Here is a 72,089-nt window from a genome sequence, read left to right on the forward strand (position 1 = left end):
CTGAACCGGTGTAGACTGGTTTATGCATGAAGGGCACCAAATGTGCCCTTCAAAGCATCCCAGTGGCTTGGGGAGGCTTCCCCTCTCAAGCCATGTAACACCTATTTCCTTTGTTCTGCTTTCCTGGGCTTGAGCTGTTCAAGCAGCAGGAGGGCAGAAACCTGTCTGAGATGTGGCAGCAGCTTGGGCTGCCTGGAAAACCCTGGAAGACTGGTAGGAGCAAAGCTGGGGGTCCTCTAAGGAGCCCCCAGAGTGCATGGAATCATATGTCCAATACTGGCAACAGTATTGGGGTATGATTCTGACATGTTTGATACCAAACATGCCTAGGTTCGGGGTTACCATTATGTAGGTGCACATAGGTAGTGACCTATGTCCAGTACACGCATAAAATGGCGTCCCCACACTCTCAAAGTCCATGAAAATGGCACTGGAGTTCGTGGGAGCACCTCTGCTAGTGCAGGGGTGCCATCACACACAGGTACTTGCACCCACCCTCTGGGCTTGGAGGGCCTGCCATAGGGGTGACAAACGGTGACCTGGTGCTGTGACCTGTAGTAAAAAAGGGTGCATGCATCCTTTCACACAGGCTGCAATGGCAGGCCTGCAGAACACTTTGCATGGGCTCCCTATGGGTGGCATAATACATGCTGCAGTCCATGGAGATTCCCTGATACCCCAATGCCCTGGGTACCTGTGTACCATGCACTAGAAACTTACATAGGGGCACAAGTATGCCAAATGTGGGGTGAAAACGGTACAAGTTATTAAGTTAGAAGGGAGAGAGCATAATCACTGGGGTCCTGGTTAGCAAGATCCCAGTGAACACAATCAAACACACTGACAACAGGCAGAAAATGGGGGTAACCATGCGTAGAAAGAGGGTACTTTCCTGCACCTGCGCAGATGAGCTGCGACCACTGCCATAACCTTAGTGAACACCCAAGGGGTGTTGGTAAGGCCAAAGGGGAGCACAAGGAAATGAAAGTGCTTGTGGCCTTCCCTGAACGGCAAGTAACGTCTGCAGGAAGGCAAGGTGAGAATATGGAAATACGCGTCCTGCAAGTCCAACGCTACCATCCAGTTCCTGGGTCTAGGACAGATGAAACCTGAGCCAGAATGAGCATACTGAACTTTTTTTTCCTGAGCAAGAGATTAAGGTACCTAAGGTCTAGGATAGGGTGGAGACCCTTGTCCTTTTGGCTGCCAGAAAGTAGCTTGAATAGCAACCACAACTACTTCTGGCGTGGGAATCCTCTCTATGGCTCTCTCGGTCAAGAGAGCCATAACTTCTTCCCGTGGAAGTGCCAAGTGACCCTCCATCATCCGATTGTAGGAGGGAGGCATGTATGGAGGGATAATCTTGAAGAGGAGGGAGTAGCCCCTTTGGACTATCTACAAAACCCACCTATCTCACATGATGGACTGCCAGCAGAGAAGGTGATGGTGGATCCTGCCTCTCACTGGTCCCTGGTGGAGATGAGTCAGGTTAGGAAGGTTTGGAGGCAGCTGCAGAAAGGGAGGATAGTGGGAGGCCAGACTGCCGGCTCCCTGATCTACAGCGGCAGTAGATCCCACGTCCCTGGCCATGCAGTCAGCATGCAGGGCACAGTGGCCGGACAGGAATGTACGTTGTAGGGCACCCCTTCTGTAGCCATGAAAGGGGTGAAAAGCAGACCTAGGGGTATGAGGGGCCACCAGAAGGACCAAGGACCTGGCTGTAGCACAAGAACCCTTGAAGTGCTCGAAGTGCAGAGTCTGCTTTTTCTCCGAAAAGACAGATGCCATAAAAGGGCATGTCTATAAGATTGGCTTGGCTATCCCCAAAAAGCCAGCCATCCTCAACCAGGCATGGTGCCTAAGGGCCACTTGGATGCAACTGCTCTGCCCAGTGAGTTGGTTGTGTCCAGTCCACATCGGATCGTGAACTGAGCCTATCAGCAACTGCCTGGGAGAGAACAGCCTGGGCCTCCTCAGGGACCTGTGGCAGCACTTCAGAACTGTATCCCACAGGGTGTGGGAATATCGGCCCAAAAGGCATGTGATGTTGATGGACTGCAATGCCAGGCTGACAGAAGAAAACATCTTCTTCTGAAGTGGGTCCAGCCTCTTGGATTTCATATCTGTGCGGAAGGGAACTTGCACTGGGAAATGGAGGCTTGGATGACCAAGCTCTTAGGGGTGGGATGTTGCGTGAGGAAAGTCAGGCCACCCGGAGCGGGTGACGGCGGTGGGCAATTGCCCTGTTCACAGGAGTCCCTGTGGTAGGTTTGGACCAGGTACCCAGTAGGACATCTGTAAAGGATTCATTGAAGGGGAGCAGGGTTTCAGAGGATGAAGCACTTCTGTGTGGAGGTTAGTCCTGAGTGCCACCAAAGGCAGCTCAAGGTCTCCTCTTCCATCACCACAGTAACAGGAGAAGGCATGCCAGTATCTGGGGCGGTGTCCAGTCCACCGGCTTCACCCAAGTCCACACGCCAGTCCAAAGAGTCTTGGAGCTGGTATTCTAAAGGGTCCAGCGACCCCTCCCATTCCTCACCCTGCCCTAGCCCATAAGAAACAGGCTCAGGATCTGATGTAGGAGGCACGGCTCCTGTCAGTGCCATAGTTGTCGCCCATCAGGCTCAGTGTCAGAGCTGGCAATGATGATGGGGACATCACCACTCAGGGGCACGAGCAGCGACAGGAGCAACTTCAGGGAAGGTTGAGATGGTACAAACTATGATGTACCGGGTCCAAGCATGGATCTATGGGTGCATCTCGGAGCTGAGGTCAAAGACTCTTGTGTGTTGGCCGATGGACAGGCTGAACGTGTCGCTTTCTTGGACTTCTTCTTGTGCCTCGACTTACCCGATCGTCCCAAGGACTTGGTGTGGGACAACAACAAAGGGTGACTCAGAGACTGCTCCCAGGACCTTCCTTTCGACCAAGACCTCCACTTACGCAGAGTCAAGCATCAGGCCGCCATCAGCTTCAGGGACCGCTCCCTCCAAGCCTTCGGATTCATGGCCTGACACTTAGAGCACGGCTTTGGGTCATGGTTGCACACCAAACACCAAAGGCACACAAAGTTCAAATCCATCACCTACATCGCCCGATGACAGGATCCACAGGGCTTGAACCCGGTCTTCCCAGTTGACAATCTTGACGCACCAGGAGTTGTACAGCTTGAAAAAACTTCGACAAAATTTGAAAAAGGTCAGTCAAAAAATGTCTGAGGGATAGCTCTCTTGGGATCAGCGCTGGCTTGCACAGAAAGAAAAGAACTGACTTCAGTGCGCCGGGGTGGCACCTAAATAGGACAAGCAACCTCATATCTGGCGCAGACGACACAAATGACGGACGTGAAGCAGATCAACGCCACCTAGCGGGACGCAGGGGTACTGCTCGAGAAAAATCTCCAGATCCAGACTGACTCCTGGGGGAAATTCTAAGGTAAGGCATCTGCAACCAGATGTCCATATCAGATATGTCAGAAATTACACAAGGTAATGCTTGTGTACTGAAAATGGTAATCCCACAGCCAGAAAAAACAGAATTCTGTTATCCAAACTCTAGAACTGGTTGAATATGGTCTAAACTTTAGTATCTAAAAGAAAAAATATTGAAAGTTGAAGAACTGGTCAATAAATATTGAAGCAGATATTGAGGGGTATGGAGAAGTTGGTCACCTGTGATCTCCACCATGAAGTCTGTTTAAAAAGGGGGGATACCAGTGGTGAGCATTGAAGCAGGAAGACAGGCAGGGGGACAAGAAGAATTGGTGTACTGCAGCTCTGAGGTTTCGAGGAAATATAGTACCCCAACACCAATGACTTGAAGAGGAAAACTGTGACCACAAAACACAGGGAACTTTTTAACAAACAGCAAAAAGTATTGAATTGGTGTAGAGAAACATGCAGATCCATTTTAAATATTGTGATAACAAAGGTGTTTTTAACCCTAATGCAGCTAAGGAAGATAGGCCCTCATTCTGACCTTGGCGGTCTTTTCGCAAGACCGCCGAGTTACCGCCGCGGTAAAGACCGCCGACCGCGGCGGTATGCCGCTGCGCGTATTCCGACCGCTGGGAGCGTTCCGCCGGAATACCGCCAGCAGCCACACTGGCGGTCGGCGGGAAAGTGGAGACTGGTCAACCTCCACCGCCACGCCAGCAGAACACCGCCCCCAGAATTACGACCCACATTTCTGTGTGGCGGTCTTCTGTTGGCGGTCTTCTGTTGGCGGTCACGTCCCTATGGCTCCCGTCGCCTCCCGGAGGACCAACGCACAAGGTAAGTTGATCGTCCGTGAGGGGAGGGGGTGGGGGGGTGTTGTGTGATGTGTGCGTGCATGGGGGTGTGCGTGTGAGTGTGTAGAGGGGGTGTGTGAGTGCGTGCATGCGGGCGGGGAGTGCTGCTGTGCCTATGGGCGATGTGTGTAGTTCGGCGGGTGCGCATGTCGGCATGTATGTGTGCGGGTATGTGTCCCCGTTGTGTATGTGTGTGTAGGGGGTGTGTATATGTGCATGTCGGGGGTGTGTGCATGTCGGGGTGCGTGTATGTGCATGTCGGGGTGGGGGTGGGGAGGGGGTTCGTACCACCTCTGGGGGGTGGCAGGGGGGTGGAGGGTGTGGGGGGAGGACTCGGGGGGGCAGTGGGGGGTGGGGGAGACCCCTATCAGTGCCAGGGAAGGAATTCCCTGGCCCCGATAGTGCCTACCGCCATGGTTCGCATGGCGGTTCCCGAACGCCAGAAACCGCGGCGGTAAGCAGGGTCATGATACCGTTGGCGGTCTTGGGTCGACCGCCGGACCGGAGTGCGCAGACTCCAGCCCGTCGGTCATGACCGCCGTGGCTGTCGGAGTGGGGAAGTGGCGGTCGGTCGCGGCGGTGACCGCCGCGGTCAGAATGCCATTTTTAATACCGCCGGTCTGTTCGCGGTCCGACCGCCGCCTCTCCGCCGACCGCCAAGGTCAGAATGAGGGCCATAGTCTTTAAACAAAAGTAGGGACTGGGAGATTGTTGGTCCAGTGCACAGTCTCCCAAAATGAACCTATAATATCAATATAAGTGCACTGTTCCACAGAAGAAAGAGAAAACAAGAGAACTAATTGAGTTCTATTCAGCAAAGATTAAACTATACAGGGTATTTTAGGAGAGCCCTCAAGCACCCACTAGGGTGACAGGTATCATCATTGGGCTTACTCCTCGCCAGACTGGTGCTGCAATGCCTGGCGGGCCACCCAGCATTCTGGGTGGCTCTCAACCATTGTTAAATTGCTAACAAAGGAAGTCTGGGAAAGAGACTGACTAAGAAACGGAGAGTATAAAGGAGAGACAAAAAACTCTTAAAATTGGCTCAGAACCTAAACCATTATTTTATTGTGTTAGAAACTAGGTCCAGGCCAAGATTAAAAACAGGAATATAGGAGTGTTACTGGAAATAATGTACCATTACACTCTCTAATTAGGGAAGGTAGTTTACCTAGTCCTACATGGTCAACATGTTTCGAGTCTACGATCAGTCACAAAGTGATCCTATGACGCTTCTTCAGGACCCACGAAAAAAACTTTTTATTAAACTACTTCTCCTATGTATCAAAAATTAATCAAGTGCACAGAAAGTCACTTACAGAATAGAAGACAGAGTATGTCTAAGTCAGTTGGTCAGTACAGTCGCCCATCCCATATTAGAGATTGGGCTCCCTAGGTCTGCGCTAGCATCAACCAAGGAGATCGTATTAGATCGCTCCTTGAAGGATCCGGAAAACCTGCCCCGTCTTCAGGTGCGCGGCACGGGGCAGGTTTTCCGGATCCTTCAAGGAGCGATCTAATACGATCTCCTTGGTTGATGCTAGCGCAGACCTAGGGAGCCCAATCTCTAATATGGGATGGGCGACTGTACTGACCAACTGACTTAGACATACTCTATCTTTTATTCTGTAAGTGACTTTCTGTGCACTTGATTAATTTTTGATACATAGGAGAAGTAGTTTAATAAAAAGTTTTTTTCGTGGGTCCTGAAGAAGTGTCATAGGATCACTTTGTGACCGATCGTAGACGCGAAACATGTTGACCATGTAGGACTAGGTAAACTACCTTCCCCAATTAGAGAGTGTAATGGTACATTATTTCCAGTAACACTCCTATATTCCTGTTTTTAATCTTGGCCTGGACCTAGTTTCTAACACATTAAAATAATGGTTTAGGTTCTGAGCCAATTTTAAGAGTTTTTTGTCTCTCCTTTATACTCTCCGTTTCTTAGTCAGTCTCTTTCCCAGACTTCCTTTGTTAGCAATTTAACAATGGTTGAGAGCCACCCAGAATGCTGGGTGGCCCGCCAGGCATTGCAGCACCAGTCTGGCAAGGAGTAAGCCCAATGATGATACCTGTCACCCTAGTGGGTGCTTGAGGGCTCTCCTAAAATACCCTGTATAGTTTAATCTTTGCTGAATAGAACTCAATTAGTTCTCTTGTTTTCTCTTTCTTCTGTGGAACAGTGCACTTATATTGATATTATAGCTAAGGAAGATAGGCCACACCACTTGTGAATGCTATCCTGAATGACTCTGAATTAGTGAGGCGAGCGAGGCCAGCACTCATTCAGTTGCTTTCCTGCAGAACTCCTGAATATACTTTTGCCAAATGGTGCATTTTACATCTATATTCTCAGTGAATTTGCTCATCTACCCATCTACCCATCCTCCTCTCTGTGCTTCCTTCTTTCCCTCATCCATCCTTTCTTCTGTCCATCCATCCATTCTTACTTCTGTCCACCCGGCCTTACTACCATCCATCCTTAATTGTCTCAATCAATCCATCAATATTATTTCACTCATCAAAACATCATCCTTACTCATCTCCATCTATCCATCATCCTTACTTCAATTAAGCCTTTTTTCATCCCTCTCTCCATCACTGCTCTCGTCAGGCTATTACTCACCCCTTCATCCTTCCACCCACTTCTGTGTCCACCAAAGCTACCATCCATATTTCGATCCACCTATCCCTCTTCCTTCATTTTTTCCTTTGATGCTCTCTTATTGCATCTGTTCACCCTCACCACAGCTCCAGTACTTTTCTCCCTATTATCTCCAATCAAAATCAAGGTAAAAATAACACAGTTTTGAAGGTTTTATGTCAGATACACTGCCCAGTAGCATACAGTCAAGCTGCAAAAGAGGGGTTCATGACACCGCTGACCACAACATTAGGAAGATTTGATAAGCTTCTGCTCTGTCTAACATAGCTAGGGGCAGAAACTAACTTTTTGTTTTCCTTCTCTCTAATAATGTTGAAAAGGTAACAATTAGATTTTTTGTACACTTTTCTATTGGTCACTAGATAGTTGTGTAGAATCTGTTAAATCCCCAAAATGTTTTCCTTGATCTAGTGCCTTCAATCAGCTGTCAAATTTTGTTGTGCGGATTGATGTCATTATGCAGCCTTGGAAATCTGCAACAGGTACTCAACTGCGAAAATGTGTCTGCCTGCCAAAATGTGGAAATGTAATGCAAATGTGGGTTACGGTAGTACAGTTATATTACTTTGATCCTTATTGGTGGCACTTTATACCCATCCCACTAAAAAATAAATCACAGTTTGCCAGTAGCACTCATGTTATAGTCATTAACAATCTAGTACCGTATGAGGTTCACTGGAGGGGCATTAGATGGAGGCACTACTGAGATTCAAATTATAAATTTTCTGTTTACCACACTGTACATTTTGATGGGCCAGAGATCATGCAACTCTAAAGCTCAATGTGTGAAAAGGCAGACATATTAAAACAGTGTGTATGAGCGATATGTTAACTATTGCAATACCAGTTGCTGGTGAAGTTAGGCTTGTGCGTGTCGTATTGTTGCTCCCTGGTCCATCTGTGGCGGTGAAGATTGGATACGTTTTCGGTGTTGAGCGAGTGACCGGTCTCCTCTGTTCCGTTACTGGAGCAGTTGAAGTGCTTGTGGATTCTCTTGGTGTACTGGAAAGCCAGGGCATCATCCAAGGACTTGTTGTGTTAGGAAAGCGGAATGCTGGCGTTGTTGTCGGTGACTTTACGGTAGTTGTCTGCGTGGTAACCGCAATGAGCCCTTCATTATCTGCAACAAGAAATAGTATTTAAAATGGCATTCTAAAAGGCTTGCCATACTCTGTCATTTTCCATGGAGGAAATTTCAGTTCATCCCAGTTACATCTTGGGACTAGTTTCTAATGTGAATCATTTGTTATTGGTGCTTCATTGTTTTTGGTTGGCACGGTCCGCTGTTGAGATGCGGCCCAATGTCCAAAAAAAATATACATATTTCAACTTGATACAGTAGAAACCATTTAGAACTAGTTTACTGGAATTTCAACCAAGGTTGGAAGGAAACTGGACTTTGCTGTGCATGAAACAACCCTTATAAAGTGTTTCTGGACAGACACTCTTTTGATGCACACTTCAGGAGAGTGCAAGCAAACTATTATTCACAATCTCTAGGGGACGGGGCAGACCAGGCATGTACCTCTGCAGAATGTGAGTACAGCACATTACTCTGAGGCAAAGGGTATGGGACCAAGCGCATACCACATCACAGGTTCTCACCACAGTAAACATGAGTGGAACATAGTGTACAACCTGTAGGATAAATAGGGTGGGGTTGACCTGCATCATTACAAAATGTGTGCAAGGATCTTCCACGGCCCTGAGGCTGGAAGGGGAAGGACAACAGATCTGTACCATGGACATCCTCAGCGGCAGAGTTTGCATAAGTATGGTATGCTACCGAAGGACATCATGGGAGAATACCTGAGATGTATTACAGCACATAAGAACCTCTAGTAGGATATCAGTGCAGTGTGCCAGACCCCGAGGGACAGAAAAAGAAACCTGCACATTATCCCTACATTGGTGACTGCTGCAGTAGAGTGTGAGCCTCACCGATCCGAAGAACTTGAGTCAGAGGTCCTCTCCTATAACTTTGGATGGAATCTCTCAGCAACAGAACCAAAGCTTGTCTGACCTAAAAGCCCCAGGAAAAGACCTTGTGTCTATCTGGATAAGTCCCCCAAAGATGAAAAGAAGCATGGCAGCTTCTGCACAATCAGCAGTTCATGGACTATTATATGAACATGTCCTACGGTTGAATGTAAGCACAGCAGCTTTCACTAACCCATCCCATGTGTCTGGTATTCAACACGGCACCAGTATTCCAAAGGAAGGGTGTGCTCAGCACCAACATCTATAGCTCCGACATGGATGCCGCACTGTAGGTCTGCTCTGGTATCCCTTGTTGTGAACACAAAACAAGGACAACATTATTTGCCCACGGAGATTGGGTTAATTGTGTATAATCAAACATGTCCGTGGGACTTATTTGAATGTTGAACCAATGTGTCACTCAGGTAATCTGATAGATTATGTCTATAAATTCGCCACATCTGGTCAAAAGCAATGCAATATTGAATTAATCAAGACCACTCTTCAGTTAGTTTTCAATGTATCCATTCATTTGACTGGAATAAAGAGCAATATATATCAACAAATACAGTGACACAATAGTGCAGACGACGGAGTGCTAAAAATGTCAACATACACTCCATCCTGTAGACTTACTGCTATGCTGTTGTTACAAGCCGAACGAAGAGTTGCTAAGCATTGGGGCAGGAAGCCGGCACCCACCTTCACATCGTGGCTCAGGGACGTCTCCTACAATCAACAGCAGCTTGCAAACTACTGGGAGCTGATGCCAATACAGTCTCAACCCACAGACATATGAGAACCATTTGTCTCCTACCTCTGCTAGTGAGACAACACTCGGCCTGCTGGAGCTAGGGTGCCCATTGTGGAGGCACAGGCCCAAGTGCCCTGGTGGTCCTGCATGTACTGGGGATGGGTGCCAGAGGAGGGTCCTTGACTCTTAGGGACATGTTTAAGAGCATTGCCCCATATTTACAAGGAGGTGTAACGTCACTGTTTTGTGGCACTACACCTCCTTGTAAATATGGGCCACTCCAATGCATTTTTCTGCATCAGAGAGGCGTGCAATGGTTGTTGGTGTGGGCGTTCCACCGCAACACCCATTGTGTTTGACGCTGCCTCAGATTTATGAGTTGTCCTAAACCTGAGGCAGCGCAAAAACTAATGCTGGCAAAACAAGGAGGAATAGTTTTATTCCTCCTCAGTTCTGCTTTTCCTATGTGTGCTTCACTCTACAGCACACATAGAACAAGCAAAATGCCATGGACGATTGTTTATGCGCAGGAAGGGCACAGGAAGATAGCAAAGGTGTTTTGAACCCTAATGCAGCTAAGGAAGATAGGCCACACCACTGAGAATACTATCCTGAATGACACTGAATTAGTGAGGCGAGCGAGGCCAGCACTTATCCGGTTGCTTTCCTGCAGAACTCCTGAATACACTGTTGCCAAATTGTGCATTTTACATCTATATTCTCAGTGAATTTGCTCATCCATCCATCTACCCATCCTCCTCTCTCTCCTTCCATCTTTCCTTCATCCATCCTTTCTTTTGTCCATCCGGCCTTATCACCATCCATCCTTAATTGTCTCAATCAATCCATCAATATTATTTCTCTCATCCAAACATCATCATTACTCATCTCCATCTATCCATCATCCTTACTTCAATTAAGCATTCTTTCATCCCTCTCTCCATCATTGCACTTGTCAGGCTATTCCTCATCTACTCACTCACCCCTTCATCCTTCCACCCACTTCTGTGTCCACCAAAGCTACCACCCATCTTTCCATCCACCCATCTCTTTTTCTTAATTTTTTCCTTTGATGCTCTCTTATTGCATCTGTTTACCCTCCCCACAGCTCCAGTACTTTTTCTCCCTATTATCTCCAATCAAAATCAAAGTAAAAATAACACAGTTTTGAAGGTTTTATGTCAGACACACTGCCCTGTAGCATCCAGTCAAGCTGCAAAAGAGGGGGTTTATGACACCCTTGACCACAACAATGGGAAGATTTGATAAGCATCTGCTCTGTCTAACATAGCTAGGGACAGGAACTATCTTTTTGTTTTCCTTCTCTCTAGTAATGTTGAAAAGGTAACAATTGGATTTTGTTGTACACTTTCCTATTGATCACTAGATAGTTGTGTAGAATCTATTAAATCCCCAAAAATGTTTTCCTTGATCTAGTGCCTTCAATCAGCTGTCAAATTTTGTTGTGCGGATTGATGTCATTATGCAGCCTTGGAAATCTGCAACAGGTACTCAACTGCGAACATTTGTCTGCCAAAATGTGGAAATGTAATGCAAATGTGGGTTACGGTAGTACAGTTATATTACTTTGATCCCTATTGGTGGCACTTTATACCCATCCCACTAAAAAATAAATCACAGTTTGCCAGTAGCACTCATGTTATAGTCATTAACAATCTAGTACCCTATGAGGTTCACTGGAGGGGCATTAGATGGAGGCACTACTGAGATTCAAATTCTGAATTTTCTGTTTACCACACTGTACATTTTGATGGGCCAGAGATCATGCAACTCTAAAGCTCAATGTGTGAAAAGGCAGACATATTAAAATAGTGTGTATGAGCAATATGTTAACTATTGCAATACCAGTTGCTGGTGAAGTTAGGCTTGTGCGTGTCGTATTGCTGCTCCCTGGTCCATCTGTGGAGGTCAAGATTGGATACGTTTTCGGTGTCGAGCGAGTGACCGGTCTCCTCTGTTCCGTTACTGGAGCAGTTGAAGTGCTTCTGAATTCTCTTAGTGTGGTGGAAAGCCAGGGCATCATCCAAGGACTTGTTGTGTTAGGAAAGCGGAATGCTGGCGTTGTTGTCGGTGACTTTATGGTAGTTGTCTGCGTGGTAACCGCAATGAGCCCTTCATTATCTGCAACAAGAAATAGTATTTAAAATGGTATTCTAAAAGGCTTGCCATACTCTGTCATTTTCCATGGAGGAAATTTCAGTTCATCCCAGTTACATCTTTGGACTAGTTTCTAATGTGAATCATTTGTTATTGGTGCTTCATTGTTTTTGGTTGGCACGGTCCGATGTTGAGATGCGGCCCAATGTCCCAAAAAAATATATATATTTCAACTTGATACAGTAGAAACCATTTAGAACTAGTTTACTGGAATTTCAACCAAGGTTGGAAGGAAACTGGACTTTGCTGTGCATAAAACAACCCTTATAAAGTGTTTCTGGACAGACACTCTTTTGATGCACACTTCAGGAGAGTGCAAGCAAACTATTATTCACAATCTCTAGGGGACGGGGGCAGACCAGGCATGTACCTCTGCAGAATGTGATTACAGCACATTACTCGGAGGCAAAGGGTATGGGACCAAGCGCATACCACATCATAGGTTCTCACCACAGTAAACATGAGTGGAACATGGTGTACAACCTGTAGGATAAATATGGCGGGGTCTACCTGCATCATTACAAAATGTGTGCAAGGATCTTCCACGGCCCTGAGGCTGGAAGGGGAAGGACAACAGATCTGTACCGTGGACATCCTCAGCGGCAGAGTTTGCATAATTATGGTATGCTACCGAAGGACATCATGGGAGAATACCTGAGATGTATTACAGCACATAAGAACCTCTAGTAGGATATCAGTGCAGTGTGCCAGACCCCGGGGACAGAAAAAGAAACCTGCACAGTATCCCTACATTGGTGACTCCTGCAGCAGAGTGTGAGCTTCACCGATCCCAAGAACTTGAGTCAGAGGTTCTTGCCTATAACTTTAGATGGAATCTCTCAGCAACATAACCAAAGCTTGTCTGACCTAAAAGCCCCAGGAAAAGACCTTGTGTCTATCTGGATAAGTCCCACAAAGATGAAAAGAAGCATGGCAGCTTCTGCACAATCAGCAGTTCATGGACTATTATATGAACATGTCCTACAGTTGAATGTAAGCACAGAAGCTTTCACTAACCCATCCCACGTGTCTGCCATTCAACACGGCACCAGTATTCCAAAGGAAGGGTGTGCTCAGTACCAACATCTATAGCTCCGAGATGGATGCCACTCTGTAGGTCTGCTCTGGTTTCCCTTGTTGTGAACACAAAACAAGGACAACACTACTTGCCCATGGAGATTACATTAATTGTGTATAATCAAACATGTCTGAGGGACTTATTTGAATGTTGACCCAATGTGTTACTCAGGTAATCTGATAGATTATGTCTATAAATTCGCCACATCTGGTCAAAAGCAGTGCAATATAGAATTAATCAAGACCGCTCTTCAGTTAGTTTTCAATGTATCCATTCATTTGACTGGAATAAAGAGCAATATATATCAACAGATACAGTGACACAATAGTGCAGACAACGGAGTGCTAAAAATGTCAGCATACACTCCATCCTGTAGACTTACTGCTATGCTGTTGTTACAAGCCAAACGAAGAGTTGCTAAGCATTGGGACAGGAAGCCGGCACCCACCTTCACATCGTGGCTCAGGGACGTCTCCTACTGTCAACAGCAGCTTGCAAACTACTGGGAGCTGATGCCAATACAGTCTCACCCCACAGACATATTGGAACCATTTGTCTCCTACCTCTGCTAGCGAGACAACACTCGGCCTGCTGGAGCTAGGGTGCCCATTGTAGAGGCACCGGCCCAAGTGCCCTGGTGGTCCTGCATGTACTGGGGATGGGTGCCAGAGGAGGGTCCTTGACTCTTAGGGACATATTTAAGAACACTCCCCCATATTTACAAGGAGGTGTAACGTCACTGTTTTGTGGCGCCATGCCTCCTTGTAAATATGGGCCACTCCAATGCATTTTTCTGCAGCAGAGAGGCGTGCAATGGTTGCTGGTGTGGGCATTCCACCGCAACACCCATTGTGTTTGACGCTGCCTCAGATTTATGAGTTGTCCTAAACCTGAGGCAGCGCCAAAAACTAACGCTGGCAAAACAAGGAGGAATGGTTTTTTTCCTCCTCAGTTCTGCTTTTCCTATGTGTGCTGCATTCTGCAGCACACATAGAACAAGCAAAATGCCATGGACGATTGTTTATGTGCAGGAAGGGCACAGGAAGATAGCAAAGGTGTTTTGAACCCAAATGCAGCTAAGGAAGATTGGCCACACCACTGTGAATACTATCCTGAATGACATTGAATTAGTGAGGCGAGCGAGGCCAGCACTCATCCGGTTGCTTTTCTGCAGAACTCCTGAATACACTGTTGCCACATTGTGCATTTTACTTCTATATTCTCAGTGAATTTGCTCATCCATCCATCTACCCATCCTCCTCTCTCTCCTTCCATGTTTCCTTCATCCATCCTTTCTTTTGTCCATCCGGCCTTATCACCATCCATCCTTAATTGTCTCAATCAATCCATCAATATTATTTCTCTCATCCTAACATCATCATTACTCATCTCCATCTATCCATCATCCTTACTTCAATTACGCATTCTTTCATCCATCTCTCCATCATTGCACTTGTCAGGCTATTCCTCATCTACTCACTCACCCCTTCATCCTTCCACCCACGTCTGTGTCCACCAAAGCTACCATCCATCTTTCCATCCACCCATCTCTCTTTCTTAATTTTTTCCTTTGATGGTCTCTTATTGCATCTGTTCACCCTCCCCACAGCTCCAGTACTTTTTCTCCCTATTATCTCCAACCAAAATCAAAGTAAAAATATCACAGTTTTGAAGGTTTTATGTCAGACACACTGCCCAGTAGCATCCAGTCAAGCTGCAAAAGAGTAAGTTCATGACACCCCTGACCACAACATTGGGAAGATTTGATAAGCATCTGCTCTGTCTAACATAGCTAGGGACAGGAACTATCTTTTTGTTTTCCTTCTCTCTAGTAATGTTGAAAAGGTAACAATTAGATTTGTTTGTACACTTTCCTATTGATCACTAGATAGTTGTGTAGAATCTGTTAAATCCCCCAAAATGTTTTCCTTGATCTAGTGCCTTCAATCAGCTGTCACATTTTGTAGTGTGGATAGATGTCATTATGCAGCCTTGGAAATCTGCAACAGGTACTCAACTGCGAAAATTTGTCTGCCTGCCAAAATGTGGAAATGTAATGCAAATGTGGGTTACGGTAGTACAGTTATATTACTTCGATCCTTATTGGTGGCACTTTATACCCATCCCACTAAAAAATAAATCACAGTTTTCCAGTTATAGTCAATGACAATCTAGTACCGTATGAGGTTCACTGGAGGGGCATTAGATGGAGGCACTACTGAGATTAAAATTCTGAATTTTCTGTTTACCATACTGTACATTTTGATGGGACAGAGATCATGCAACTCTAAAGCTCAATGTGTTAAAAGGCAGACATATTAAAACAGTGTGTCTGAGCGATATGTTAACTATTGCAATACCAGTCGCTGGTGAAGTTAAGCTTGTGCGTGTCGTATTCCTGCTCCCTGGTCCATCTGTGGCGGTGAAGATTGGATATGTTTTCGGTGTAGACCGAGTGACCGGTCTCCTCTGTTCCGTTACTGGAGCAGTTGAAGTGCTTGTGGATTCTCTTGGTGTACTGGAAAGCCAGAGCATCATCCAAGGACTTGTTGTGTTAGGAAAGCGGAATGCTGGCGTTGTTGTCGGTGACTTTACAGTAGTTGTCTGCATGGTAACCGCAATGAGCCCTTCATTATCTGCAACAAGAAAGAGCATTTAAAATAGTATTCTAAAAGGCTTGCCATACCCTGTCATTTTCCATGGAGGAAATTTCAGTTCATTCCAGTTACATCTTGGGACTAGTTTCTAATGTGAATCATTTGTTATTGGTGCTTCATTGTTTTTGGTTGGCATGGTCTGCTGTTGAGATGCGGCCCAATGTCCAAAAAAATATATATTTCAACTTGATACAGTAGAAACCATTTAGAACTGGTTTACTGGAATTTCAACCAAGGTTGGAAGGAAACTGGACTTTGCTGTGCATGAAACTACTCTTATAAAGTGTTTCTGGACAGACACTCTATTGATGCACACTTCAGGAGAGTGCAAGAAAAGTATTATTCACGATCTTTAGGGGCCGGTGGCAGATCAGGCATGTACCACTGCAGAATGTGAGTACAGCACATTACTCTGAGGCAAAGGGTATGGGACCAAGCACATACCACATCACAGGTTGTCACCTGAGTGGAACATAGTGTACAAACCTGTAGGATAAATAGGGAGGGGTTGACCTGCACCATTACAAAATGTGTGCAAGTATCTTCCACTGCCCTGAGCCTGGAAGGGGTAGGACAACAAATCTGTATCATGGACATCCTCAGCAGCAGAGTTTGCGTAAGTATTGTATGCTACCAAGAGGACATCATGGGAGAATACCTGAGATTTATTACAGCACATAAGAACATCTAGTAGGATGTCAGTGTAGTGTGCCATACCCCGAGGGACAGAAAAAGAAACCTGCACATTATCCCTACATTGGTGACTCCTGCAGTAGAGTGTGAGCCTCACTGATCCGAAGAACTTGAGTCAGAGGTCCTCGCCTATAACTTTGGATGGAATCTCTCAGCAACAGAACCAAAGCTTGTCTGACCTAAAAGTCCCAGGAAAAGACCTTGTGTCTATCTGGATAAGTCCCCTGAAGTGGAAAATAAGCATGACAGCATCTGTACAATCAGGAGTTCGTGGACTATTATATGAACATGTCCTACAGTTGAATGTAAGCACAGCAGCTTCCACTGACCCATCCCACATGCCTGGCATTCAACACAGCACCAATATTCCAATGGAAGGGTGTGCACAGCACCAACATCTATAGCTCCGAGATGGAGGCCGCTCGGTACATATGCTCTGGGATCCCTTGTTGTGTACACAAAACAAGGACAACACTATCAGGCCACAGATAAGGTAATTGTGTATAATCAAACATGTCCTGTGGGACTTAATTGAATGTTGACCCAATGTGTTACCAGTTAATCTGATAGATTAAGTCTATAAATTCGCCACATCTGGTAAAAAAGTATGCAATGCAGTATTGAATTAATCAAGACTACTCCTCTGTTAGTTTTCAATGTATCTATTAATTTGAGTGGATTAAAGAGCAATATATATCAACAGATACAGTGACACTATAGTGCAGACGACGGAGTGCTAAAAATGTCAATTTACACTACATCCAGTAGACTTATTGCCATGCTGTTGTTACTAGCCAAACAAAGAGTTGCTAATCATTGGGGCAGGAAGCCGGCACCCACCTCCACAACATGGCTCAAGGATGTCTCCTACTGTCAACCGCAGCTTGCAAACTACTGGGAGCTGATGCCAATACAGTATCGCCTCACAGACATATGGGAACCATTTGCCTCCTACCTCTGCCAGCGAGATAACACTCAGCCTGCTGGAGCTAAGGTGCCCATTGTGGAGGCGCAGGCCCAAGTGCCCACCCCTGGGTGGTCCTGCATGTACTGGGGATGGGGTGCCAGAGGAGGGTCCTTGAATCTTAGGGGCATATTTAAGAGCACTGCTCCATATTTACAAGGAGGTGTAATGCCACTGTTTTATGGCACTACACCTCCTTGTAAATATGGGCCCCTTCGATGCAGTTTTCTGCATCAGAGGGGCGTGCAATGGGTGTTGCAGGGGGCGTTCCACTGCAACACCCATTGCTTTTGACCCTGCCTCAGATTTATGAGTTATCGTAAACCCTAGGCAGCGCCAAAAACTAACGCTACCCCAGGGGTGGCATTAACATTGTAAAACGAGGAGGAATACTTTTATTCATCCTCGGTTTTGGCTTTTTTCCTTTGTGTGTTACAGAATGCAGCACAAATAGAACAAGCACAATGCCATGGACGATTGTTTACATGCAGGAAGGGACACCTTCCTGCACATAAACAATCATTCAAAATGACACTTTGGTACTTCTATGTGTGCTGCATTTTGCAGCACACATAGACGCGCCAAATCGCCATTATTGATTATTTATGTGCAGGAAGGGACACCTACGTGCACATAAACAATCTATCCTCTCAATGCAGACATCCTTTGCACTATGGTGCAAGGATGCCTGCGATGGTGCTAGGCAGCTTAATTCAGTGCCAGAGTAGGGGGAAACGCAGGGGTGCGCTGTATTCCTCTAAATACGGCACACCCCTCCGTTTCAAAAGTGGCACGGCACTGCTATGTTTCGCGCAGCAATGAGTTACGCCACTTTAGCATAAATCTGGACCTGTCTCTTTACTTATAACTCTAATCTCAATAGTCTTTTTTACTCCTAGGGTAAACGCCTTCACTTTTGGTCACTGGCAGATGTTCACATGCTACCCTAAGTCCATCACAATGTAATTTCCTTATATAGCAGCGTCGGAGACTATTTCTCATACAAATGAAGGTATACCTGCAATGTGTATTTTGGCTGGCTATTTATTCAATATGGTTACTGCTTTTGCTTTGTTCTGTGAGTTACTGAAAATCCTAATAAAAATATTTTTTTTAAAAGGTGAACATATATGCAGAAATATACATACACTCAAAAAGTCCCAAGGTTGAGCATATAAACACATCAAATTATATGCAATAATAAAAAGGTTGAAAACCCACTTTCATTTAGGATTTCGAACTTGCAATTTTGTTATGATGTGAAATTAATACTCCGAGTCAAATTGATCTCAAACTTTTTATTATTGCATGTGTTTTGTTTTGGGGCAAACTGGCCCACAACCCCTTTTGACAAACCACAGTATGGAATACAAATGGGCATTCCTTAGAAAGGGAGAAGTGGGCCACATAAATTTCGCTCTTTGAACATCAAATTATATGAGATATTCCACATATGCTCCTCATTCAAAAGGGCTCAAAACAACCAAGGGGTGGGGGGTTGTTGCATTATTTATCACCACCCCCCTGTTTTTTTCATGTCTCATTTAATGAGGGGATATGTTGATTATGTCATATAATTTCATGCGTGTATTATCTCAACCTTGGGACTTTTTCTGTCTGTGTACATTCCTCAATATATGTTTCGTTTTTTTAGCACGGTATCTTATGTACTATTGATTCACTGTGTATATTGCACTGTATTTCAATAAAATGAATGGTTAAACTGGAAACTAAAAGGAGTGTGGGCTTGATTAATTCAATTTCGTTATGCATGATTTTTGACAAGATAATGCAAATTAACATTTATGATCGATCATCTCTCCTAAAAGTAACATATTAAGTCATAATTTGAATGAGTCTCACGGAACATTTATTTCATGTTACACTGGTACGCCATGCAGCAGTTACCCAGGTAGTACAAGCCTTCCAGTGCAGTGCACATGCTTGAAGCACTCCACAGGAGGTCAAGCAGGACACCTTTTAAAGCATTTGAGTTTGGACATTTGGACAATATCCCCTGATTGAACACTACTGCAGAAGACAGGGAACACGCTACTTAAGTCTCATACTTATTTGGCTGTCAATACCTCTTTTGGGTTGGGAATCAGAAGGGGGAACAATTATTACGAAACATACTTTGCAAGGTAGCTTGAGAGGTTTCAAGATGAGCTCTCCTTCTTGCTAACCATGGTTTCACCCTCCAGGCGTGTTTTCGTTTGGTTAAGAGACTGAAGTGATTTAAAGTTAGGTGGTAATGGAAAATACTCCAATTTCTGGAGGAAGTGCTGAATCTGGAGGAGAATCCATTGTCAGATTTGTGTCTATTTATTCATTTTCTGCTGTGGGATTTTCCAGAAACTAAGCGATTTCCCATTACCACTCAATGCTAATCAAAAACTGTGTAGTGAAAGAGACCATGATAGGGCACAGGCCTCAGGATCACTGATAAGAAGGAACTGGTGGCGACTACCTTTTGCGACGGAGGAGAAGCCTCACAACTAAAACACATTGAATGTTTCACTAAACAATATGTGGTATTGTGGTTGGTACTGTGGTAATCATGAAAAACATATTTTTCCCCAAGTGATGCATGAATGACGAACGTTTTGGAATGCTTGAATCAAATATTGGTGTCTTAATGCTCAGTGCTCATACCCTGGTACCCATGAAAAACTGGGATCGCATGTCAGTTTAAGAAGTGTTTTGATTTTGCTTGCTCTAAAGAAGCAAAATCAGTACCTGCTTTCGAATTTGTCGACCGCATGTGGATGAACCTTAGTTTCTGCTCTGCTCCAGTGAGAGAAATTTCTCTTGTCCCTTCTAAAAAGCAGAATATCGTCATTACTAGTTACTTACGAAACACCACCAATCGGGTAAATCCTGTCTGAAATTCTTTAAAGCCCCAGGTCTTCAATCAGACATGACTCCTCAAACACGTTAGGAATATGAATAGAAAGACGCAGATCTACAATCTTAAATCATAATGCACATCACACTATGGGCCTCATTATGACCCTGGCGGGCGGCGGAGGCCGCCCGCCAGGATCCCGCCCTCCAAATTACCGCGCCACGGTCAAAAGACCGCGGCGGGTATTACGAGTTTTCCCCTGGGCTGGCGGGCGGTTCCAGTTAAACCGCCCGCCAGCCCAGGGGAAAACGACCTTCCCACGAGGATGCCGGCTCGTAATCGAGCCGGCGGAGTGGGAAGGTGCGACGGGTGCTACTGCACCCGTCGCGTATTTCACTGTCTGCAAGGCAGACAGTGAAATACATTTTGGGGCCCTCTTACGGGGGCCCCTGCCGTGCCCATGCCATTGGCATGGGCATGGCAGGGGCCCCCAGGGGCCCCGCGACCCCCCCTACCGCCATCCTGTTCATGGCGGCTTTCCCGCCATGAACTGGATGGCGGTAGGGGGGGTCAGAATCCTCATGGCTGCGGAGCGCGCTCCGCAGCCATGGAGGATTCCAATGAGCAGCGGAAAGTCAGCGGGAGACCGCTGACTTTCCGCTTCTGACCGCGGCTGAACCGCCGCGGTCAGAATGCTCATTGGAGCACCGCCAGCCTGTCGGCGGTGCTCCCATGGTCGGTGGCCCTGGCGGCCACCGGCCGCCAGGGTCAGAATGACCCTCTATATCTAGGTGGTGATGTGGGGGAAATATTGTTGATAATAATGTAACCTAATGAACCACACAATCAAACGGAACACTTTCCTCACAGAAATTTTGAGCTTAACAATATCTGTCTGATTTTCCATGTTCTGTTTGCTTGATTTCCTCAATGGAAATAAATACATTTTCTTTGTTTAAAGAGATGCTAATTGTCCTTTAACAGTCATATCATATTCATTTGTAGATTATAGCACATATGGTACTGAATATGGAAAAGACAGTTACAAAGGATTCAAGAATAATTCTGTGCTATACATTTCAGCACGAACCAACTATGGGTAACTAGGATGTGTTTATCCGTTTTCCAGACTATGGGGCTCATTCTGAGCCCGGCGGGCGGCGGGAGCCGCCCACCTGGAGGGAGCCGCCAAATGGCCGCTCCGCGGTCGAAAGACCGCGGAAGCCATTCTGGCTTTCCCGCTGGGCTGGCGGGCGACCGTCAGAGGGCCGCCCGCCAGCCCAGCGGGAAACCCCTCCCCACGAGGAAGCCGGCTCCGAATGGAGCCGGCGGAGTGGGTATGTGCGACGGGTGCAGTGGCACCCGTCGCGTATTTCAGTGTCTGCAAAGCAGACACTGAAATACAAAGTGGGGCCCTCTTACGGGGGCCCCTGCAGTGCCCATGCCATTGGCATGGGCACTGCAGGGGCCCCACGACACCCCTCACCGCCATCCTGTTCCTGGCGGTCGGAGCCGCCAGGAACAGGATGGCGGTGAGGGGGTCGGAATCCCCCAGATTCCCAGGGCAGCGGAAAACCGGCGGGAGACCGCCGGTTTTCCTTGTCTGACCGCGGCCAAACCGCCGCGGTCAGAATGCCCTGCGGGGCACCGCCAGCCTGTTGGCGGTGCTCACGCATCCCCGCCGGGGTCGGAATGACCCCCTATATGTGTTATAGCTCATCTGAAATTAAGACAAGAAAGGTGGAATCGAGAACCTAATAATCTGCCCCTTCCACCACTCAATGTTTTCCGCACTGTTAAGACCATTCCTTTTAAGTGTAGTAACTGGCGGGTCTCTTTAGCACATGTTCTTGAAGGGAATTCCTCCAAATCGTTTGGAGGTGAGAGACTGGACTTTATTTGCCATTGTATTTTGAATTATTTGTTGCAGTTCCTGCAAATCTCTAAAAGTACTGTTGAGATTATTATTTCTCTTTATTTTACATAATCTATTTTCCTATGTATGTGTATATATATGTTTCCAGCTTTTTGTTTAAAAAAACAAATAGCTTGTTCTATCCATTGAAATAAAGATCACCTCAACATGGTATGCAATGAAAAATGTACATATCATTTCTTGCCAGTGTAAGGAAGAATTTGCAAACCATAGTCATCAGAAGAATCAGAAGTGAAACTAGTATGGAAACTGGTTTTACTGATATGTAGACTGAAACACTGGCGCCCCAACTTAAGTTGCCTTAAAATTTCATCTGACCACAAAAAACATCCAAATTGATTTACCACCTGAAAGAAGTCCAAGACCACTCTGGGATGTTTGGATCATTTGTGATATCAACAAATTTGCTTCCAAGAGGCTGCAACTGTAAATAGTTGTCTACATCCATCCACTTAGAAATGTGCTACCTGCTCCTCCACCATAAGATGGCAGGTAGGACCATTGCCTGAGGTCACAAAACTTGACTCTGTAAGTGCTTTGCCTTGCAATAATTAGATTTGACTATAGCCAATGAAATTGTGTTAAAATAGCATAAGCATGCAAAGAAGTTGCTTTAACAGCATCACCTTTTCAGGTCTCTTGTTAATATTCATATCAGAGATTTGTAGCACTAGCATCATCAGCTATAAAGCTGAGTGACTGGAATAATGATAGATCATGAATTTACCACTACTGGTACCTGCAGTTCCAGGGTTCCAAGACTATCTATGGGCACTGCAAGGTTTTTAACAAACCAGAAATCAATGAGCGACCAATGCACGAATCAAAGACTGTTCAAATACCTATTGAGGTTGGTGTTCTGTATACAGTTAGAGTCAGCCTTCCACTACTGCCCACAATAAAAGCAAAACACTCCAGCTATCATCCTACAATAAAGGGAAATGCCATCACAAAGTTATTGTGAAAGAAAAGTATTGCTATCAGGGAAACTTACTACAATGTAATGACATACTTAGTCATAAAGAGGACAGCAAGCCACATTGTACCCCTTTTGTTCTTAAAGTACCCCAATAAATGGAGGATTCATATGACTATTTTGTGTTGTAAGTTGCAATCCAATAAAATGTACTAATCCCTTTGAAATCTACCTGTTTGAAATTTACATCATTTTGATCTGTAATTTAATGGGACCCAAAGACTTAATAGGTGACTGAGAGGTTCATGAAAAACATAATCCAGTGCAGCCTTGGTTCCAAAAGAGTAAGAAAAAAATGCAGTAACCGTATTAAATCTGATGATTTGTTGTGCATTTCCCAGTCACAATACTATATAGCCTTCTGATGAACAATGAACAACATCTAGGTATTGATTTGTCATTGTCTAGAACCCTTGGATTAAGTGCGAATGTTCGGGAGGCTAAGGCCCAATTTTATAGACATCAAGAGGGATTTTTGTAGAATAGTAATACGATTGGCACTCAATAAGCCAAGCTGTGATTTTGGTGACAAAGCCTTTCAGTTAGTCCAGAAAGAAACAGTCAAACTTTGAAATCTTTGACTCAGTAGTGGTGGAAGCTGGGCCTAAAAACACAGGGCCTGATTAAGGAGGCCCTAGTGCCTCCTTAGTGCCACCATAGCGTCATTTTTGTTTTACGCTAAGGTGGCGCTAATGTGGCTTTTTACATGTGCCATATTTACATAGTTGTGCGATGCATGCATTGAGCCACTTTGTAAACCCTTGTGCCACATTATGCCTGCACCAGGCATAATGTATGCAAGGGGCTGTCCCCTGTTACGGAGGCTGAAAAAATGGTGAAGGAAATCTAAGAAATTTCCTTGCGCCATTTTTTCAGCACTTGTAATGCCTGCCCAGAGCAGGCATTAAAAGGGGGCCTGCCATTGAATACAATGGGCCCCTATGTACTCTGCAGGAGTACCTCCAACATTTTGGCGCTACTCCTGCAGAGTACAACAATAGCGTCAGGAATTCTGATGCTAGTGCCCCCTTCCCTGCTCCATGGTGCGACATATTTTAAATACGGCGCACACATGGTGGTGGTAGGGGGGCGCTAAAGGGGACAAGGAAAGTGGTGCTGCACTGGATGAAGCACCACTTTTCTTAAATCAGCCCCTAAAATTTTAGACAGCACAATATCATTCAGGTTGAAAGGATTTAGTGAATGAGACAGCGGCCCAAATTACATTTGTCAAGGGTAGGCCCCTATTCAATTTTGTGTTACACATACTTTGAAGCAATGTTTGTTCAACAGATCAGCTGAAATACTGATGTCCTTCATTTTCAAATGGCCCTTTCCTACCATCTGGTGCTGGATTAAGATTCGCCAAACAAGGTTCCCGATTGTTACCCTAACTGTGCTTTGAATTTTGACAACGCTTGTCTTTCTGAGAGTTTCCTCACCTTTTCTACTCCATGCACTGGTACTCACACATTCTACATCTCCTCTTTCTTAGTTTCCCCTGCATGTATAGGAAAACGTGGTTCCTATGCAAGGGAACAATATATTAAAAGGTCATCACATTAACAGTGTATAGAATTTAACAATAAAACCTACATGATTGTTAAAAATACAAGAACGGCAGTTTAGAGTTCGCCAAATCTCATAAAGTGAAATTAGCTATAAATCTCTCACCATTTAAGTAAAAAGTTACGTGGATCATGTTATGATTGGTCGCAACCAATGAGGAAAATGGCATAGTGTTAATGAAAAAGGTGAAGGCATTGTATGCCCAAAGCAGGGGATCAGTCTAATTGTAAGTTGTAGAAACCTAACTTCTTGCATCCTGTACGCAGGAAGAGAACATTTGAAACAGCCCTTGAAGGTCTCACGGTTTCAATGGAGTCAATAGTCCAAAGACTATTAGAGCTTGACATTGAAATGTTCAAAGAAGCAGCCGTTTCCTCACCAATTATGGTTTTTAATCCTCATACTGTAAATCAAAGCAAAAAAATACGAAGCTAAAAGCTGTTACTCCATCTTAAGTACTGGGGTAATCATTATATTATTGAACACTTTGTAGATAATCTATTTCCAATCTTTCCTTGTACAAAAAGATTGAAGACTTTTTAATTCAATTATTGTTATGTTTCTTTGTTCCAAATATTTCAGTGTTCACACTATACTCACAACTGGTGATTATTGAAGCTGGATTATTAAACGGGGAAGTGCAAGATTCCCGCAATTTGCTTTCATGTTATTATATGAAATTTTGGAAAAATTTTGTGTAATTATGTGAAATGCAAATCTGGCAATTCGTGATAGATTTTAAAGTGAAATGAGTCCCAGCATCTGTTGCAAGGTAAGATTAATAGCGCTAAATCCATAAGTCCATGAACAACTGTGATTTACATTCTCGTTCTTCGCTTTGCACTTGCACTAAATATTTACCACAAACAATGCATAATTAAGAGACATGGCATATTAGCATTATTTCAGCAATTTCTCATAAGAGTATCACAAAATTACTGAAATTATGTAAGATTGCACCTGCACAATGGAAATTTAACTCGGCTCTCTATTTCCTCTTGACCAAACAAAATTAATTAGACGTTAAATAAGGAATATCAAAATGCATAGTCTGGTAGTTGAACAAACATTTCAAGTTTTGACTTTTGAAAGAGGCCTAAATACATAATATTTTCTGTTGTGCTAATTTTCAGAAAAAAACAAGGTAAGCTTTAAAACAATAATATACCGTGAGGCAACTTTTCAAGGAAACTCCTAAAGAAGCCCACGTGGTATTTTAAAGCCCGGGCGGCTTTGTGTAGTAGATACCTCTTGAGCATTCTACACAGAGGGAAATGTTCACTTGGAAGTACTAACTGGTGGTTACAGCAATGTGAAAGACAATTAATGGGGAGTGATAGAGACAATGCCAGAACTTCGCCTCCTCCTATATCAGTTCCAGATAGCCCTGCATCCCACCTCGAGCAACCACTCTTTTAAAAATTCCCCCGATGCAAAGAACGCAGTTGTCTTTCTTAAATGCTATATGTGATTTGGTCAATGGGCCATCCGACGCACTGCAATCTAATTGTTGGGCGATTGAGCATCCTTGCTTGTCTTGTTGCACTGGACTTTACGGAAGCAAATATTTTGAAAAATTAATGGAGTACAGTTTAACTTCTTTGAGCTCTACCTGGAAGGCTAGATCCAGCAGGATTCACAGTTCTTTTTTGCGTGTCAGATCGTGAATCTTTTGAAATGTTTTTATTTCCTGTACTTTTGTGGGAATCAGTAGTACTTTTTATGCTCGGCCTCTCTACAAGTACTCTAGGTTCATAGTAAATTGAGCCTAATGTTGTGCTGGTAGTAGGAAAACCTGTGGGAGTCTTTGATGAAATAACCCTAGGGGCTTCCTTAGCAAAGGCAACTCTTTCAACAATTAATGGCCTCTCTGGTGAGTTCCCTCTCTCTTGTGAACCACTGGTGGTAGACAGTAAAGGCATGTTCATGAATTTCTTTGTGGTGGTTAGGCTTTCTGTAAGTATCGTAACCCCCTCATCTACATGTCTTCCAGTTGTTGCAGTCATTATTACAGCAGGTTCTTGGCTCAGAAAGTTTTTTTCTAGTGAGCTAGATTGAATCTTGCGGGCACTTAATGTTCTTGACAGTGCAAGAGGTTCTTCAGAAGAATTGCCAGAACCGGTAGTTAACTTATCTTTTGTCTTGGGTGGAATTACTGAGGGCTTGAAGGAGATGTGATGCAAATATGATTTTGTTGCAGTTGTTTCACTATCAGTACTTTTATCAAGGTTTTTAAGACTTGGACTAGCATGCAATGAATTTTCTGCACTACCAGGTAGCAAAGTCCAGGTGATTGATGGAACATCAGTGGTTTTCGTTATTTCTAAATGTGTAAGGGCTGAATTAATTAAACTGTCATTATCTGCACGCAGCTCTGGAGTAGCATGGGTTGCAATTGATTGTTGATCAACAGATGTTGTCCTTTTGGTGGTTTCCGTGGTGGTTATTTGGAGCCTTGAACTTGAAATAGTACCAGATATCCCTTCCAGCGATGAAAGAGGAGTTGGGTACAGGTTTTCAGACAGATACATCTTTTCTGAAGGAGTTGTAATACTTAGAGGCAATCCCTTTGTAGTCGAGAATTCTTTTAGAATGGCCTTACTCTGTGAAGTACCTGCAGGTCCATCAGTTAGCTTATTGAAAGTTCCTGATGGGATAATATGACTATTATTCATGTCAGTTTCACTGTGTACTGAGGGTATATGTTTGTGTAGCAGTTCTGTTGCAGTTTCTGTCATTTTTGGAACTTGACTTGAGTGATGTTTTTTTGTATCTATATGAGAACTAAATGTTTCATCCTTGAACTGAGCAGAAGGAGAACTGGGAAGTGCATATTTATCTTCACTTGATCCTTGTATTGTTAATGCTTCAGCCACATTATATGAGGCAGAGAGCCTGTCATACATGTGTGTGGTGATTCTGTTTTTCTCATGGAGATCAGATGCTGGACTTGCTGTGACAAGAGACATTTTATGGAAATTGCCTGCTATTTCTTGTGTCATAGTATGAGTGGTGATTGCAAAATCTCCAGTGGAAATATGTATTTCTGGATTCTTTGTGTCAGAGGTTTTGAGTTGGCTTGTAGTAGAGACAAGTAGGCTTGGCATGTTGACTACAAGATGCATTTCAGTATTGCTGCCTTCAGGAGTGAGAAGCGAATGTGAAGGTTCACTGTTGGTTACTTTAGTAGACACAGCCATCACAGAATGTACAGTGGTTAATTTATCATTAGTCAAAGATGTTAGGGGATGGTCTATACTTTTTAGCTGAGAAGGTGTTGATGAACTTTCTGCATTCACTTCCTTGAATGTTGATGAAAGTGCTTCACTTGGTTCCATAGGGAGTTCTGAATTTGTTTCCATAGAAGTTGAAAATGTTGGTAAAGTCTCTGCATTCCCTTTGTGAAAAGGGAAATGTGTCAATAAAAGCTTGCCAATTGTTACCCTTGGCGTGGGTGTCAAAAGGTCTGCACTTGAATCTTTAGTATATGATGCTGTTGACGGTAGCTCTGCTCTTGCATCTGTGAAAGGAGAAGGTGTTGCTAGAAGTTCTGCACTTGTTTCCCTAGAAGGTGACGGTGTCAACAAAAGGTCTGCATTCACCTCCTGGGATGGTGAACCTTGAGCACTTGTGGTATTAGTAATTAATGGTATGGATGAAAGTTCTGCACTTATTGCTATAGCAGGTGATGACGTTGATGAAAATTCTGCACCTGCTTCATGAGAATGCAAAGATTTCAACTCTGGTATTTCTTTCACAGGAAGCAATGCTGAAGGTTCTGGCCTCACTTCCCTTAAAAGAGATGGTACCGATGAAAATTCAGAACTTGCTTCCTTAGAAGGTGAAAGTGTTGTGAGTTCTGAATCAGATTTGTTTGAAAGTTTTGAAAGTTCTGCATTTGTTTCTTTTGAATTTGATAGTGTTGATGAAAGCTCTCCACTTATTTCCTTAAAAAGTGACGATTCTGATGAAAGCTCTGCATCTGTTTCTTTGGATGTTGAAGGTGTTGATGAAAGCTCTACCCTTGCTTCCTTGGGACGTGAATGTGTTGATTTAAACTCTATATTTACTTCTGTAGAAGGCAGTGATGTTGATAAAAGCTCTGCACTTGCATGCTTAGATGGTGTCAGTGCTGAGTGTTCTGCATGTAAGACCTTAGAAGCCAATGGCTTTGAAGAAATGTCTACACTTTCTTCCTTAGAAGGTGCAAGTGTGAAGGAAAGTTCTGTACTTTCATCTTTAGAAGGTGATGAGTTCAATGAAAGCATTGCAATAGATTCTTTGGAAGGTGAAGATGTAGACGAAAGGTTTGCACCTATTTGTTTATCCAATGATGAGGTTGATGAAAAGTCTAATCTTAGTTCCTCAGAAGGTGACAGTGTTAAATGTTCTGCATTTGCTTTCTTAGAGGGTGATGGTATTGATGAAAGTTCTGCCCCTGCTTCAACAGAAGGTGTTACTGAAAGCTCTGTACTTGCTTTCTTGGAAGATGTCACTGAAAGAGTTGCACTCCCATCCTTAGAAGGTGATGGTGCAGTGAAAAGCTCCATGCTTGCTTCCTTAGATGACAATGGTGTTGATAAAGGTTCTGTACTTGTTTCATTGGAAGGTGAAGGTGTTAGTGAAGGGTCTGTACCTGCTAACTTGGAAGTTGAAGATGTCAATGAAAACTCTGAACTTGCTTCCTTAAAAGGTGACAGTGGTGATGAGGTTACATAATTTTCGCCCTTAGAAAGAGAAGATGAGAGCTCCACATTTGTTTCTTGAGAAAGTGACGGTGTAGATGAATGCTTAGCACTTGCTTCTTCGAAAGGTAAAGATGTTGAGGATAGTGCTGTAATGTCTAACTTAGAAGGTGTCAATGAAATCTCTGCATCTGGTTCCTTAGAAGGTGTCATAGAAAACTCTGAACTTAATTCAATATAGGAAGAAGGTGTTAATGAATTTTCTGCACTTGCTTCCCTAGAAGGTGAAAGCGTTGATGAAAGTTCTGTACCTTTTTCCGTACTTTGTGACTGTGTTGATTGTTTTTCACTTGCTTCCTCAGAAGGTGAATGTATAGATGAAATCTCTAAACTTATTTCATTTGAAGGAATTGTTGAACGCTCTGTATTTGCCTCCATAAACGGTGAAGGTGTTGATGAAAGCTTTACATTTACTTCTATAGAAGGTGGGAGTGTAGATGAAAGGTCTGGACTTGCTTCCTTGGAAGGTGATGGTGTTGAAAGTCCTACAATAGCTGCCTCAGAAGGTGTCAATAAATGCTCTGCAAGTACTTTTTCAGAAGGCAACAGTGTTGATTGTTGAGCTATAGCTTCTTTAGAAGGCGCCATTGAAAGTTCATCACTTATTTCTTTCGAAGGTGAAGCTGTTGATAAAGATTCTGCACTTGCTTCCATTGAAGAGGATGGTGTCACGAAAAGTTCTGTGCTAGCTTCTTTAGAAGTTAAGGCTGTTGACGTACGCTCTGTACCTACTTCTTTGGATAGTGACTTTGTTGATTGTTCTACACGTCTGTCCTCAGAAGGCAAAGCGATTGATGAAGACTTAGCAATACCTTTGTTAGAGGGTGTTACTGACAGCAATGATTTCTCAGCACTTATTTCTTTAGATGGTGGTAATGTTGATGACAACTCTAAACTTGCTTTCTTAGAAGAATAAGGTATTGGTGAATACTCTGCATGTGCTTCCCTAGAAGAAGGAGGTGTCAAGAAATGCTCTGTTCTTTCTTCTTTGGAAGGTGTTGCTGAAAGTGTTACATTTGCATCTTCAGAAGGAGCATGAATGGTTGAGAGCTCTGCAATTATTTCTTTAAAAGAGGATGATGAGGATGAAAGCTCTGCACTAGTTTCCTTAAAAGGAGAAGGTGTAAATGAAACTTGTGCTGTTGCTTCCATAGAAGGGGAAGGAGTTGGTGAAAGATATACAGCCACCTCATTAAAAGGTGTTGACAAAAGTTCTGCAAATGCTTCTTTAGAACCTGACAGTGTGTATGTAACCTCTGTGTTTGCTTGCTTAGCAGAAGAAGATGCCAATGAAATCCCTACACTTGTCTCCTTAGACAGTGATACAGTAGATGAAAGCTCTTCACTTGCTTTCTTAGAATGTGAAAGTGTAGATGAAAGCTCTGGAGTTGCTTGTTTAGAAGTTAATGGTGTATATGGAAACTCTGGGCTTGCTTCTTTAGAAACTGATGGTGTAGATGAAAGCTCTGCACTTGCATCCTTGGAAGGGGAAGCTGCCAATGAAAGCTCAGTATTTTGTTCAGTTGGAGATGATAGTGTATATGAAAACTCTTCAGTTACTTCCTTGAAAGGTGAAGGTGTCACTGAAAGCGCTGCATTTGATTCCTTAGACGTTAAAGATGTATATGAAAGATCTGAATTTTCTTCCTTAGAAGGTGATATAGTAGATGAAAGGTCTGTATTTGCTTTCTTAGACGGTAATGGTGTCAATGGCAGATCTGCACTCATCTTCATAAATGGTATTGATGAAAGCTCTACAACCACTTTCTTTGAAGGTGAAAGTGTTGATGAAAATGATGTGTCTGCTTCCATAGAAGATGAAGGTTCTGCAACTGCTTCTTTAGAAGATGAAGGACTTGATGAAAGCCTTTCACTTGCGTCCTTGGAAGATGACAGAATTGCTGAAAGCTCTGAAATTGTTTTCGCGTAAGGTGCCAGAGTTGATGAAAGCAGTACACTTGCTTCCTTGGATGGTGAAGGTGTAGATGAAAACTCTGCACTTTCCTTATTAGTGGGTGAATGTTTTGATGAAAGCTCTGCACTAGTCTCCTTAGAAGGCAAGAGTGTTGATGAAAGCTCCGAACTTGTTTTCTTATAATTTGACAAGGTTGATGAAAGTTCTGCACTTACTTCCTTCGAGGGTGTCATTGTCAGCTCATCACTAGCTTCTTTAGAAGTTATAGGTGTTGATGAAAGTTCTATACCTGTTTGCATAGAAGGGAAAGCTGATGGTGGAAGCTCAGCAGTCCATTCCTTAGAGGGAGAAGGTCTCAATGAAAGCTCAGAGGTCACTTCTTGAGAGGGTGACGTTGTCAAAAGAAGTTCTGCAATTGCTTCCTTTAAAGGTGAAGATTTTGATGAAAGATCTACACTTACCTCCTCAAAAGTTGTTGTCAAAAGCTCTGCAGGTGATTCCTTAGAAGGTGACAGTGTAGATGAAATCCCTGCACTTGCTTCCTTAGAAGGTGATGGTTTCAGTGACAGCTCTTCACTTGCTTTCTTCGAAGGAAAAGGAGTTGGTGAATGGTCTGCAACTGCTTCCTTAGGAGGGGAATGTGACAAGGAAAGCTGTACACTTGCATCCTTGAAAGGTGTTGCTGAAACATCTACACTTGCTTTCTCAGAAGAAGCAGGTGTTGATGAAAGCTGTACAATTGCTTTTGTTGAAAGGGAGTGGGTTGAAACATCTACATCCACCTCCTTAGAAAGTGTTGGCAAAACCTCTACACTTGCTATGGTAGATGCTGACAGTATCAATGAAAGATTTGAACTTGTTTCCTTAGAAGGGTAGGGTGTTGGTGAGTGCCCTGTAGTTGCTTCTTCAGAAGGAACTGGCGTTGATGAAAGCTCAGAGCTTGATTCCTGAGAAGATGTTAAATACATCTCTGTGCCTGCTACCTTAATAGGAGCATGCATCAGTGAAAGCTCTGCACTTACATCCTTAGAAGAAGCAGGTGTTAATAAGAGGTTTGCACTTGCTTTCTTAGTAGGGAGAGCAACTGATGAAGGCTCTTCAGTTCCTTTCTTGGAATCGGAAAGTGTTGATGAAGATTTTACACCCCCACCCTGAGAAGGTGTTGACAAAAGCTCTGCACCTGGTTCATTAGAAGATGATGGCACAGATACAGTCTCTGCAATTGCTTCCTTAGAAGGTGAATATTTCACTGACATCTCTGCATTTGCTTTCGTGGAAGGATAAGGTGTTGCTGAATGCTCTTCAGTTGCTTCTTTAGAAGATGAAGGGGAATCGAAGGACATCTCTGCACTTGTTCCCTTTGGAGCTGTTGCAGAAAGCACTGTAGCTGTATCCTTAGAAGGAGCAGGTGTTGATGAAAGCCCTGCAGATGTTTCCTCAGAATGGGATGGCGTGGATGAAAGCTCAGCATTTGCTTTGATAGAAGAGGAAGATATCAATGGAAGCTCTGCTGTGGCATCGTCAAAAGGAGAAGGTGTCAAATAAATCTCTGTTCCTGCTTCATTAGATGGGGCATGTGTCGATGAAAACTCTTGACTAGTTTCTTTTGTAGGAAAAGGTGTTATCAAAAGCTCCACAATTGCTTCCTCAGAAGTGAAATGTGCCACTGAAAGATTTACACCCACTTCCTTAGAAGGTGTTGAAAAAACCTCTGCACTTGCCTCCTTAGAAAGAGCCGGCGTTGATGAAAACTCTGCACCTACTTCCTTTAAAGGATACAGTGTTGGTGAATGCTGCTTAGAAGGAGAATGTGTTGAGGAAAGCTCTGCACTTGCTTCTTTAGAAGTTGCTGAATGCTCTGCACTTGCATCCTTAGAAGAAGCTGGTGTCGATGAAAGTTCTGCATTCGCTTCCTGAGAAGGAGATGGTGTTGATGAAACATCTGCGCTTGATTTCTTAGGAGAGAGTGTCAAAGAAATATCCGTACCTGCTTCCTTAGATGGAGCATGTGTTGATGAAAGCTTTGCACTTGCTTCCTTAGTAGGAAAAGGCAGTAATGAAACCTCTGCAATTCCTCGCTGAGAAGGGGAAGGTGTTGGTGATAGTTGTATACCCACGTCCTTAGAAGGTGTTGAAAAAAGCCCGGTGCCTGCTTCTTTTGGTGGTGATGGTTTCAATAAAAGCTTTGCACTTGGTTCTTTAGAAGAATAAGGTGCTGGTAAATGTTTTGCTGTTGGTGAATACTCTGCAGTTGCTTCTTTAGAAGGAGAAGATGTCAAGGACGGCACTTCACTTGTTTCCCTAGAATATGTTGCTGAAACATCTGCAGCTGCATCGTTAGAATGACCTGATGTTTGATTAGGATGTAATGGTGTGGCTGATAGTATAGCACTTGCGTCTGTAGCAAAAGAAGGTATCAATAAAAGCTCTGCTGTTGTTTCCTCAGATTGAGAAGGTGTTAAAGAAATCTCAGTACCTGTTTCCTTAAATGGAGCATGCATTGATGAAAATTCTGCACTGGCTTCCTTTGTAGTAAAAATTGTCAATGAAGGCTTTACAGTTGCTTCCTTAGAAGAGAAATGTGTTGAAATATCTACATCCACCTTCATAGAATGTGTTGACAAAATGTTTGCACTTGCCTCATTAGATGGAGCAGGTGTTGATAAAAACTGTGCACTTGCTTCCTTAGACGAAGGTGTTGGGGAAACTTCTGCAATTGCTTCCTTAGAAGGAAGAGTTGGCAAGTAAATATCAGTACTTGCTTCCTTTGAAGGAGTGTGTTTTGAAAGCTCTCCACTTGCTTCCTTAGTAGAAAATGATGTTGATGAAAGCTCTGCAGCAGCTTCTCCAGACTTTGAAGGTGTTGACGAAAGGTCTGCAGTAGCCCTTTGGCTGCTTGATGCATTTTCTCTACTTTTGTCTTTTGTAGTTGAAGACTCCATAATGTTCTCTGCACCTATTTCCTCTGTCATTGGAGGGTTTGATCGATTATTGGCACTTCTGTCTCTAGGAGCCAAAGTGATTAAAGACATTTTTGTTCTTACAGCTTGACTTCTGGGAGTTGTGGATGGATGTACAGAACTGGTTTCTTGTGTGAATAAAGTTGTCAGTGTATGGCCGTTCACTATTTCTTTGGTCACCTTAGATTTTGGTGTATTCTCTGACCCTTTTTTTATACTAGTTAACTGTCTCAGAGAGCTATCTGTATTTACTTCCATGATAGGCAGTGGATGTTCTTCAACTGTGCCATTAGTGGTTTGTGTTGTTAATAAGTGCTCTAGATCTTTCTCCTCAAAAGCTGTAATTGGCATTGAGCCTTCTGCACTCTTGTCTGTATTAGCAGTATTCATTAGTGCATGTTCTGAACCTGCTTCTTTTGTAGTTGGGTTTGTGATTAGATGTACCCTACTTGCTTCCCTAGTAACAATTCCTGTCATTGAATAATCTGTACTTGTTTGCCTAGTTGTTGCATCTCTCAACAAATATTTGTTACCTGTCTGCTCTCTTGTAGGCATCTGTGATGGTTCTCTGTCTGCCTCTTTCTTGGCTGTCATTGCCAATATATTCTCTGTACTTGTATCTTCAATTCCTATTGTGTCTGATGAATGTGGCAAGCTTGCGTCTATAGTAGCTGTTGTGCTCACTACTTGTTCTGTGCTCATTTTGATCTTAGCTGGTACTGTCAATATTTGTTCTGTAATAATTTCACTATTAGCCAGAGCCTGCAGTGATGTGTGTGTTTCAACATATGCTGTAGTTTCTAGAAACACTTTGGTATCTGTTCCTTGAGTGGCTATAATGTTCCTCTCAGTAGCTTTAGGTGTTTCTGATTGCCCTGTATCTTTTCCTGCAATGGTTGTAGTTATAAGTGGCAGCTTAATATTAGGTTCCTCAGTGTCTGTAGTTCTCTTTGTCTGCTCTGTACTGATTTCCTCTTTAGCTGTAGTTTCCTGTGGTTCGTCTGCGCTTTTGCCCTTGGTAGACATAGCTGATTGTAGCAGCTCAGTGGTAGTTCTCTCAATAATTGTAGTTCTCTGTGGTTGCTGTGTATTAATTCTCACAGTACTAATTTCTATTGTACCTGTAGTTCTCTGTATCAGCAGAGTACTAGCTCCTTCTGATGTTATGGTCTTCTGTGGCTGATCAGTACTAGTTCCCACAGCACTTGTACCTGCCTGTGACAGCTCAGTACTGTAACCCTCAGTGGCTGTAGTCTTTGGTGTCGGCTTTGTACTCGTATCCTTGGTCGTAGACATCATCTGTGGCTGTGCTGTACTTTTTATCTGAAAAGTTGTAGATCTTTCAGATTCTCCTACACTATGTTCATCAACAGTCACAGGATTTATTGGCTGCTCTGTTCTAGTGCCCTCTGTACTTGAAGTTCTTAGTGTCTGCTCTGTACTGTTTCCCTCAGTAATTATTGTCCTCTGCAGCTGCTCAGTAGTGCGTTCCTCAGTAGCTGTAGTTGCCCCTGCTTGCTCTGTACTGGTTCCTTTGGTACTTATCCATTGCTGCTTTGTACTTGTTCCTTCCGTACCTGTAGTTGTCTGATGTTGCTCTGTACTTTTTCTCTCAATAGCTGTGGGTGTTTCTGGTGGCTCTGTACCTTCCCCTTTATTAGTTGTAATTCTTAGTGGCTGCTCTGCAATTGTTTCTTTGGTACCTTTAGGTACCTTTGTCTGCTCTGTACTGTCTGTACTGTCTCTCTCTATGGCTGTACTATTCTGTGGCTGATCTGTACTGAATCTCTTCATAGCTGTAGTTCGTTGTGGTTGCTGTGTACTGGTTACTACTGACTCTTTTGTATTTGCTGACTGTTCTGTACTAGTTACTTTAGTGACTGCTGGTCTCAGTGACTGCTCAATACTAGATTCCTCAGTCACTGTAGTCCTCTGTGACTGTTCTGTACTAGTCCCCTCTGTGGTCACAGTTGTCTGTGGCTGCTCAGTACTAGTCCCTTTTGTAGTTCTAGTTCTGTGGGGCTGCTCTGTAACTGGTGCCTCAGTATCTGGAGTACTGTGTGACTGCGCAGCATTGATTCCTACTGTGAATGCTGTTCTCTGTGGTTGCTCACTAGTAGCTTCTCCAACACTCGTAGAGCCCAGTGGTAACTCAGTATTGTTACCTTCAGTAGCAATAGTTTTTTGAGGCTGTTCTGTTCTGGTTTCCGTGGATGCAATAGTTATCTGTGGTTGTGTTATCATGGTTCTTTCAGTACTTGTAGGTATAATTGTCTGCTCTGTACTAGTTCCCTCTTGAGCTGCTGTAGTCTGTAACTTCTCAGAACTAGTTGCCTTTGTGACTGTAGGGCTCTTTGGCTGTAGACTACTTGTTCTTTCAGTACCTGTCATTATCTGTGGCTGCTTCGTACTGGTTCTCTGTGTGACTGTAGTTGTCTGTGGCTGCTCACTGCTGGTTACCTCAGTACCCATAGTTCTCGGTGGCTGCTCAGTACTAATTCCTTTGTTTGTACTTTTTGGCGGCTGCTCCGCACTGGTTCCTTTAGTAGCTGTAGTTATCAATGCTTGCTCAGTGCTAGTTCCCTCAGTGCCTGTAGTTTTATGTGGACGGTTTGTACTGGTCCTCTCAGTACCTCTGGTTTGATGTGGTAGCACTGTGCTCATGACCTCAGTAGATAGGGGTCTCTGTGATTGCTTGTTGCTCATTCCCACTGTTGTTCTCAGTTTCTGTGACTGCACCGTGCTAGTTCCCTCAGAGCCTGTAGTTCTCCGTGGCTGCTCAGTTCTATTTTCTTCTGTTGTTTTTGTTGGCTGCTGTGTACTGGCTCCCTTCATAGCAGTAGTTATCTGTGGCTGAGCAGTACTGTTTACCTCAGTGGGTGTAGTTTTCTGGGATGCGTTTGTACTGGTTCCATCAGTACCTGAATTTCTGTGTGGTTCCTCTATACTTGTCCTTTCAACAGATGTAGTTCCCTGTAATGGCTCATTACTGATTCCCTCTGTTGTTATTTTATGTGGCTTCTCTGTATTAGTTCCTTCTGTACCTGTAATTTTCTGTGCCTGGTCTGTACTGGTTTCCGGATTTGCCGTAATTCTCTGTGATCTTTCTGTGCTGGTTGTCTCAGTAGATGTGGTACTCAGCGGGTGCTCTGTACGAGTCCCAGAAGTGGCTAAGGTTGTCAACAATTGACCAATAGTCTTAGTTTCTGTAGTTGTAGCCGCAGCAGATGTGGCTTTTGATTCTGTTGATGTGCTAATACTCTTTGTTGACAATTCCATTATGTCAGTGACTGCTTCAAAGGGTGTAGATTTTCTAGATGGTAATGGAGAAGATGTTGTACCAGTATGACCTACTGGTAAAGAAGTTTCATCAGTACCTTTTTCTCCCATTGTTGACATTTGTGTGTTAGGAGGTGGCAAAGTAGAAGACTCTGTAAACACCATTCCACTGCCGTCTTCTACTTCTTCGGGAGGAGCACCTTTCGTGGGTGTTGTCTTTGGTGTCTTCTTCTTAGTTGGCGACAGGGGAGTTGGTATGTCCTTTCCTATGAGGAAAACATAGTTAATGCTGATCTTATTACTTTTCCTTTCTATCATAAGTTTTTTTTGCAAAAAATAAAAATAAACAATTCAGCATTTTTGTATATTTACAATAAACACTCCTCCAACACAAATTCAAATGCCCTTGTCTTTTAAAGAAAGTCAAGCAGTTTTGTATAAACACATTAAATGGCCACAGTCGTAGGAAACAGAGAACCTGAAGTGCCTCAGACCTGCCCTCATTCTCATTTAATTTAAATAATGCGTATTTGCATATTTAATTCTAATGGTTTACCAAATTAACATTTAATCAGAGGAATTACACTGAGTCAGCATGAAAAAAATATTGCTCTCTTGCTTGATCTTCTTTATTAGATGTTGCATCTTTTTTATGCAGATTTAGAGCCTGATTTAGATCTGGGCTGAGGGAATATTCCGTCACAAACGTATAGATATCCCGTCCGCCGTATTACGATCCTCACAGGATATAATGGGATCGTAATACGGCAGATGGGCTATCCATCACATTTGTCATAAGTATTCCCCTCCGCCCAGATGTAAATCAGGCTGATTGTTATTAGAAGATTTGATACTTCTCCTAATGCAATTTTTAGTTTTGTGTAACCTTGACCAGAGCCACATTTTACTTATAAACAGCTAATAAAATGCTCACAGCTTCTATGCAGTCTCAAATGCCAAGTAGAGAAAAATCTGTAAAGATTGACCATCCAGAACTTAATGTAATGTTGTTCTCATTACCAAATATAGCACAATTTTTTAATCAGATAATCCTGAAAGTATATGATAGTTATCTTTGGCTTTCTATTTGTTTGAGTTGGGCTGTCAGTAATCCGTTGGGCTACATCAATCAACCAGTCATTTATATTTCCCTGATTCAGTCCAGTGTATATAATCAGCCCCAAGATGGCATTTTGCCAATTAACTGTTGTTTCCAAGCATTTGTATCAGTCTCACTACTCCCAGATTATTACACTGGTAAGCATTTTTATGGTGTTTCAGCTTTGCCTGCAATGTTTTCAGTTAAGAGCTTTATATATGTTGTTTTTTGTAGACCAGGTAGTTTCAGTGACATCATTTTTGAAGATGGCTTGATGATTCTATTTTAAAATCCAGTAAGTCGAGCTTCCTACCAATTTACTGTATAGTTGCAACTTGCTCTTTATTGGATTTAATCACTTCTTTGTTTGGTAAAACACCTATCTTCCTATGCTTTATCTACGGGTACATGAAACCAATCCTCTTTGAAATAGCTATCAATGCTTTTTTTTATTCTTATGAGGAGCAGTGTTTTCCTCCTTCAATGGCTTATTACCATTGCCCTAACCTTTAGCCTGCCTGCCTTATTTCCAGCCTTTCTGGGATCTCTGGTTAAGAGGTGGCAGAGGTCCACTGAATGTAGAATATCTTGTCTTCTCTTCTCAAGTTCAGCACCCTAGGCTTCCAGACTCTCTCTGAACTTACTTCCACCAGCTCACATGCTGTCATGTCTTCAGTGTCCCTTTCGTGAGCCCATTCTTCACTTTCCTATTGCAGGTTCCAGGTGGCTTTTGGGAGACAAGACATGATACGGGCACCGCAGAGTTCAGCAGAAGCTTAGCTGTCAAACTCTGAAATCTACAACAGGGTTGAACACTCAATGAAGCTTCCTCAGCTCAGAGGAAATGATCCCCCCTTATAGATTTTATCATCCCTTACCGAGTATGGAAGTGTTCCCATATGTACTCTTCTCCGTCCTTGTGATCGCTCACCAAGGTAAAAGAATTCACGGGAAAAATAGATAAGTGAGCAGATTGGGATCAGTATTTTTTCATGCTACATATTTTGTGATGGTAAAGAGGAAAAGGTGGTTGTGTGGTGGTTTCGGATGTGAATGCACATCCCCTAACACTCTTCCCTTCACCTGAGTGTTGTGCTCAGTTTCCCTTCTGGGAAAGTGGGTGGCGAGGAGTCGAGAAGGCTGGGAAATCCACAAAGCATCTTGAGAAGGGGCCTTAGAAAGGAGTGGGACAAGATGTGGATGAAAGTGGGCCTGAAAAATAAAAACAAATACAGAGGCACTAGTTTTGATAATGTATCGCACTGAGAATGACTTTGCTGCTAGGATCAGAATTCAGTACAGGGGAATGAAATAGAAATGAAAACAGTTGCTATGCATGGGAATGGTCTTTTAGTAAAGCATAAAATTAACAAGGTGAAGACTGTGTTGGAGTAACAGATGTCTGGAGTCCTTTACCTGCTTGAGTCTCATCACGCTGCTGAAAGGAGGCAGAAGTAAGGGGCTAAATATTTCTGGTTTCAGGAAGTGCATACCTCAATGGCCAGTGTTGTGCACTGAAAGGACACCCATAATTCTTTGGAAGAACATCAGATTTGAGGTAGTGTGGATTTGTATGTTTAATGTGAGAAGATGTATGGTAGAGATAGACCACCAATGGTTAAGAAATTGCTGGGAAATTGCTATAGCCCAGTTCACAATATTCCACACGTGATCAATGTGATTTGGTTAAGACTGGAGGATTTTTCGTTGCCTATCGTTATTAGAGTTTGACCTTAATCTCAAGTGATATGGATTCTATATAATGCACAGACTCTGAGGGAAATATTAAAGAGAATCAGTAAAACCATTCAATAGCTTCCTTGTATGAGGATTTTAGTAGGTTGATTGATTTAAATGTTTTAAAATGCACTTTTACCAGAGGACTGGGTGTCTTGTTTTTGGCAGAATCATCAATCTTGTAAGTGGGGATTTACATATGTTATAATTCTATTAAGTGGTTAAGCAAGATGGGACCATTTTTGAGCTCAAGAATGCTTAACGGTATCAACAATGCTTCTTTCGTCTACCACTCACTTCCCGCCATGTTCCAATTATTTTCTTGTAGGACACGGCAAAGTGTAACCGGACAGTTATCTATGGTAGTTGGATCAAGCCTTTTAATGGAGGACACTAAATTTTGGGTAGTCAATAGGTTGCATGACAAAATATTGGGCATGATTCACAAACTTCACTTTTGAGTATGTTTACACCTTTAATTGAGTTTACTACTTTTCCGTATTCACAGACTGCACTTTTGTAGTAACATACACGTTGGTCATAACTTTTTTGTAGTGGGTCCAGCACCACACATGGCCAACCACTGGTACTGCAAAACCGTCCCATAGAAAATAATAGAAAATAATAGAGGTCAGGTCTGAAATTAAAACTATATAGCAAATAATGTTTAAAAAAAAACTAAAAATATGTAAAATTGTTACAAATATAAAAAAATATAGATTAATGTTGAAGTATAGAAAGATAGTACCTCTACATATTTTTTAACAATAATTTTTATTTATTTATATTTTTAACTATTTTAAATTATTTATTTAATTTAACATTATTTCCTATGGGACTTTATTTCAAATCCCTCTTTCCATTATTGTATATGGGAGGGTACCACTGCCTGCCTGACCACCTGCAGTTCTACACTTACTACAAATGTGTAATTTATTACAAAAGTGTAAGTTACTACAAAAGGGCAGTTTGCGAATACTGTGAAGTAGTAAATTTACTCAAAGATAGCACTTTTAAGTATTTGCTGACATTAATTTATATTTTAAAAATATTTTTAACTATTTGAAAAAAAAGAAGTTAATTGAATTTAACATTATTTTGTATGTGATTTTATTTTTCGTCCCTATCTCCATTATTTTATACAGGATGGTGTTGTTCTACAAGTGGTTGGCCATCGGAAGTGTAAGTCGCTACAAAAGTGTAAGTTACTACAAATGTGCAGTTTGTAAATACCAAAAAGTAGTACACTTATGCCAAATTGTAAACGTACTCAAAAGTGTAAGTTACTTTTGTACATCAGGCAGTATGTTTCTAAAAATATTGTGACACAAGAATATTGAGTCAAAAATATTGTCAGCAAAAATATTGACCTTACATACTTTATATGTCAACTGCAAAAACATTGTGCCAAAAATATTGTGAAACAGAACATCATCAAAAAAGTGAAGTATATCAAAATCTTCATATGGATAGCAGTAGATGTAATCTATTAAACACAATAAACTGCACAATAATAAGATGATTAAAGCATGTTTTTTTTATTAATGTAATTTAAATATACAAACTGAGATATAATATACATGTTTATAAATATACTTTAAAAATATGAAAACAATATTTAAATAATTTAATAAAAATACAATAAAATATTAGCAATAAGTTAAGAATTAACTATCAGCCTGATTTAGAGTTTGTCGAAGGGGGTTACTTCTGCACAAACATGATTGATATCCCGTCTGCTGTATTATGATTCAATTATATCCTATGGAAATCGTAATATGGCAGACAGGATATCCTCCACATTTGTGATGGAGTAACCCATCTGCCAAACTATAAATCAGGCCCTATATTCCCCAACAGTAAATCTGAAATTTGATTAAATTAAAATACAATAAATACAAAAACAAAAATATAATTTAAAAAAGCGCAAGGTTTAAAAACAAAATTATTTAAATATTGAATTAAAAAAGATAAACAATAATGGAAAATAAACAACATTAGAGAAAGTATAAGGTTTTGAAGGAGTCATATGTACTATTCTAACTCCGATTGAAGCAAAAGTAGAGAAAGTGTTGGCCTTTGGAAGGGTTAGATCTACCATTCCCAGACAAACATAAGTAAAAACAAGAAATGTGTTGGGCTGTGCAGGGATTCAAATTACTATTCCCACTGCAATCTAAAAAACAGAATGGCCATTGTTGGACTTTGGAGGGATTTCATTTGCATTGTTCACTCCAACTTATGCAAAAGCATGAGCAGTGGTGGACTTTGAAGGGGTTAGCTTTACTATTCCCACTCCAATCTTACCAAAAATAGGGAAAATCTTGGACTTTGATGGGGTGACATTAATTAGACTCACTCCAACGTAAACAAAACAAGGAAAATGTTGGTCTTTGGAGGAATAATATACACTATTCCCCCTCCAGTCTGAGCAACAGTAAGGAAGTGTTGGACTTTGGCGAGAAGTTAGATTTACTATTCCCACTCCAACATAAGCAACAGTAGAGACAGTGTTGGATTTTGGAGGGGTTCAGTTTACTGTTCCCATTCCAATCTGAGCAAGAGTAGGGAAAGTGCTCTACTTTGGGGGGTTTAGATTTACTATTTCCACTCTGAAGTAAGGAAAATCAGGACTTTAAAGGAGTTAGATTAACAAACCTCACTCCAGTGTAAGTAAAGGGTTGGATTTAATATTCTCATCCCAACATATGAAAAATCAGGGAAATTATTGGACTTTGGCGGGGTTAGAGCAACTATTTCCACTTGTTTCTAAGTAACAGAAAGAAAAGTGTTTGTTTCTGAAAAACAGAAGGGAAAGTATTGGACTTTGGAGGGATTAGGTCTACTATTCCCACTGCAATGTAAACAAAAGCAGGGAAAGTGTTGGACTTTGGATGTGTTAGGTTTACTATTCTCACTCCAACATAAGCATACCATTCCCACTCCAACATAAGCAAAAGCAAGTAAAAACATTGAACTTTGGATGGGCTAGATTTACGATTTCCACTCCAATCTTAGCAACAGTAGTGTTGGGCTGGGCCCTTTTTACACAGTCATCTCCAAACTTTTGCCTTCACTCAACCCATTTTTGTTGGTTTTTAGGACTCTAAACCCTTTACCACTGGTAACCAGTGCTAATGTGCTTGTGTTCTCACCTTAAAACATGGTAGAATTGGCTTATACCCAACTGGCATATTTAATTTACTTGCAAGTCCCTTGCAAAGTGGTGCTACCTTTTCCTAGGGCATGTATATTAAATGTTACTAGTGGATCTGCAGCACTGATTGTGCCGCTCACTAAAGAAGCCCTTTAAACATGGCTTGGGTCTGCTATTGCAGCCTGTGTGTGCAGTTTTTAACTGCCATTTTGACCTAGAATGATAAGCCTTTTGCCAGGCCCAACCCTTTCTTTTCAGTACATATGTCACCCCTAACGTAGGTCCTAAACAGCCAACAGAGCCCGGTGCAATGCATTTAAAAAATAGGACATATAATATTAGGTTTTACATTTCAGGGTTGAAAACTCTTAAATTAGTTTTTCACTACTGCAAGTGCTGTTTCTCCCATAGGTTAACATTGGAGTTACCTTATTACATTTAATAAGCTATAACTTCCAAATTGGAACGGGTATATAGTTCATATTTTGTGTCTATGGAATTGTACTGAAAACTCCTCTTTCGTGGTGAAGTCAGATTTGTGGTTACAATTTTAAAAATGCCACTCTTAGAAAGTTGTCATTTTCCTGTCTTTTCCACTTAATACCCGAAGCCTTTCTCTGGGGCACATGACTGGGTGTAGTTGGCAGTTAAACTTTGTGTATTCTTCCTAGACAGTCACAAACAATTGAGAGCTTAGGTGTGCCTAATGGGCCATCACTGGCAGGATGGGAGGGCAGAGGTAGGCAGAGCCCCACTTACACCTGAATAGATTGTACATGCTAGGAAGAAGGACTGCTGTACTGCTGAAAGGACTGCCACTCTACTGAACTGCAGCCATGCTGGACTAGTGCCTTGCTGGATTGCTACCATGCTGCCCTCCTGCTTGAGCCAGAGGAATAGGACCTGCACCTGTACCCAGGACTCCCAGAGTGTCTCCCAAGGCTTGGCTGCTGGTATCATGTTCAGAGCCATAGAGACATAACAGACATACGAACCACCTGAACCAGCACTCAGATTCAACTGGGGTAAGCCCCTGACCTGGAAGTGGTGCCCCTCAGGTCCTGGACCCTTGGTGTAGCCTCAGTGGAGCTGAATTGAAATTTCTTGCCTCTTTGCAACCGCAAATGGGCCTGTTGGTACTGAAACCTTGTTGCTTATGCTGTCTACCAATGCAAAGTTTCATCAACCCAACCATTCACGCTACAGCATTGACCTCTGATAGGGAGCACCATTGTGAAGCACCAGCCTGACTGCTTGTGATGACAACAGATCTTTGCGCTACAGCAATGAATGTCCACGATGCCCGGCTTGCTCTTTGCGATACAGCGACAACTGCCCTCAATGCTTCCCTGCTCCTCGGGCCCCCTCTACTGCAAACAGGAATCTTTGTGATGGACTAAGAAGGTAACTTTCCAGAGGGCCTAACCTGGCCCTTCTATCCAACCATCACTCCAATCATGGTCAGCCTAAACTTGTGACTTTGTCCGGGTGTAACACTTTGTGAGAAATTGGGTTGTTGGTTTATTGGGGTGTGAGCCCTGGTCAAGCAACAGCCATAATCACCTGTAGGATGAACCACAAAAAGTCACTAAATTAACCTATGCTTAACTCTGGGTAGCTGTGCACAAAAAGCAGCCAAGCTTACGTTGGAGGCAACGTGTAATAAAGTAAAAACACAATACAAGAAAAATCCCAAACCAATTTACAAAAATAAAGTAAATGTTAATAAATTATTTGCCACCAAAACTACAAAAAATCCAAACAGTAAAACCATAGTTATGAATTTTTTAAGTTTTCAGTAAAAACTAGTATCTAAAGATCATATCGCCAAAAGCGGACACATAACAACAAACAGAAAATGGCCTGCATGTGGGGACTAATCTGCATCCCTGCTTTTTAACCACTAGGTTAACAATTTTCTATTGGACACCACCTATTTTACCATCATCTATTTTAAACTTTATTTTAACAACCCCCTTCAAGGATAAATGGAACGCTGGAAATGTTGCAAATAAACCATTAAACAAAAAGGTGTACAATATTGGAATCCTTTATACAACATGATTCATTTAAATAATGTTTATACATACATATTCACCTCTACATATACAATATCATCTTTTGAACACACACATAATTTCCAGACACAACCTACTCCTTGTCATACAGTGCTTAGTTTTGAAAACTGGTGAAACTTACTATATTTCATCCCCTCATCGACCAGGAGGCAGTCAATATAATCTGAAGAGAAACAAATATTGCTTTGAATTTCTTTAAATTCCTAGGTGAGAATTCTAGATGATGGGAACCTTTTTATGCCCTTGCGGTTCTGAACATGAGGCCAGCAAACTAGCTCTTGGAGTCACTTCTGGTAGTCATGGGTGCAGGTGAAGATGCAGGGCTCAACAGCACGACGACCTCTGAGGGTTCAAGCTCCAGGCAGCAATGAAGTTCTTCCAGGTACAGCAGCAGTCTGGCAGCGTGCACTGCAGGTCACAGCAACAGGCAGTCCTCTGAGAGTCCTTCCACTGGTCCAGTAATGAAATGAAGAGTGGGTATGAAGGTCTTATTTTTATAGCCTGGTGGCCTTCTTGTGAAAGGTGGGAAAAGCTTCTGGAAAGGTTCCTTGAAGTGCATGGAATTTCCTGACTCCCCTGCCCTGACTCCAAGCTAGCTGTAGTGAAAATACAGAGTTGTTAGGCCCTTTGGAGCACAGGCTATTCAGGTATAAGTAGGACTGTGCTCAGCTCCACCCCTCGATCCTGCAACAGGATCCACTGAAGCACATCTACTCCCTCTATTGTGTGACTTTCTGGGAAGAAGTCACAAAGTCACTGTCAGCTACCCCAGTCATGTGACCCAAGACAGGCTTCAGGCAAAAAGGGCCAAGGGTAAGAAAATGTCAACTTTCTAACAGTGGCATTCTCAAAACTGTAATAAAACATCTGACTTTATCATTAAAGAGGGGTTATCATTTCAATTTCAGAGGTACCAAGCATGACATATCAAACTGCTCCCAATTAGGAATTACCGGTCATTCAATGTAATAAGAAATCCCCAATGTTTTCCTATGGGAAAGGTAGGCCTCACAGTAGTGAACAGCAAATTGAAAGGTTTTTCACTACCAGGACATGTTAAGCGTAATGTCACATGTCGAACCTTTTAATTGCATGGTTAAAACCTACTATATTTTCATAATCTGATGTGGGATCCTTCTTGTGTGGTATTTTTACAGTTTTACTGTTTGAAGTGTTGCACAAAAACTTTACACACTGCCTCTGAGTGAAGCCTGACTGCTCTGTGCAATGTGACGACTGTGGTTACAACCTGAGTAGAGTTCCACCCCCCTCGACCGGTAACCCAATTCCCTATAAGTAGGGAAAGTTTTGTACTTTGGATGGGGTTAGATATGCTGTTTGAATTCCTAAACCTTTTAAAAATATTTAAGTACATAACAAAATAAAAATATTCAAACGTATTTGAAATTAAAAAAATCTGCATTATAGATAAACAAAAATAAGTGTAATGGAAACAAAACAATACAAAAAATAATTTTAATAATATATAACAAATTTAAACTTTTTAAAATAAATATATTGTCCTCATCGCTACCCAAAAAACGCAATAAATTATAAAGCATTGATATTAAATTAGTTAATACATAAAACAAATAAAATTAAAACAAATATGAATGTGCATTATTGTAAAATATATTCTAACATTCAATGCATAAATCAAAAGATCAAAGACCGAAATAAATGATGTACTATGAAGCATTGCTTTTTATCTTTGTAAGGCTACGATCCTTTTAAACCATTTGGGTGTTTGAAAGCCATGGTGAATCGTAGGCAATTTGGTATTACTAAATTGAACTACAACAAACCTTTAGAGAAAGGAGATGATTGTAGGGTTTTTCTTTAAAGTCAGTCGCAAGTTACAGCTCGGCAATATGTTGGAGGCATGGATTGAATACTAGCCCCAAAAATGACAAGAACTGTGTACATATGTTTTTGTTTTTCATCTTATGTCTACTTTTCTAAGGTTTCTGCGAACTATATTTAGTCGTTTTCGTTGTTTAATAATCTGCGCTGCAAAGACAAAGCTAATGCTGTGATAGCAGAATTTGCTAATCTCAGATTTTACGTGCATGAATTGTATGGTATGCATAATTTCAAACAAGAAGCTCTGTCTATACTTAGACTTGAAAACAGCAAGTCTTGCCTTCACACTAGGGGCTTTGCCTCTCAGAACCAGCTGTGCCTGACATCTCTGGTCAGTCACTATTCTACTCTGCAGAGTTTGTCCTGCACTACATTTACATCGCCACTCTCGTCCACACTTGATAGTTTTATCCACACCAATGTCAGAAACGTGTCTTCATTACAACGCAGTCAGTCCTCCCAAGACAACTCAAGAGTCATCTCCTACATATGGAAAGAAACTACACATTATCAGGTATCTGACAGCCATAAAAGGTCCTTGTGACCTTAGGGCAACCTGCATTTTGATTTTCTGTTGATGATTTACCTGCATTAGGGTTCTTGGGCTTGACGGTATTGTCTTTCTTCTTTTTCTTCTTTTCAATAATTTTCGACATGCGCCTGGACGACGCCTTACTGCTCTGATGAGATGAGGAAGACGAAGATGAGGAGGACTCTGTCTCACTTTCCATTATCTCTACAATTTTAGCAAATGAGATTTGTTAAAGTAGGGCATAATTTTTGTTTTGGTAAAATATTTTATCGACATTTTTCACACCAATAAAACATTGTGTAGAAGACAGGGTAGCTTTTGAAATAATGCACATTGATAGAGAACCATCGCACGACCAGCCCACCTGAAATTTTAAAATATACTAGCATCGCACTTCCCACCTTAAGTAGTACATGTTGGTGCCAAAAAAAGCATCAGAGATATGATAAAGAAGTACTGTTGGGCTGTATCCATCTTGACAAGACCCGCTGGAGCTTAGCAGGGACACCTGTGGCCTTTTAAACTGCCTCCTCGGCCCAAGGCACATCTGTCCATTCCTCCCCGTTACGCGCCAAGAGATGGACGGGCAGCACTCTGCTATTTCCCTGCAAAGTCACATTTGGCAACAAAGTAGCCCAGCCCTACAAGCAAGTGTGCTCTGTGACCGCCTTCCCAACTGTCCTAAATCCCCAATAAGGCAACCCCAGGGGCTAGAGGGAAGTTGTGATTTCATACACCCTTTAGGTCTGCGTATATTCTATGCCAGTATGTGGTAATGACAGGACAGCCCCAAATAATGTACAAGAACTTGCCCACCATGTTACTACATCTCCAGCATGCGCCTGACAATGATCTTCCCATCTGCCACAGCCCAGAGGGATGGTAGTATACTAAATGTAAGGATCTAAATTATATGAGTCTGAGAATGGCAGAAGTGGCCAACAAATAGGGGCCAATTTTGCTTCAAGCCATTCATTGTCATTAAGGATTCCAATGTTCCCGTCCCACATTTCTAGGAGGCTTGGGAATGAGTTATTCAAACTCAGCTGTTAACTGTTCAAAGGATTGTATGTGGTCAGTAGCCGAGAGGTCTCCAAGATTGGAGACACCAATGAGGTCCCAAGCTTGAAAGCCCTGCATTATGACCACTTCTTTAAGTAATGTTCCATACCATGGGGGTGCAGGGTCTGTGTGGTTGCCCTTCCCTGCAACCTGCCTGTTTCATTGCCATATTCCAGCATTCAAGTGGGATTTTTGTAATTGCAAGCTGAGAGTGGGAGGTGGAGGCGTGATAGAGTTGGGAGTCTAAGTCATGTGGTTGTAGGAGAAATAGCTTCAGATGCATTGCTGCTTTGTCCCTATAGCAGAAGATCCACTTGTTAAGGGAATTAGCTAGGAAGCCCAGTAATACAATTAGAGGTTTTGGATCCCAGCCCACTCTGAACATGACCTGCTTGCCACAGGAATTATCTCTGCAAAATATGCAGTGTGTGGAAACATTTTTTGGGATAGTATGTGTGGAATGTTTTGGGTACTATCAAAGATGTGGGGAAAGCCCAGTTATTGAGGTCCCTCTGAACTACACTCTGCAGTGGGGCTATGTTGAAGGGAGCAGAGGCACCGGTCAGGTGTTATCTACATGCCAAGGTATTTCAGATAGGTAGGAGCAGTTGTTAATTTCCCTACACAGGATATTTGAGGAGGAACTCAGGCGAGCAGCATGTGGGTCGATTTCCCCAAATTAACCCTGACACCGGAGGCATCACTATACGCCTTGAACAAATGGAAACCTATTGGGATAGAGTCCTCGGGCGCTATAGAAATAAGAGGAGGTCATCTGCATATAAAGAGATCCTATCCTCAAAGCCTCCTACCAACCGGAATCCCCAGAGGTCAGTATCCTGCCTATTCCACTCTGCAAGAGGTCCAGTAACTAGAGTGACAATGAGCGGAGAGAGCGGGCATCCCTGGCATATAACATGGCGTACGCAGAATGGGTTGAAAAAGCCCTGTTCACCTGGACATGGGCTTATGACTGGGGAAGAGTACAGGACCTTTAAAAACCCACAAAAGCATTGACCAAATCCCATCCTCCTCAACCATGAAAGGCCAGTGGACAGAATAAAAAGCCTTCTGGAAATCTACTGAAAGTAACACTGCTTCACTCTACAGTCTGTAAGTCTGTGTTAGTGCTAATTGAAGACATTACCTGGTAATTCTGCTAGGCATGAAGGCATTTGGTAAGTATGCTAGAACTTTCGTCAGAATTTTGGCTTCTATGTTAATAAACGATATGGGTCTGTATGAGGTGTAGTGATGGAGGGGGTGCCCTAGGCTTAAGGATAACAATGGCAGTGGTGCTGCTTAAGTCGTGGGAAGGAAGAGCAAGAATGATTGGGCCTCCTGTTCCATCTGTGGCAGCATTTGACTGCACATTTCTTTTATTTATCAGGCATTTGTTGTCAGCAATAATTGTCTTAAAGTATTGAAGTGGACAGACAATACTGTGAAACTGGGAATGCAAATATAAAACGATACAGCGCTTAGTACAAACTACTTCATACTTGTATATTAAGACTATACAGACCTTTCAGGCCATGGTCTTGTTTTCCTCTCATTAGAAGCTTATTTCAGTTCTTTTGTCCCTCTTCCTCGAGCATGACTGACCAGTGCTTACTGTGGTTAGAATAATGGAATAGCTGCCTCTGGTACCAATAGATCAAGCAGGCTTCTAGGAGCTGTTTCAGCCCATGTCCATGCACCACAACAAACCGACTCCAAGCTAAATATCAACACTCAGATATGAATATCACACTCATTAATTCTAAAAGTGAAACACTAGCGTAGATATGAAGCTAGTGATGGCAAATGACAGCCATAACACTTCCTAAACATAAAATTGAGATAGAACATTTAAGATATATCATCAGGACTCAAATGCATAGTTCATTGTACAATCAACATGTGAATGCTCGTGCTAGGGGTTGAATTGCCAGAAGGCTAATGTTATAGGGTACACTTTCATAGCTGAAAATTGGCGGGGTGCCCTACCCTTTCAGATACGATACCATTCTGAAATTCTGAAATTGATACAAGAGGATGTGGTATACCAACTGGTATTTATGAGTAGGGTCACAACTGGCCATTATTAAGAAAGAAGAATTGGATTATGGGAGGCTGGTAACTCATCTACTATGTGTTTATGGCACACCTAAATAGAGGAATGCTTTTCCAGTGACTTAGCAGCCGATATCTCAACTAGAGGCTTGGGCACCAATTCTGGATTGGCTAGTAAAATACGGCCTCCACAGATTTAAACAGTCTAGAAAGTAGCATTGTGGCTAGTGCTCCTGTGCAGCTGATATCTTAAAAGGAGGGTTGTATTCGGTGTCTATATTGGTTAGCAACTTATGTACCCTTATAGATTTAGCTAGTAGGGAAAGTATTCTATGAGTGAGTGTGTCTCTATAACAAGTCTCATCTAGAAATATTTCTATTATTAGCTGTAACATCAAAGGTTTAAAATCTGAACTATTAGATAACTATTGGAGAGGTTTATTGAAGAGCTTGATATGTGTTTATTGCAAGAAACATGGGGGCAGATGTACTAAAATGCAATTTTGCATTTCTTAAACAGTGACTTCATAGAAACGCTATTTAAGAATTGCAAAATGCAATGTACTAAGATACCGATTTCCTAATAGCGATTCCTACAAAGTAGGAATCGCTATTAGGAAATTGCTATTAAGAAATCCCATTCGATTTGAGTCAATGGACCAGTTTTGCATTTCTTAAATAGCGATTTTTTATTAGGAAATCGCTATTTAGGAAATGCAAAACCAAGGATGGCAATGGGCAAAAGGCCTCCCTTGGCGCACCCCAAAAATAGTGGGGGCACCTGTAGAGCACACATATGGCTGAGGGGCATGTGTGTGCTCTATTGCAATTAGAAAAAAGCACTTTGGGGTGCTTTTTTGAAATTGCACCTAGTTACCACCAACTTCAAGTCGATGGTAATTGCATCTCCTATATGCCCAAGTCGCATCTAGGAAATGCATGGTATATCAGAATAGGAATCGCAAATAGGAAATCCCTATTTGCAATTTCCTTTCCTGGGAATCACAAATTGCGATTTCTACAGGGTAGAAATTGCAATTTGTGACTCCTTAAAGGACTTTGTACACAAGAAAAGCCCAGTTTGCATTGCTTAATGGCCTGAAATAGTGATTGAGACCATTAACAAATGTAAACAGGCTTCTTACATCTGGCCCATAGCTACATAGGTTGGGCTTCAGGAGTTATCACATCGTGGCTCATACAACATGCACTGATTGGGCTTCCGGTGTACAGATTGGGCCTGTGATAAACACACAGAGCCCACCCGTGGAGTAAACAGTACCTTTATTCTCACTCACTCGATACGTTTGTAAAATCCTGCCCATTTCCCACAACAGTCTTTTACACCTATAGACTGATGCCACGTCAGTCAAACCATTTGGTTTCAACAACAAGGGGTGGGCTAACACTCTCCCTCTCAATGAAACATAAGACAGGCTCTCCCATCTAAAAGCAACACTACATTACTCCCCAACTCAAAAAAAATAAATAAACATATCATAAGATGAAAATACACTTCCACACAGTATCAGCAGGGCTCTGCCATAGCATATGCAGCAGCAGCAGAGAGGAGGCGGGCCTCCTGATCGATGGGTGGGTGCCTCAGTCAAAAAGTCAGCATACCGCCTGGATGGATAGGGTTTGGATCTCAGGTGATAATGTTCTGCCCCAGGTCTGGCTGATGGTCGTACTGGAGGTTCAAGGATCCACGGGTCCTGACGCAGAGAGTCCTGGCGGGCCCAGTGACACTGATATGGATTCCGCCCTCATGTGTGGGCAAAAGTGGTCAAGAAGTCTGGTGAGATGTCAGTGGTGAGGCGCCATCCCACGGTCCATCATTGATGGAACTATCGCACGATACTTAGGCAAGCGAGGAGGCGGGAGCTTTTTTTTTTTTTTAACTAGGACACATTTCTCTTGACAAATTTGTCATTCCTTTCAACTGACACCATGGTGCATTTTTTTATGGCAGTCACTGTCAAGGGATCTGCCTTGAAGGGCAGGTGGAACTTCCCCCCGGAATGGCGGTCTTTGACTAGCACTGTGTCGCCTACCTGTATGGTGCACTTTTTAGCTGTTCGTCTCTTAGAAGCATAGTCATTGTTGTAAGTCCTTCTCTTGATTGAGCGATTTGAGGACCCCGCTTGGGCTGTCAATGAGGGATGGTGGGGAATGGAATCAGTCACTGCTCTCCCGAAGCACAGTTGGCTAGGGGCAACTCATGTGGTGACGTGGGGTGTAATCTGGTACTCTCGGAGGAAGTTGTATGTGGCTTGCTCAACATTGCGGGTTTCAGCTACTGATGTATGGATAGTTTTCGAAAGGGTCCTCACAAACCGCACCACTTCCCAATTGGCTTGGGCCACCTGGGTGCAATACGTCGATGTTTGAGATTGCAGGAATTTAGCCCATTCGTGGCTGTTGAACGGAGGTCCGTTGTCGGTGCAAATCCCTCCAAATAGGCCGTGTATGACCATCATTTTCTCCACTTTCGGAATTACTTTAGACACCGACGTGGTCAGGGCAACCTCCACTTTTGGATATCGAGAGTAACCGTTCATTATCATCAGCATGTGGGAACCATCCGGGAGACTCCCGAAGTCAGCACTGACTCGTTGCCATGGGGCGGTGGGACCATCTTCGGTGAAGACAGGCGCCGAAGGGTCAGGTTGACCGCTTGCTTGGCAGACAAGGCAGCTCATGATGACTTTTTCCACCTGTTGATCAAGGCCCAGGAACCACACTTTGCTCCGGAGCCTGTTCTTCGACTTCACGACTCCTAGGTGGCGCCAAAGGCCAACAGGACAGCACAGGACCTCAGACTTTCTGGAAGTATTAGGCGGTGAGCTCGCAAGAGGCAGCCCTCCTCACTGACAGATAGTTCATGCCAGACACGGTAGAGTGTTTGCAGGGTGGACCTGGCTTAAGCAGTGTGAAAAAAGGCTTCCGGGCATTGCAGTGGTTGCCAGTCTTTCGAATGGATAGCCTCAACAGCTATTTGTAGGCAGTCATCTTGTCTGGTAGCTTCTACTACCTCTGAGAGAGGTATGGGAAGCGGTCTGGCGTGGTCTAATATCAACTGGACATATTCTTCGGTGTCCTGTGCCTCTTGAGTTTCTAACATGGTGGCTGGGCATGCATGCCGTGATAGGAAATCAGCAGGATTGTGCATGCCTGGTTGATACGCAACAGTGAAATTGAACTCTTGCAGTTGCAAAATCCACGGTAGGTAGAAATGCTGACACCCCCAGAGGATGACAATAGCTTCTCTCTCAATCTGGGAGTATTGTTGTTCAGTGTGCATTGGGGTCCTCCTGGCATAGGCTACTGGTGCCCACTCTCCACAGTCCTGTTGTTGGGTTAGCATAGCACCCAGTCCAGAGGGGCTGGCATCGACTGCCAGCTAAGACTCCCACGGGGGTCAAAATATAGAAGTGTGGTACTTGCTGAGAGAGTGTCTTTGGTATTTTGGAAATCACATTCTTGATCTTCCCCACATACACATGGGTTGTTAGTTTTTGTTAGATCCCTCAACGGGCCAGTGATGTCAGACAGGTTCTTCATAAAACGCTCACAGTATGTTACCATGCCCAAAAAACTCTGCACTCCTGACACAGAGGTCAGGACTGGGGCCTCCTGAATGTCTTTCACCAAAGTGGGGTCAGGGTCGCTTCCTCTCTCAGAGAATCTGGATACGAAGACACACACCAGTCCTCAGAAACTCTCATTTTTCTTGGTGAGGATTCAGGTCATGTTCCCTCAGCCTGATGAATACTGCCCGCCAGGGAGTTAAATGACTCTCCAGTGCAGGGATGTGTACCGAAATGTCATCGCTCACATTTAGGGCCCCCGGGAGACCATGTAGGACCTCCTTGATGGCGGTGGAAATCCCAAAATGTAGGTGGGTGTATCTCCAGAGGCCAGTGTGGGTGGAAAAAGTTGTGATTGATGGGAAGTCATGGTGTAGCAGGATTTGGTGATAGGCAGACCGAAGGTCTATTTTCGAGAACCATTTTGAGTCAGACAGCTGCCTGATGATGTCGTTGATGGTCGTGGTCAGATGCCTCTCCTGCTTGATGGCTTAATTTGCCAGCCTCATGTCCACACAGATGTGCATGGCAACCGGCTGGTTCGACTTTTTGGTAGAAACTATTGGGGATACCCACGGGGTTGATCCTGACACTTTCTCGATGATGCTGGACTGGTCCAGGAGCTGCAATTCACGTTCCACCTTTGGGCGAAGATGAGAAGCTAACCGACTATGCCTAAAGACTACCAGGGTGATGGACTCATCAATGTGTAGCCAGAGAGGAGGGCCTTGCAGACACCCAATGCCCTCAAAGTGAAGTCTTGTAGGAGGCCTTCCAGGGTGCTAGAGTGGATGCTGAATGCAAACTGGACCAAGTTCAAATTTTGTGCAGTCTGACAACCAAGCAAAAATCCTGAATCTTCCTGTGACACATCGATTTTTGTGGTGAGGCTCATGGTTTCATGAGCAATGTCCGTTGTGAAGACGTCAGCCATCTGCAGTGGTTGGACATTCCCGAAAGCACAGACTTGTTCCCTGGTGGTACAGAGGGCTGGTGAATTAGGTAGGCAGCAGTACACCTCTGCAGCCAAGAGGTTGTTCTATGCTCCCCTGTCAATGAGAGCTAAGGCGGGGTGTTCATGCACCACCACTTGACAAGTTGGTAGTTTCTGGTGGCTGGTACCATAAGAGTCTACTGTTGGAACCACATGAACCCCCTCCTGATCATCATCCATGTCGCTGTCTGAAGACGTAGAGGGGAAAGTAGTAACTGCCCTGACTGGTTTGTTTTCAGTGTCGAGCAACATACTTTCAAAAAGTGGTTTAATTTGGCGCAAGCACTGCAAGTCTTTCTTTGGCTGAGCAGCTACTCGGTCCCTTGGTTTTGGTTTGGGACACTCAGCCTTGGATCTGGTGGCCTCTTTAAGCATGGAGTTGGCAGGCTCAATCTTAATCTGGTTTGGTGGCATCCGCTCCATACGTGCTGCCCGTGCTTTTGACAACTCTTTTGAGCGTTCGAGGGTGAGGATGTCCCTCATACTCATGTTGGGTTCCTGGAGGATGCACTGGCAAAGCTTTGAGGATGCGCACCCTTAGATTAGATGAATTGAGCTCTTACTTCATCCTCATCGTCAGGTAGTGTAAAGGAACTAGATAGCTCTCGTAAGCAGGTGTAGAAAGCATCTACTGATTCATCAGTTTTCTGATATGCCTGACTGTGAGAAAACAGGGCTGATTGCAGAGGCCCCATAACTTTTTGCCCCCATTTTCCTCTTTTTGCTGGTGTTTTCCTGACTTTGATGGTGCCCTGGGTACTGCTAACCAGTCCCAGGGCCTGTGCTCTGTGTAAAATGAATATGCAAATTAGGCTAATTATAATTGGCTAAGTTAACCTACCTATAAGTCCCTAGTATATGGTAGGGCATGTAGGTTTAGGGACCACAGCATAGGTGGTGCACACCTAGGTGCACTGCTGAGGTGCCCAGTGTCATTTTAAAAGCAAGCCTGCCTTGCTGGCTGCTTTTAAATTAAAGTTATATGCAAATTCGACTTTGGAATTAAAGGTACTTCCAAAGTCTTAAACTACCTTATTTTTACATATAAGTCACCCCTAAGGTGTGCCCTATGTGCCCCTAGGGCTGGGTGCCATGTAACTATAAGCAGGGACTTTATAACAATAGATTTATAAGCCCTGGTGAGGTAAAAACAGCCAAATTTGTTTTTCCCTCATTGAAGTAAATGGCCTTCATAGGCTAGAATGGGCAGACTTTATTTTAAATTTTAAAGTCTCCTTAAATGTTACATACCAAGAATTTGGTATCAAATTAATTGTTGTAATAAATCCCACAACTTCCAGTTGTTGGATTTAATATAACTTGTTCAGGTAAAAAGTTTAGACTTTACCTAAAAGGTTGCCAATTTCAGCTCTGCATTGTTTTTGCTGCTGTGCTCTGATTGGCCAGCCTGCAGCAGCTTCTGCCAGGCTGCCTTGATGAGGTGTGAAGTGGCCTGGCTTCACACAAAGGAATGTGCTTGGGGGAGAGAATCTCCCCTCAGCAGATGGTGAGGCAGGAAGGGGGAGGGCTGCCAAACTGGTCTTCAAAGGCAGAGAAGGACATTTGGAGCACCCAGCAACACCCCCACATCCTGCAACCCCAGACAATTAGGTGCCCCCTTGATTAGATTAGGAAAGGGCAGGAGAGGGGTGTGTTTATGATTTTTAGCCACACCAGTGGGTGGGCTCAGCCAGATGTAACCTCCAAAAATCAGATTCATCCATGTTGGATTTTTAGAGACTGTTGCCTTCTGGGATGGATTTTTGCCACACTTCCCAGGAAGTGGTCATCACAGGGGGACAACCCTGTCCCTGATTGGAGAACCAGGGCCCCCCTGCTTTTCACCCAGGAGCAAGGATAAAACTGGCAGACCTGCACCCACACCTCAGATCCCCTCCAGAATTCAACAAGAAAGGAACTAAAGAAGAAGAAGGACTGCCCTGCTGGACCCCTGGCCTGCACCTGGACCCTGCACTCAGAAGGACTGCACCAGCTGCACACTTGGGCTTCACCACAAGAAGGACTTTGCCTGGCTTCAACTGGTTCAAGGAGGGACTCCCTGTTTGCTACAGGTGAAAAATTGCTAAACCAGAGTCCCCTGCACCAACTCCTGAAGAAAGCGACCAGCTGACCACTGTCCAGTGGCCAAAAAGGAGTTTGCGCCAGGTGCATTCTGGGAGTTGAAGTCCGCACCCCCCAAGGACCATCACAGAACTTCTGGACCCTTGGGGTGAGCTGTGGACCCCAAAAGAACCTTAAAAGAACATCTGGGTGAAGCCCCAGAAGTTTGGAAAAGATTTGAGAATTTTTGGAAAAAAGCTCCAGAGAGGGACCGACCCGCCGCGGAAATTCTAGCCGGCTTGCCTCAACCGCGACCCGGCCTGACTTCGTGGTTCGTCCCGGTAAAGAAAAACATCCAAAAAAGAGACTAAGTCCAAACGTAAAAAGTTGACCGGGACCTCCCAGCCATCGTATCCGAGAAGGGCTCCATGGACGTCGGATCAAGATCCAGGTTTACCCCGGTCGAAGGATTTTCATCTCGAAAAAACGACTAAGTCCGAAGGTAAAAGTCTCCACCGAGGAAACCCACATCACGTATCCGGACAAGGGCTCCAGGAGGTCGGATTCAACTGGCAGGTTCGTCCCGGTGAAGAAAAACTTCAAAATAAAGACTAAGTCAGAAGGTAACTTTTTAACCGAGGCCTCCCGCGACCTGTAGCCGAGCAGGGCTCCATCGCGGTCGGCCTGAAAGTTTGACTTTGCCCCGGTCGAGGTGCAACCAGATGACCCGATTGGCGCTTTTTGTTTCTAAGCGCTAGAAAAGTAATAATTCTTTAAAAATTCATATCTCCGTTTCCCCTGAACCGATTTTAATCGTTTTTGTGTCATTTTAAAGATAAAAATATAAACTATTTTTATAAATTGGTTTTGGATTTTTAAACTGTTTCCTGTGTTTTATTTAATTACTGTTTTGTGATATTTGAATGCTTTACACTTTGTCTCCTAAGTTAAGCCTTGACGCTCGTTGCCAAGCTACCAAGGGTTGAGCTGGGATTAATTTACTGAGACCTAACTGTACCTATGTGGAGGTTAGTGGCTTGTTGCTAGGTGTAGGTACCTACCTGCCCTACCAATAACCCATTTTCCAACATAATTGGAAGCAGCAACGGGATCCTGTACTTGTGTTCAATATCACGTTACAGTTTTAGGTAAAACAAATTTAAAATCCTTTAAATTGTCCTAGTGCAAAAATTGTTTTTAATTTTTAATTTGGATTAATTTCAATTATTGAATTTTTTGTAATTTTTCTAAATTGTTGTTTCCAATTTTTGCAAAAAGTTTTTGTTGACACAAAACTAGGGAACCATGGAGCTTGATCTGGCTAGCCTACCCACACTGACAGTAGTCCAGCTTAGGGGGTTGTGTATTGAAAGAGGGTTGCCTGCAACCACTGATCTCAGGAAGCAAATCCTGATCACATCCCTGACAGCATGGGCTGAGGCCCAAGAGGTAGAGTCAGAAGAAGCTCCAGAGGAGGGAGAAAGAAGAGAGGATGCAAGCTCTAACCACTCAGGGGAGGGAAGGCATCTGAGCCCAAGTGAGGATGAGGAAGAACGGTCCTCAGTAAATACAGTCACTAGGGGCAGATCCAAAGCTAGTGGTGGGAAGGGGGTCCTTTCAGGAGGAGAGAACCCATCCATCAGAGAAAGAGAGCTGGAGGCCCAGCTAGCATACATAGCTTTGGAAGCAGAGAAGCTGGCCCTAGAAAAGAAAAAGTGGGCATACAAAGAGAAAAGAGATGGAGGCAGCGATAAAGAAGCTGAGGTGTCCATGGGTGGGGGAGTTTGCCCCAGATTACCCAAAGGGGTGGTTCCTGCCTATGTAGAGGGGGATGACATAGATAAGTGGCTGGGGGCCTTTGAGAGGGCACTCCAAATGAGAAGGGTTAGGCCTCAATACTGGGGTTCCCTTTTGTGGGAGTTGGTCCCCAACTCAGGGAGGGATAGGCTTCTGACCTTAAGGGGGGAGGAGGCAGATTCATACCCTAGTATGAAGAGGTGCTTAGCCAAGAAGTTTGGTCTGACCCCAGAGCAATATAGAATGAAGTTCAGGGACACTCAGAAGGTCAGTACCCAGTCTTGGGTTGACTTTGTGGACATTTCACTAAAGGCACTAGAGGGCTGGATTATTGGTAACAAAGTAGATACTTATGAGGGGTTATACAATCTGATCATGAGAGAGCACATCTTGACCAATTGTACCCAAGAAAGGTTACGCCAGCATCTAGTGGACTCTAAGCAGACCAACCCTAGAGAACTAGGCGAGGCAGCTGATGAGTGGTTGAGAACCAGGGTGGTTGTCAAGTCCCAGGGGGGAGACTCCAAGAAGGGGGGGACAGGTCCCCAAAAACCTAAGGAGGGAGGTGGTAAGCCCACCACAGAGACTCCCTCTGTACCCCAGAACCCTAAGAAGGAGGAGAGTAAATCCCACTCCCACTCTGACCAACAGAGACAGTTAGACCCAGGGTTAAAAAAGCTCTTGGACAGCAGGGCTTGCTTTGACTGTCAGCAGACAGGTCACTTCAGAGGAGATACAGCCTGTCCAAAGAAGGTGGTTAGCACTGGGCTGTCCAGTGTAGCCATAGAGGAGGATTCCTCAGATGATGAAGTCCTCCTAGCATTGAGCTGGGAGACAGGACCAGATGGTAAGCTGGTGATCCCTGAGGGTGGGAGTAGGCACTTCCACCACATTCAAGTGAATGGGATCCCTACCACTGGCCTGAGAGACACCTGTGCCAGTCACACTATAGTGAGTGACCGGTTAGTGACCCCAGACATGTATGTCCCAGGAAAGACAAAGAAAGTCAGGATAGCCACAGGGGAGGTCACCTCCAAACCTGTAGCCATAGTGCCCCTAGAGAGGGAGGGTATCCTTGACTGGATTAGGGTGGTAGTCAGTGCTGACCTTCCCCTAGATTGTATCCTGGGCAATGACCTCCCAGAGGTGAGTCTGGTCACAGATGGGGTGGTCGCCCAGGGCGCCCCCCCAACCCAAAGTCCTGGGGAGTCAGTCCCTACAGTTAGGAGACAGGGGTCCCCAAGAAAAGGAAAGAAGAAAAGGAAGGGTAGGCCACTCTTAAAGAGAGTTCCAGGGAGCCAAGGGCCTTCTGCCCCAGTAAGGGGGGAGCCCAGAGTTGGCACTGGTGAGGCCTCACCTGACCCCAAGGAAGTCCTGAGTAGTCAGGCAGCTGTCCAGATGCAAGGTGTTGCCCCTGCACTGACAGAAGGGAGAGTGGAAGGAGGGTGTCTGCCACAGGAGGTGGTAGCCCCCCACTCTAGACAGCAAGAGGGGTGCCAGGACCCCAAAGTTGCCCCTAAAGCAGCTCAGCCACCTGTCAGTGGAGAGCTTATGGTGTGGTTCTGGGTACTGACAGCTGTCAGTAGCCTCTGCTGGGTGCTAGCCTTCCTGGCAGCAATGTACTTGGCCTGGGAGGCAGACCCCAGGGCCAATAGCAAAGTAGGCCCCCTGACCCTATTGGTCATGGTGGGGTTGCTCAAGTGTTGGGTGACCTCTTTGGGTAAGCTAGGTGTTGCCCTAGCAAAGTTTGGAGTAGGGGAGGTGGGCACCTCACTACCCAAGTTGGCAGAGAGAAAGGAGGAAGACCCCCCTAGAGGGAAGTTTCAGTTTGAGTTGGGTCCTTTTACTGTTGGGATGGCTTCACTACCCATAGGGAGTGACCCTGACAGGAGGATATAAGGCAGAGTAGGCCCTGCAAAGGGACAGCCAGTTTTCTTCACTGTCTTCCTCGCCTAACAAGCCAGGAAGACTCTCCCAGGGTTGGGCTGAGTCTCCTGGGCGTGTGGGCTGGGGGGGGGTTGAGTGAGAAAACAGGGCTGATTGCAGAGGCCCCATAACTTTTTGCCCCCATTTTCCTCTTTTTGCTGGTGTTTTCCTGACTTTGATGGTGCCCTGGGTACTGCTAACCAGTCCCAGGGCCTGTGCTCTGTGTAAAATGAATATGCAAATTAGGCTAATTATAATTGGCTAAGTTAACCTACCTATAAGTCCCTAGTATATGGTAGGGCATGTAGGTTTAGGGACCACAGCATAGGTGGTGCACACCTAGGTGCACTGCTGAGGTGCCCAGTGTCATTTTAAAAGCAAGCCTGCCTTGCTGGCTGCTTTTAAATTAAAGTTATATGCAAATTCGACTTTGGAATTAAAGGTACTTCCAAAGTCTTAAACTACCTTATTTTTACATATAAGTCACCCCTAAGGTGTGCCCTATGTGCCCCTAGGGCTGGGTGCCATGTAACTATAAGCAGGGACTTTATAACAATAGATTTATAAGCCCTGGTGAGGTAAAAACAGCCAAATTCGTTTTTCCCTAATTGAAGTAAATGGCCTTCATAGGCTAGAATGGGCAGACTTTATTTTAAATTTTAAAGTCTCCTTAAATGTTACATACCAAGAATTTGGTATCAAATTAATTGTTGTAATAAATCCCACAACTTCCAGTTGTTGGATTTAATATAACTTGTTCAGGTAAAAAGTTTAGACTTTACCTAAAAAGTTGCCAATTTCAGCTCTGCATTGTTTTTGCTGCTGTGCTCTGATTGGCCAGCCTGCAGCAGCTTCTGCCAGGCTGCCTTGATGAGGTGTGAAGTGGCCTGGCTTCACACAAAGGAATGTGCTTGGGGGAGAGAATCTCCCCTCAGCAGATGGTGAGGCAGGAAGGGGGAGGGCTGCCAAACTGGTCTTCAAAGGCAGAGAAGGACATTTGGAGCACCCAGCAACACCCCCACATCCTGCAACCCCAGACAATTAGGTGCCCCCTTGATTAGATTAGGAGAGGGCAGGAGAGGGGTGTGTTTATGATTTTTAGCCACACCAGTGGGTGGGCTCAGCCAGATGTAACCTCCAAAAATCAGATTCATCCATGTTGGATTTTTAGAGACTGTTGCCTTCTGGGATGGATTTTTGCCACACTTCCCAGGAAGTGGTCATCACAGGGGGACGACCCTGTCCCTAATTGGAGAACCAGGGCCCCCCTGCTTTTCACCCAGGAGCAAGGATAAAACTGGCAGACCTGCACCCACACCTCAGATCCCCTCCAGAATTCAACAAGAAAGGAACTAAAGAAGAAGAAGGACTGCCCTGCTGGACCCCTGGCCTGCACCTGGACCCTGCACTCAGAAGGACTGCACCAGCTGCACACTTGGGCTTCACCACAAGAAGGACTTTGCCTGGCTTCAACTGGTTCAAGGAGGGACTCCCTGTTTGCTACAGGTGAAAAATTGCTAAACCAGAGTCCCCTGCACCAACTCCTGAAGAAAGCGACCAGCTGACCACTGTCCAGTGGCCAAAAAGGAGTTTGCGCCAGGTGCATTCTGGGAGTTGAAGTCCGCACCCCCCAAGGACCATCACAGAACTTCTGGACCCTTGGGGTGAGCTGTGGACCCCAAAAGAACCTTAAAAGAACATCTGGGTGAAGCCCCAGAAGTTTGGAAAAGATTTGAGAATTTTTGGAAAAAAGCTCTAGAGAGGGACCGACCCGCCGCGGAAATTCTAGCCGGCTTGCCTCAACCGCGACCCGGCCTGACTTCGTGGTTCGTCCCGGTAAAGAAAAACATCCAAAAAAGAGACTAAGTCCGAACGTAAAAAGTTGACCGGGACCTCCCAGCCATCGTATCCGAGAAGGGCTCCATGGACGTTGGATCAAGATCCAGGTTTACCCCGGTCGAAGGATTTTCATCTCGAAAAAACGACTAAGTCCGAAGGTAAAAGTCTCCACCGAGGAAACCCACATCGCGTATCCGGACAAGGGCTCCAGGAGGTCGGATTCAACTGGCAGGTTCGTCCCGGTGAAGAAAAACTTCAAAATAAAGACTAAGTCAGAAGGTAACTTTTTAACCGAGGCCTCCCGCGACCTGTAGCCGAGCAGGGCTCCATCGCGGTCGGCCTGAAAGTTTGACTTTGCCCCGGTCGAGGTGCAACCAGATGACCCGATTGGCGCTTTTTGTTTCTAAGCGCTAGAAAAGTAATAATTCTTTAAAAATTCATATCTCCGGTTCCCCTGAACCGATTTTAATCGTTTTTGTGTCATTTTAAAGATAAAAATATAAACTATTTTTATGAATTGGTTTTGGATTTTTAAACTGTTTCCTGTGTTTTATTTAATTACTGTTTTGTGATATTTGAATGCTTTACACTTTGTCTCCTAAGTTAAGCCTTGACGCTCGTTGCCAAGCTACCAAGGGTTGAGCTGGGATTAATTTACTGAGACCTAACTGTACCTATGTGGAGGTTAGTGGCTTGTTGCTAGGTGTAGGTACCTACCTGCCCTACCAATAACCCATTTTCCAACACTGACGAAGTAGAAATCTCTCGTAGTCAGGGTTGGTGTATGGTTCAAAATGCGCTATGATGGCATTCTTTAGTGAGGTGTACATGAGGGGAGTCGCTTCAACTACTGTCTTGGAGATTTTATTAATGTCTGCTCCCCCAAGGTGCAAAAATAGTGGGCGTTTCCTCTCATCTTTCACGCCAAGGGCCTTGAAGTAATTCTTGCAGCGTTCAACCCACGCATTCCAGTGAGCTGCTTGCGTGGGTGGGGCTCCTGTGGTTGTGAATGGTTCGATGGCTGGAATGTGGACATTATGGTCTGCACGTGGCAGGTGAGGGCACTACCAGGGCAGACGGGCTATGACACTGTCCAGTCTTAGTGCCAGATCTCCGTTATGGAGCTCTGGCTGCACTATGAATTTGTTGGCTGGCCTTCCAAGGCAAAGGTGGTGCTGCAGGATGGCAGGTCACGTGTGGCTGGGCTAATATCTTTGCAGTGGTGGGCATAGGGCCAGGCAAGTACAGCACTCTCACCTCATTAGAGTCTTGGATAAGGTGTTCCTATGCATAGCCAGCAGATATGGTGAAGAACCACATGGAGAGCTTCCTCCCCTTTGGGGAAACCTGATGGCAGCTGGAGCTGGCATCTCTAGTAGGCCTCTAGGGACGCAGCCAGGGGGCTCCTGAGAGCATGGCAGGTGGGATGAGGCCCGGCTCCTTGAGTCTGTCCTCAGGGGAGCTCACAGCTTCTCGAGGTACGGGGCTGCACAGAGTGGGCCTCTACTGTCAGCAACTTCACAACGCAGCGCTGCAGACCACCCGCGGCTGGCAGGTACGGTGGGGACTGGTGCTGGCACGTCAGCAGTGTGGGGCTGATGACAGAGTGGATCGGGCGCAGCAGAGGGTGCCAGGCACAGGCGTGTGCAAGGCCTCTTTCAGCCTCTGGGATGGAAAACGCGGTGTGAAGGGCAGCGGAGGTATGTGACAATAAATGCGTTCCCCCCCTCATTGCCAAAGTAGAGTGGGCCTGGAATAAGCACACAGAGCCCACAAGTGGAGTAAACAGTGCCTTAATTCCCTCTCACTCCATGCCTTTTTAAAATCCCACCCGTTTCCCACAACAGTCTTTTACACCTGTAGACTGATGCTACGTCAGTCAAACCTTTAGGGTTTCAGCAATGAGGGGTGGGTTAACAGTCCCCCCCTCAATGAAACACAAGATGGGGTAGCCCATCTAAAAGCAACACTACATAGTGGACTGATTGTTTGAGCCAAAACTTCCCTAACTTGCTCTGCCAAACAGATTTCTAAGGAGTATCCAAACATAGTGGGACTGAGGACTGCAACCAGCAGTGAGAAAGCGCTTCTCCTAATTAATTTCTATAATAAAAGTAACAGCAAGCCCAAAGAATCTCCTACTCTTTTTTATTACTTTTGAACATAAGCAGACGCCAGCTTCAGGGACCACCTGTCCCAGGATTCTCCATGCTGCCCCAAGAGACTCGGAGCTGAGAGGCGGAGCCATCTTCATCTGTGCTATATAATACCTTCAGTTGTCCCGCAGTGTGGGAACACAACCTGAAGCCAGCTTCAGGGACTACCGTGCCCAGGATTCGCAGCGCTGCCTCAGGTGGCTCAGAGGCGAGAGGCCGGGCCATCTTCATCTGCACTATATAGTGCTTTCAGTTTCCCCGCAGAGTGAGACGTGCCATGGCCTATGACACACTCGTCGAAGCTCATAAGATGCAGGATGCTGGGCTGAAGCACGCCCCTCCCCCAAAACCTCACCCTCTTAAGTAAGTATGGCCTACAATAAGTAAGAGTGGCCGTTCTGGGACATTTTCCATTACTGGCCTCTTTTTGTTTGTCATCGTTTACTGCTGATTGCTGACATATTTGATCAAGGCCTCGTTCTCTTTGTGCTCCAGCTTTGGTTTGTGTCATGGGCAAACGTAAACGTGACATATTTGATCAAGGCCTCGTTCTTTTTGTGCTCCAGCTTTGGTTTGTGTCATGGGCAAATGTAAAATTTCCCCAGCATCTTGTGCCCAAACATTACAGTGCAATGATTACCTGTATGTTAACACAGTTGACTTTTACAGTTTGGACAATAACCAGTGAAATTATTTCAGTTTAAGAACTGGGTTTAGGAGCATCTGCCGCCATACAAACAGAATGCCCTATTGACTGTTAGACACCACTTGCAGGGGATATTTTTTACATCAGATGAGGTCTTACTTAAGACCACTCTCGATCGTAATGCGCATTTAGTCGAGGCAATTATCCATCAGGCATCCGCAGAGGGTTCTACCTCATCACCTCAGCTCCCCAGGAAAAGAAAGATAGTAGCAAGTGTCAGGGCATCCAAGAATGCTGTCATTAGAACTTGTGAGTGACCTGCTTGTATACCATTTTTATAAATTGAAAAATTTGATCTTAGCGTCCTTTGCAGCTTCTAACGACATGCTGGCTAAACTGGAAGTTGCCCTTGCCAAACAGGTTGAAGCGCCACAGCCCACTCAGTCGGCTGCCCTGGGGATTTTGCTGTCCAATACCAATCTGTCTGCATTGTCACAGGATTTAAATTAATTGAATACAGATGACTTTCATATCATTCCAGTCTATCCTGTTCACTCAACACCATACAGGTGCCGGATTTAAGGAATTTACCAACTCTATCACTGCGCTCTGTTCCACTGGAGGGGGAGACGTGCTTATTTCTGGAAAACACCCACTACTCTGGCAAAATAACTCTTAAAGAATCGCTCCTGGGAGGAAACCGCTTGACCAAGTCACCAGTGATGATGATTTTAGTCATACCCTACAGATTCTTGACTTACCATCAACCACAACACCATATGTAGTTGCCCTCACTAAATTGCTTCCTCTCAAATCCGGGATGGTTGAATGTTTCTCACGGTTCAAAAATAAAATTATACACTGGTTAGCGGGATAATTAAGAAAAAATGTGTATTTGCATAACTCTGCTATCATTGCACGAAGGGTCAAATTGTCAGGCAAGCTATCCAAAAACAATAGATGTGGACTGCACTGTTGTGAACTTTACAACCTCAGCATTGCTGGTCGTTTGCTGAGGGACCTCTCAAATCCATATTTGCCTTCTGCTACTGTGCAGCCACTCCCCCAGGGTTACTTTTAAATACCTATTACTAAACCCACTGCTTCCCTAATGTTCCTTCAAGGGCCTTTTCTACCCAGACCGGAGCAGCTGATAGAGATTTCTTTCAAGGCATTCCCACAAACAATAGGTTTGGCCTCTTGAAATCTCTTAATAACAATGAATGACAGCCCCTTGGCGCCCTCTCTGATGTCGGTGTTGCAGCCGAGTGTGGCCCTTGAAAGGTATCGCCCAGTGGTAACCTTGTAACTTTAAGTTGGAATGTGGCTAGGGTAACCAGAAACACTTATATTGGGTGGGTCTCTTTATTGAGAAAGCCTAATGTGATTTGCCTACAAGAAACCTGGGAGGCATCAAACGGCTTATTATTGTAGGGTTACAAGGCTTTTTTTGCTTCAGTAACAGGTTTCAGCTCGGTTAGAGCTAAAGGAGGTCTTTCAGTTTGTATCCCCATAAGTTTAACTGGTAAATTAATACCAAGCAAGTGAACACTTGTTCCCCAAATGTACTTGCTATTTGACTTTCATTTCAGAACCCAGGTAATGTTTTAGGTGTTACTTTTTCTAATGGAAACGTGACTCAGTCCCCGAATGTTAATGCCTCTCAGCTGAGAGACTTGCTGAATAAATAATTTTGCTTTGCTAAGGGTAATGTATTCCTAGAGCTTTTGGGTGAAGTTAAAACTCATTTGTGTGACTCTTGTTCCATTCAAGATACTTTCAAGTGGTCCCCCCTCTGCCAATTGTCCAACATTTATGACATTCTGCCCAGGGTCAACGTTTAAACCATATATTGAGCAACTTAACCTGTTTTTGGTTGAAGATGCCAGCCTACACAAGCGTCCTCTTTCTAGTGTACCTACCTTTTCTGGAAGATGTTGTATTTCTGGTACTGAGTTTATCTTCATTTCCTCAGGATGAGCATCCTTTTTACTGAACTTTGCGGTGTGTTGGGATTCCAGAAGCGATCACAATCCTTTATGTGCTACTTTTTCTTGAGTTAATAATTATGCACCCTTCAATCACGCTTTGTGCAGGTGGGTTGCTGTTAAAGATCAGGGATACAGAACTAGCCAGGACAAGGTTATTTCATAGATAAATTCCTAGTCAATTTTACCTCGACCTGTTCACTGAGTGCGTTTACGTGCTTGGATGAATGTGCCTTGGATGAAAACACATGAACGTATTTTTCTGCCATCTTCACGAAGGTGGGATCTGTCCTTACAATCAGTAGAACAAGCCCACCATCCTGCAGATGGTTTGATCATTCTTGCTCTATAACCAACAAAAAGCTTGTGGAAGTTCTGGAGGAGAAGTTCAGAGACAAACTTAGTCATGTCCTGTCATCGATATTACAACTCTGCCATTAAAAACAGGAAATTGGCGTTAAGGCTAGAATCTGGGGGAGATTTGGAGCATTCTTGTAATTCCAAATATTATTCAAAATTCTGGGAAATAATGAATTGCCCTTCTTAGCTTCTTCTTCGAAGAGTGTTATTTCTCAGGTTATTTCTCCTGACTTCTGGCTCAAGTATTATGCAGCCATTTATGATGTTCCCACCCCTAATAGTGATATGGATATACGGCTGCATAAGTCCTTGTCCCTTTCCTTTGTTAGTGTTCAGCAAGAAAGAACTCAGGGATGCCATTACCAATTTTCCAAAGAAAAAATACATTGGCTCTGATGCAGCACTGCTTGACGTATTTCAATCCAATGGAGATCTTTAGATACCTCTTTTAACTTTCTATATCAATATAGCAATTAGGTGACAACTTCTGCCCTCATGGTCGAATTCCGTTATTGTTTCAGTCTTTAAAAAGGTTGACAAAAATCGTCCCACTGTTATTGCCCCATCTCTTTGAATGATTCTGCGGTCAAGGTGATGGTACAGTTTGATTGAGTAGATTAACTGTGTGTGCCAAATATCGCCAGATTCTGTCCGAAGTACAATACAGTTTTCAACCTGGAAAGGGCATGGGGGACCAATGTCTAAACCTTTATTTATGTATAACTAAGTACATCAAAAGGGCCTCACTTCACCTGGTGTTTATGAATTTAACTTCAGCCTTTGATCAGGTTAATAGGACTAAGCTCTGGTATAGTATGCTGGGCACTGGATTTGACAACGCCATAACTGGAGTTTGAAACAATCTCTACTTTGATCCTACAGCTACTGTGATTTATGGGCCTTCGGGGGAGTATACAACAAAATTTGCTTTGAATAGGAGGGTTAGGCAAGGTTGCATAGTAGCACCTTTCTTATTTGTGCGGAAGGGCATGACCGACCAAAGGTGGGTGGTCGGTCAATAGCCGTCTTACTTTATGCTGACTGTCATTTTATTTTGATCTCTAGAACTTCCTTGGGCCTGCAGTGCCTTTTGAATAGCTTTGTTGAATTTATGGACAGTCTTGCTCTTAGCACAAATTATACTAGGTCAAATATCATGCTATGTGGACCTAAAAATACCAACAGCAAAGGCCATTATATTAAAGGTAACATGCTCAGCAAGGTTAAGCTTTCCGTATCTTGGGATTCTCTTTGATTCCTCCCTTTGTTGCCCCCCTCTGATTAGCACCAGAAGACATGCCATTTCTAGGATCCCTGCTTTGGTTTTTGATTTTGCTTCCCAATTAGGGCAAAGTTGTGTTCATACTATTTTAAAAATGAATCAGGCTTATTAGGCAACCTAACTTTACCAACCTGACACTATAACCAAGGATTATATTGTTTGGGTCAAGGAAGCATTTATGTCAACTAAATCTGAAGAAAGAGAATCTAGAGCCTTGTCCATGCCAACTGTGAGATCTTATGTTCTGGTTCAAAGTTTCCTTTCAGTGGCACCCTATCTAAACTTCAGGCTGACTAAAACATCTTGCTTTATGTCAACTCAGTTTAGGTGCAATTTGATACATCACTTGTTTTGGGGACCAAAGGGGTGGACAGATGATGAAAAAGGTATTCTCTGTAAATTCAAAGGTTGTTCAGGCCTAGATACAATGCATTTTTTCCTTGTATGTCCTTTTTGCTCGCTTATGCACAAAAGATATTTTAACACAATCTTCGCTGAACACACGTTTAGTCAAATCAGGGCCACTTTGTTACACCTGCATATGTGAACTGATATTGAAGCATGTTATCATGTTGCTTGCTTTTTAACCAGTGCAGGTAATATGAGGAATTCAACAAGTTTAGAATGCTGCACCAGTCTTTAATGTTATTTCTGTTGCTTGTAGCTGCATCTGGATGGTTTTAAGGTGTTCTGACATTTATTTAGTTATGATATTTAGTGCCACTATGATTTTATTGATGGTGATTTGTTTTTTATTATCTTTCCTGTTTTAAACTAAATAAAGATTCATTTGATTGATTGATAGCATCTGTAAGGAAATGGACGATGTTTGGAATGTTTTCTTGGTTCGAAGAAATGGCTGTTTATCTTTACAGAAGTCTGGCAATGCTCCAGAAAATAAAACAATAAGAACAAGTGATGGACAGAATTCACGCCAGTACAGAGATCTGGGCCTAAATCCATCGTTTTTTTAGCTACCCATTCCATTCCAGTTTGTACCCAGCATATGCAAATCAGTCTTGACCCTGTTTCCCATGGGAATAGTCCACCCGGCGTCCAACCGGTCCTAGGATGCATGTTTCTGGTCCATGGAGGACCTGGCTTGGCAGTTCGGGCTGGACTGTTCACATGGGGAACAGGGTCAAGACTGATTTGCATATGGCTGGGTCCAAACTGGGCTGGCGTGTGGAGCAAAACAATGATGGATTAAACCCAGATCTTTGTGTCTGGGGGTCAATGTTTGCATTGTTCAGCATTCCGTCTATCATCTGTTCTTTTTGCATTTGTCATCTTAAGTGGGAAGGGTATGTCCAGATGTGGGTCCTGTGCTCACTGCGCCACTGGATTCAAGCTAGCCTGGCTGATGAAGGGTGATACCCTGAAACCGGTCCTAGGATGCTTGTTTCTGGACCCGGGAGGACCTGGCTTGGCAGTTTGGACTGGACTGTTTCTGGTCAAGACTGATTTGCATATGGCTGGGTCCAAACTGGGGTGGCTTGGTGAGCAAAAAAACAATGAATTAAACCCAGATCTTTGTGACTGGAGGTGAATGTTTGCATTGCTCAGCATTCTGTTCATCATCTGTTCTTTTTGCATTTGTCGCCCTAAGTGGGAAGGGGGATGCGCAGACGTGGGTCCCGTGCTCACTGCACCACTGGATTCAAGCTAGCCTGGCTGATGAAGAATGATACCCTAAAACTGGTCCTAGGATGCTTGTTTCCGGGCCAGGAAGGACCTGGCTTGGCAGCTGAGGATGGACTGTTCCCATGGGGAACAGGGTAAAGACTGATTTTCATAGAGCTGGGTCCAAACTGGGATGGCGTAGTGAGCAGAAAAACAATGGGTTAAACCCAGATCTTTGTAACTGGGGTGAATGTTTGCATTGTTCATCATTCTGTCCATCATCTGTTCTTTTTCCAGAAAATAACCCAGCAAGAAGGAAAAAAAATGGAGACCAAAACAAACTTTTTAGCTCATCAGGCCAAGCAGCAGGTGGACAGCAGAGTCAAATAAGCAGGAACTAGAAAGAGCGGAGCATCCACTGAGCGAGCAGTGATTTACGAATAATTGTGATGCAACTGGACTTCACAATGGAACGCCTTTTGTAGTGGAAAAAAGGGAGTGACATCATTTACAAGAGGTTTGGCCATTTTGGATAGGGTTGTAAAATGTTAGACAAAACAATATCTCTGCAATGTGTAATAATAAAGAAATATCAAGAAACTAGATGTCAGTACATTTGATTGCATAAGTATTTTGCTAAGCAATCACACGATGAAATGCTTCTTACCTGCATGCAGCGTTTTTAAAAAGCCAGCATGCAGAAGCAATCCATTTCATAATTTTCCATATGGTCAAAAGCCGATACGTGCT

General features: G+C 43.8%; 1 protein-coding gene across 1 annotated transcript; it reads right to left on the minus strand.

The window, feature by feature from the left end:
- Window positions 1-26,187: 26,187 nt before the first annotated feature.
- On the minus strand, window positions 26,188-48,159 carry LOC138293907 (streptococcal hemagglutinin-like). The gene is made up of 2 exons (XM_069233194.1): window positions 48,015-48,159; window positions 26,188-37,760 (listed from the first exon to the last, which is right to left on the minus strand). The coding sequence occupies exons 1-2, from the start codon at window positions 48,157-48,159 to the stop codon at window positions 26,188-26,190; spliced, it is 11,718 nt and encodes a 3,905-aa protein (XP_069089295.1).
- Between the last annotated feature and the right edge of the window lie 23,930 nt (window positions 48,160-72,089).

The sequence above is a fragment of the Pleurodeles waltl genome, chromosome 4_2 (assembly GCF_031143425.1).
Source record: "Pleurodeles waltl isolate 20211129_DDA chromosome 4_2, aPleWal1.hap1.20221129, whole genome shotgun sequence".
In the NCBI taxonomy this organism is placed as follows: Eukaryota; Metazoa; Chordata; class Amphibia; order Caudata; family Salamandridae; genus Pleurodeles; species Pleurodeles waltl.

Coding starts and splice junctions, on each gene's coding strand:
- LOC138293907 (XM_069233194.1), bottom strand. CDS start 48,159: ATGGAAAGTGAGACAGAGTCCTCCTCATCTTCGTCTTCCTCATCTCAT. Junction 37,761..48,014: donor GCCCAAGAACCCTAATGCAG/GTAAATCATCAA, acceptor TTTTCCTCATAG/GAAAGGACATACCAACTCCC.